The sequence below is a fragment of the Vigna radiata genome, chromosome 3, assembly GCF_000741045.1.
Source record: "Vigna radiata var. radiata cultivar VC1973A chromosome 3, Vradiata_ver6, whole genome shotgun sequence".
NCBI lineage: Eukaryota > Viridiplantae > Streptophyta > Magnoliopsida > Fabales > Fabaceae > Vigna > Vigna radiata.
The window spans coordinates 2538488-2610576 of record NC_028353.1 but is presented as its reverse complement, the minus strand read 5'-3'; the positions used below and the strand labels follow the sequence as shown (position 1 = coordinate 2610576).

Below are 72089 nucleotides of genomic sequence, written 5' to 3'. Positions count from 1 at the left end.
AAACCATTCCTTCCTGTTTATGGATAATAACAGCACGAACCATGATGAACAAAATCATAATTTTTTAAGCATGACTTTTGAGAATAAACAATAGAGGCTAAAATTCTGGTCTACCTGAGTTCGCCGACGAGTCATAACTCAAAAGTGAGTTTTCCGGAGTCATGAAATTGTGGTTGACTTCTTCCCTCTCCCATAGCGGTTGGTGGAATGCATCGAATTGCCACTGTTGTTGGTAATGCTGCCGGTTGCCATTGACCGGGATTTCTGGCCACATGAGAGGTGTCATCATGCTAGGTATGTTACTATCCATTAGAGATGCCCCCTGTAAGTTACAAAGGATATTTTAATTTTTATCAGTTCTCAGCATTATACTGCACCAAACCATACATGCCCAACTCCACCTTTAGCTGAAGACATTCAAAAAGCCATTTTCATTTCTATGAATCGAGCTAGCAAACCCTGACCTTGATTTGAGGATTAAGATGCAAAAGCTTTAACATAAAAATATGCCAAAGGATTTGTAATTAATGACCAGGATGGATTGAGGCAATCAAGTGTAATCATTTGTCTGACATCACATTGCTGCTAAGTGCAATGTGACAGAAAAACAAGCTTTGTGTAAATAAACTTATTCAATCATATATTTCAATATTTCATGTAAACAAAACATTACAATATATAGATTTTAATTTTTCTTTTCATCTATAAGTCTTAAACTCTCTTATTAAGACATAATTATTATCTATTAACCAATACATTAGACTGCTGACGCTTGCATTCTAAATCAGATAAAACTACTAAACAATTAACTACCCATTAAATATGTTAAATGGCCTTTTCTTTAAGCTTATTCTAACAAAACTATATTATAAACTTACATATTTATTTCATCATACATTCTAAGTGGTTATGTACATTTCTTCCTTCAAAACTGCATTAAAAAATGTCAACTCCACGTCCAAAGATCAACCATCTATGCTGAGCTGCTACCGAAATCAGTAGTCGAACAGTATCCTTCTCGTGATTGGCACAAACACCTCAGCATAATCAACTCCTTCTATTTATAGCCCTTTGCTAGAAGTCAGGCTTGTATTACTCTATCTCTTCGTGAGCATTCATCTTCTTCTTGAATACCCATTTTACACCAATAGGTCGAGCTCCTTTTAGGAAATCAAACAACTCTTATGTGTTGTTGCGCTCTATTACACCTATTTTCTCATCCATTGCAACTCATCATTTCTCTTCTTAAACAGCCTCCTCAAAGGTCCGCATTCTAGGCCATTATGGTTCGTCCTCATCAGCAATCTCTGGATTTGCTATAATTGGTGGTATAGCAATTGATGTGTTAGTACTTTCACTTACCTCTTCTGAGTTTCTATCTTCACTCACTGGCTTCATCAACTCAAACATCAAGACTTACTATCACTTTTTGATTTATTGGTTCTAACAGTTTGTATGCTGTTGTCTTCTCATCGTACCCAATAAACACATACTTCTTGCTCATATCTTCAAGTTTCGTTCTTTGTTGAGGTGGTAGTTGGCCATACACTATACTGCTGAACACCTTGAGATGAAACACAATCGGCTTTTGTCCACTCCAAACTTCTTACAGTGTATTTTCAATCAGCTTGGTAGTGGACACCTATGTTGCACATAAATCGCACACTGCACGACTTCTTCCCGTAACTTCTTTGGCATATTCTTGCTCTTCAACATGGACCAGACCATATCTTTTAGATGAACGTGAAGTCGACATTTTTTAATAGAGTCTTGAAGGAAGAATTGTATATTGAACAACCACTGAGGTATATGAGAATAGGAGAAAAAAGAATAGTTCAATTTTTCCTCTCAACTACACCATTCTATTGTGGTGAGTATGGGAATGTAAAAATCTCCTTATGTCAAGCTCCTCCTCACAACACTTCACCAACTTAGTTGACGTGAACAATCCTCCCTTAGTAGACCGAACAACCTTAATGTGTTTACACGTCTCCTTCTTAACCATCATTTTGAACTTCTTGAACACTTCAAACATCTTAGATTTTTTCATCAAGAAGTATACCCACGATTTTCTAGAAAAAATTTCAAGAACAAAATAAAATATCTATTATCACAGAATGATTAAGGGATAATTGGTCCACACACATATCTGTATGTATCAAACTGAACTACTCTCTTGCTCGGAAACAATGTCTTGACAATTCTCAAAAACAATGTCCTCGACTGTTTACCAAGTACACATTCTTCACAAAATTTACTTATGAACTCCAAGCTTGGTAGTCCATGTACCATTTCCTTACCAACTTTGTTAGCCCATCAAAATGTAAGGGATCAAACCAGAAGTGTCACTTTACTGCCTCATCTTCCACATTAATTTTGAAGCATCTCTCTCAAACAATCTTGAAATCTAGTTTGTCCATCCGGTTTTTCCCCATTTGTACTCGAGCAATCAAACATCTGAGTTTGTCCTTCAACTGTAATACTCGGTCTTTCATTAAAACTGAGTAACCCTTCTTCATTAGTTGTTCCTTGCTAAAAATATTGCTTTTGAGATCAGGTGCATAGTACACGTCTTGAATCTCCCTAACTCGACCATCCTTCTGTTAGTACCAAATTTTTCCTATGTCTTTTACTCCAAAAGACATATGCTCGACAACTTTAGTAAGGTCTTTGAAAATATTGCTCGTTTTTCACATATGGTTGTCCATTCCTGTGTCAAGGTAACACACCGAGTTGATTAAAGGGCTTGGTTGTACTGTCGAGTTTAACAACTCAGTTGTTTTATGCAAGATATTGATCAATTCGAGATTAGCCCCCAAGCTTTGTGACATCACCAGCCCACTAGCCTCATTATCTTCGACTTCCTCTATAAGAAAGTTGGTTGGTTCATCCCTCCTATTTTGAGATCGACACTATTTTAAGATCTGCACTCTTATACAAAGTAACCGACCTTGCCATAATTGTAACATTTGTCCGACTTATAATCATTTGCATAGTGGTGGTGCTTGTCACATTTGACCTCCTCGTCCGCACCAATTTTTTTGGCCAGCTTGATTTCTCTCTTCCTCCTATCCTCCTTGACCTCAGCCACCATGACGATCTCTTCTACCTCTCTAGCCTCTTCCATTTCTTCAAATGTTCTGAGTATAATGTGCTTTCTCCTCTTTAATTGTTACTTTGGATTGGAGTGCATGTTGAAGTGACTCCACCTTCCTCTTCCTTTGCTCATGCACCTCAAGAGACTCAATAAGCTCTTCAATCGTGAACATTGATAGGTCCTTAGACTCCTCAATCGCACAAACCACATTTTCAAATTTCTCGGTCAACGACCTCAGAATCTTCTCCAGCACTTGGCTAGAGAGCAATGTCTCTCCGCTTTTACTGAGTTGGTTCGCCATGGTTTCAACCTGACTAACTCAGCTACTCCCTCTGTCTCCTTCTTTTTCATGCTCTCTAGCTCTCCTCTGAGTGTTTGAAGGCCTCATTTGCTTCACACAATCATCTCCCTTATATGTCTTTTCTAGAATGTTTCACGCTTCTTTTGAAGTTTTTACACTTGCAATCTTCTTAAAGTTAGACTCGTCTACAATTTGGTATACAATTTACAAAGCTTCCCTATCCTTCCTATGTGATTATTACAACGTAGTCATCTAGGCATTCGGTTAGTTTGTGGTGTTTATTGGTTTTAGTGACCATTTTCAACCTCTTCTCAATTTTCTTGGGAGCCAAGGAGAGCTTTCATCTTAAGGCTCCAATTACCATAGTTGACCAGGATTTAGAAAACTTCCTTGTCTTTCGTACGCGGTTTTTGCAACGTAGTCATCTTGGCATTCAACCAATATGTGGTGTTTTTTGGTTTTAGTGACTATTTTCAACCTCCTCTCAATTTTCTTGGGAGCCAAGAAGAACTTTCAACTTAAGACTCCAATTGTCATACTTGAATGCCTTTGTCAACTTGGCATGGTTACACTATCTGTAAGACTAGTCGTCCCTTACTCTCTTTTTTTCTCACTCAAGCTAACGGACTCTAATACCACTTTGATAGTAAAACAAGCTTTATGTGAATAAACTTATTCACTTTTCTAATATATTTCCTATAAACGAAACATTACAATTTATAAACTCTAATTTTCTTTTTCATCTCCAAATTCTCCTATCAAGACACAATTTATTGCCTATTAACCAATACATTAAACTGTTGACCTTGTACTCTAAAGCAGGCAAAATTCCTAAGCAAATTAACTATCCATAAAATTTGTTGAATGACCCCCTCATTAAGTTTACCCTAACACAATGTTCATACTCTTTCCTAGATGCTCTGGCATGACGTCCAACAGATTAAATAACTGTCCACAAGCATCTCTTTCAGAGTCCCACTTAGTATCATGCCGATTTTCATACAACTATTAATTAAGCAAAGAAAACTGAATAGGATGATAACAACATTTCGAATTTTTTTCAAGCACGTCCCACCTACACGGTGCATAAAGCTTATGGCGTCAATGGCTACCGTGAAGGCAAAATAAAATGTTTCAGAATGAGAGGTCATGCATTATCCATCAAATAAACTAAATAAGTTATGTCTTCAGATTACTCCCCCATCAAAAATAAAAAGATTTTTTTCACTAAAGATAAAATTGAGTATTTTGGATTAATTTATAACTCACATCAGTAGCCAATAAGCTGTCAAGGCTGAAATCAATTCTTGGGTTAACTGCTGCCAGTTTCATTGATAAAATCTGCAAACAGAGCATAAATCAGTGAGAACAAAATCATATTCATGAAAGTTAAACTACACAAAATATTATTTTGAAGTACATGAATATAATAATAACTTTTGAGCATGTTCAATGAACAAACATATGAACAAATCTAGCAGTGTCATGCCTCAAGCTCACAATATGAGGGAATAATAGTAGGTAGACGACCCATAAGGAAATTTTTAAATAGATTATAAGCCATATACTCCAAAACAATAGAAGCATCACTGTTAATGCTTAATTCTTGCTTACAGTTACAGGAAACCAATGCTTAATACGGTTGGTAATTGATTGGGGACAAAATAGATAATAATTAACAGTCACAACAATTTGAGTGTCTGACCTCCACTTGACGCTGTAGAGATTGCACATGATTGATGATTTCATCTAGAACCATTGCTGTTCCTGATATCTGCACACAAAATCAACTAATGTCAGATATCTTTCACCCACATTATCTATTTTGAGAATATTAACACAACCCAAAAGCATTACGAAATTGTAGTGACTCTGCAATTGTGTAGATCAAAATAAGCAAAAGAAATGTCTTATTTCTCACCACAAGAAAGTACTCAAAAATCACACCCTGTATAGAACAACAGCAGTTCATAAAACAGAAGTCCCCTCCTTGAAAATTAATTCCAAAACTAAAGACAATTCTTTTCGATTCATACTGATACATATTGCTTTTTCACATTACTCAAGGTCTGAAAAGACAAAAGGAAGCTTGGAAAAGTTCTCTGTTAAAGATAATTAGCATTGTGTATCTATATCAGATTTTGAGATTAAGGCTTCCATATAAAACAAAAAAAAAGGGCTCACTTATGGACAAACAAGCCGTAAGCATGTATGCAAGTGTGATGAAAAATGGTACTTGGTATTGGACCAGAATGTGAGAGTGTGTTTTCAGTTATAATTTGTACCGTATTATTCTTCCCCCACATTCCGAAATATTACAGACCAGAATGATTCTTATATTACTTCAATACCATCTAGATACATGATAAGTTTTTTGCCTCATTTTGTTTACACTCAAATTAAAACCAGCCCCTAAATTTTAGATTTGAAAAATATAACAAAAACGGTGCTAAAATGCAAGTGCAATTTTGAATCGATGAGCGAAGAGAACTAGGCCAGTGATCCAAACTAATTAAAACTAAAACTAAATGAAGCTTACTCACCAAGCAAGGAGAAAAATAAAGAAAGAAAATTATTGATTAAAGATTTAATAACCATGACCCACGGGCCCAACTATTCTTTCCACAGATAGTGGAATGCGCGTATGCTGTCTGCTATAGCCTCGTACGACGGTTCTGAACCGGTTTCAAAACTACACACGGGGATTTTGTACGACCAGCCTGGCCTTTTTACGAATAGATGGGAACAACCGTTAGAATATTTCACTATGAATGAAATATTACCACGTTTATTTGTACAACATAAAAACGGAGAAAACGGTTTATTTTCATTAGTTCTTCTAATACTAATGCCATGAAAAAATAAAATTGTTTATTTGAATTTTGAAATATATAACATGTTTTAGTTTGATAAATCTTTTTTTTTTGTTGAATACTTTTAACCTGTCAATATCACGAAGACAGCAATTCACACATAAATATGTAAATATGATTTCATTAACTGTATATTAGAAGTGTATGATTTGGATATAAGAAATTTGCTCAAGCAGACATTAATATGATCGTACAAATGACCCCATGCAGTTAGGTGAATGGTCTGCTTGTTGGCAGCTGGACTCCAAAAGTACGCATTCTTTTCTTGCCCATTCTCTTCATTCCACAAATGATGGATTCCAAACTCGTAAAGATACCATACCATCACCGTCAAAAAATGGACTACATATTAAATACTTCACTTGTCAAAGGGACCCAGGAGAGCTATGCATACTAGTTAGAAGTTCAAGTAGAACTACCCCTGCCCCCTCTTCCCTGTCTCTTCCGCCCCCACAAGGCCACCATTCTGTCTCTTAAATAAGACAGATGGCTTAAGAAAGGAGCGAAAGGGGACTACCACAATTGTCGTGTATAATATATCGTCCTATCTATAAACAACAACGGCCTTGTCGCTAACAAAATTACCACTGCATTATATGTACATGTCAATTGTTTAGAAGAACTGATTTTCTTTTCTGCCTTTTGCCAAGTTCTTTTTTTTTTTTTTTAACTTTTAAGTCAAACTTAACTCACCTATTTAATAAAAGTGTCCGCAAGCTCTTCTGCCTGCCCATCTATGCTAGGTGAAGGTTCGATGACAGGCGGGATTCTTAAGATCACAGTTGTACTTTGGTAAAATTTATTCTGAATTGGGCTAACTTTGTTCAACATCTTTAAGGTGCAATAAATAACAAGTCATTATGAAGATATTTAGTCAGCCCTTGACGATCCTCAGCTGTAATTGTGATTGCCTAGTTTCAATATTTCATACTTTGTCGTAGAGAATCATGCACATAATCGCATTGACTCAAAGGAATCACAGCCTCCAAAGTACACCAGAATATTCTCAGCCTATACCGAATTGTTTGGCATAACTTCAGAATATTTCAGTATTTACAGACGTAGTTCTGAAACTATTTTCGAGTTTCTAGTAGGATCTTATTTTGCCAATGCAAGCAACGGACATAATTTCCACCCCATAACCTCTAACTTAACACGGACTTCACTCACGAAAATGGAAATTTAATACTAATCAGGTCTTCTTGCAAGAGTGCAATTGATTAAACGGCTACTGGTGTGTTTTTTATTGGATTGGAAAACCATAATTAAATACATTCGAAAATTAGCTTTTTCCACTTCGACTCAAACTGCCGTCCACGACCAAAAATCATGTTAAAAAACAACACGATCATATTTTTAATAAACGTATTATTTGTGGATAAAACTCAATTGCAGCCTACAAGCCAGAAAGCAGGCTATACATACGTTGATGGTCAGATTTGGGGGTAGGGGGAATCTATTGAGATTGGGTTGATCATTTTGACAATTTTTCATAAGATAGATTGCACCTATTCAAAAGGTAATTTTTATCAAATATAAATTGTAAAACATAAAAAGAGTGAAGTATCAGATAATATGATTTTAAGTTTTTTTAAATTATATTTTAAAAAGTTGAAATAAACTTAAAAATTAAAAAGATTAAAAGTTTGCGTTGAGTTAGATAGAGTTCAACTTCTTACAAAAAAACAAACTATCTTACAAAAAGAAGGATAGAGTTCAACTAGTAGTAACCTGATAACTTACGCAAGTAGATTGGATTTAACATAATCCAGCCCGGTGTAACTTGTTGAACTAACAAAATTCAACATTGTTCAATTAGATAAAATTAGAAAAGTTTGGGTTGGATTATTTAGCCTAGTTAGTCCAACCCACGTGCATCCGTACGAACGCATGTTGTAATTGTCAATAGTTTAGAAGACACAACTTACTTTTATTTTTCAAAAACCTACTTGAGAATATGATTAAATGTCAACTAAATGCAATAAAGAAAAAGTAAGAAAAGTAAATGTTGATGTTCAATAAGAGCTCACAATGTTATACCCTTAAATGTTAGGAAAATTATTTTCCCCATGAAATTAGTGTTATAGAGATATGGTTGTTAATATTAGAAAAATTGTTTTCTTATTTTTAAGATTAGAGGTCTTATATAAGACAGTTCTTAATTTTAAGACTATCGCGGCATATTCTAATAATATTTAGTTAAGACCTAAAGCCTACATCTTAAATTTTAAGACATTGTTAAGAGATCTACATCGAAAATGCACTGACTAAGAAATTAGCTACAGTTGTTACCTTGAGCGTGGGTATGAAAATCCATGCTCTATTTCCAATTTAAACTCTACTGCTTATCACCCAAGAAGAATTCTACCATTTTTATTCCTTCCTTTTCTCTTTCATTTTCCTTGATTCAACCGGTAGTGGCCCATGCTGAAGTAAATCAATGCATTCATTTATTTATTTTTCTTCCTTTTTCCTATATGGCTCACTTTGACATAGACTGATATCCATGTCCAATTGTTGGATGCTGACTCACCACTCCCTGAAAGCTCCTATAGGTTTAGTTTACTTCACTAATTCTATGATAAAATTAACGTATTTATTAGACTATTTCTTCATAAATTTCTAACAAAGATTAAAAATAATTTTTTAAATTATTATTTTTAAGTATATACAAACACTCTCGAATGATTGTCAGTTTTGGGACCTTCACTACACCACGTGACAGCACTTTGTCAAAAACACAAGAGGTGTTTTGTAAGAAGCCATCATCTGGGAATCAAGTCTTTTCATATGTACTGCTTGCTAAATGGTTAAGGTTTTGTTTTTCTTTCCATGCAAATCATATTTTTTTAAGACATCTAACCTCAAAAGGTAGTGCATTAATTGTATGAAAAAAAAGGCTATGCCTTTAACTGAGAGACAATACGTGTCCCGTTATCCAATCAAGCGTGGTCTTGTAAAGACGGCCCAACTTCACGTGGCTTATACATGATTACACATGAAGTTGTGCATTAAGAGTTGTCCACTTAGGCTGTTCAGTGAAAGAGGGAAAATATATAAAAGAAAAAAAATTAACAGTACAAGAAAAAGAAAGATAAATCCACAAAAAAGAACCTAACTTAAAAAAAATTAAAATTATTAACTGAATTGTTAAAAATTTAAAAAAATGAATTCTTTTACTTATTTAAATAATTGGAAGTGTAACTAAAAGTAAATAAATAATTTATGTAACAATTTTTTAATATTAACAAAAATTAAGATTTTAGTAAGTTATTCAGTTTATTAGCATAAAATTGGTTGAAAAGGAGGAGAGGTTTTTACTTAACAACATCTATGAATTATCTATGAATAATCCATCATTTTTTTTTCTGGGTTCAAGTCAAGGTAAGCAGGGCTAAGTTTTATTCGGTTGAACGGTATCCATAGTGTATCATAGAGCTTGTCTTATCTATTAGCTATAACGTTTTTCTCTGTCAAGACTCAAAATATGGGCCAGAATAAGCAAGCTGACATACAAGAGGTTCCTCCCAATTCTTTTAAAAAAGACCCAAATTTATATAAAAAAAAATCTAATTAGTTATTTCTGAAAGTGAGCAATTTAAAAGGTTTCTTCTACTTACCCTCAGGGTGGTGTTTTATCATAGAAGATAGTAACAACTAGTTTGAACCATCTAATACAATAGAATAAAAGAATATAATATGATAAAATAAAACTATAATATAATAAAAATAGAATGGTTTATAATAATATATCATTGTTTGGTGTAGACAAGATTACAAGTTAAATAATTAAAAATATAATATAAATTATGCTTAAATATAAATTTTCTGTTAAATAATATATAATTGTCTTAAAATTGATTTTTAATTTAAATTGTTAACAAAATATAAAAATGCATTTTGAAATAAATACAAATTTATATAACTAATGCTTATATTATAAAAAATTATATGATATTTAAACAATCTCTATTTAATTTTAATATTCTAATAGATAATATAATTTAAATTTAAATGTCACAACAATTATATATATTTAAATATAAATACATATACGATATTATGTTAAATAAAAAAACTACGATATATATATATATATATATATATATACACACACATATAATATGATATAAATTGATATTGACAAAGTTGTAGAAACTTTTATTTTATTTATATAGTTAAACTTTAAACAATTAGAAATGAATACTTTCTTTAAAAAACATTTGAATGATAAAAGACTACTTTTTATATTTTAATTATTATAATAATTTATATTTACGTATAACTATTTGTAGAATGAAGAAGAGAGAAGAATTATTACATGGAACCTAATCCCACTTTCCGAGATAGGAACACAATGATAAGATAATGTTATCTTATCCCATCAGTGTTATAGACAACACCTACCTTACAAGATAATTATAATGTCATATATTGTCAATGGTAAAAGCCAAAAAGTTCGAAGTATGGAACTACTAGACTAAGCTTTGAGAAAAATTGTAAGCACTCACCGGAAAGAAACCCATAAAAGGCAAAAGCAAAAGAAAGGTTGAAATTACATAAATACCACTTTTGACAATCGATGTGCCAGCAAGCACTTCTCTTGGTATAAAATCAATCACTTTTCGTAAGGGATTGAAAAGATGACAATGACAAAAAAAACGTTGTTAAAGCTCCTAATCTAGATATATAATTGCACTTTTGGGAGACAATTTAAAGGGAAAAGGATGGCATAATCCCAAAGAAAGATGAACAAAGCACGATTAATTAATTAATCTAAAAAACTAAAGAGTTTAAGGTTTTAAGATTAAGACAAGAAAGAAAAAGAGTCCAAAGAAAAAGAAACCAACCTTGTCGCAGCCTGGGACCAGCTCTTGTAAAAGCTTCATGCGAGCATTGATCTTCTCTCTCCTAGCCTACAACAACAGAAAGAAACTCGGTTATGTTATATCACAACAAAATAATTGAAAATTAAAAGTCGGTAAAATTATAAAATACACTAAAGTGATCAAAATTAAACAAATTAATTAGTGATTAGTCAAGTCTTTACCCTTTCTGCCAAGCTATGGCTATCTGTGGCTTGACCTCGACGAACTCGAACGTGGACATAGGGAAGCTTCTCACTGTCAACGGAGGTCTCATCAGCGACGCTCTTACTCTTCTTCAACGATCCTCTAACCTGAATTCCACAAAATCATGTACTATTTTACGTTTTGACCCTTCAATTATACGGTAAACAGGAACCCTAATTATCCGATTTATTGCAATTAGGAAGGTTAACATCAAAGTTACCGTTACTTTCTTCTCTCGCTCCTTTCTCTTCGCGGTCGTCTTCTCGTTCTTGTTCTCAACAACAGGATCCGAAACACACCCTTGCGTGGAGCACGGGTTCGAATCAGTCTCTTGCGGCTCGTTCTTCACCCTATCCAAATTCGAACCAGACCCGGCCCGAAACAGACATGCCTCCCCCGGCGACGTTGAGTTTTCACCAGCAAACACGGAGAACTTGGCTGCGCGTTCAATTAAAGCGGCGTTGGAAGGAAAGGTCAAATTGCCACCGAAAGAGTTGAGCAAATAGGGTTTGTGATTAGTGCTGACGTGGCAAGTAGGCGGCTTCCGAGCTCCATCAGAGTTGGGCGAGTGAAGGAGCTCCACTGCCTGGGTCGGCGGAAGCTCAAGCAGTGCAGTGAATGAGCTGGCATTTTCCGGCGCCGGTGCCGGCGCCATGATTCCCTGAATTTCTTCGTTGAATTGAATTGACTCAAGCGTAGCGCCTTCGTGCACGGATCCGCGTAATCCTACCGGAGCTTGCTCCATTGAGCTAACAAAACGCAGAGTAGAAGATCCAATTGAAGTGGATTCCCCTTGAATTGTGTTAATTATGCGAGTTCTGAAGTGTATCAGTGATGAAGCAGACAGTCGAAATTGAAGGAAATGAGGAATGAAGAATGTGCGTGAATGGGATAGTAGTTGAAGAAGCAGTCCTTCAATGGGGATCAGTCAATTTCTCTCTTTCTCTCTCTCTCTCTCTATCTTTTTCTCTCCGGTTCTGTGATTCTGTCTCTTGGATTGCTTCTCAGCCATTTGAAGTCTGCGAAAGCAACATTGCTACGCTACGGTTACTCTACTACTGTTGAGTACGCGTACGGTTCTAGCCATACAGTTTCGTTGAGGTAAGGTTAAAGGGAAAGTTGGGGACCACGACCCTTTTGAGGGGCCCATGCTCTGGGAATATTATTTATTTATTTATTTATTTATTTATTCATAAATTTCATAAATATTGTTTTGAGTTCAAAAGGCTTCCTTCTATTTCCACCGTTGATTCAGTTTCATTCTTTTTTTACGCATAATTTGTTTTCTCTTTTCTACTATATATTACGGAGATTCGATGTGCCTGTGGGTGACAAGAATCCCGTTGAAGCATTCCCTATCATAATCAATTTGTTCGAGTCCCTTTGTTATTTCATAATAAGGTCTTGATTAGAAATGCAAGTGTCATTATAAAGCGATTTCGCTATATTTAGGTCATTGAAAGCACTTCTAATTCATTATCTCTTTCTGGAAATTCTCATCTTGCCTAATCTGTTCATTCAATTATTTATTACTTCCTCCATAACGTGCTTCACATCACGACACACTTCGCGCTAATCAAAAGTTTTCTTTTGTTTTTTAATTTATGGATTTAATCATATTTTATTTTAATCTTATACTGTGCTTCTAGACATTCAAACAAACACATAGTAATAGCGCAGACATTACAATTTTTATTTTTTTATTTTTTATAAGCAACACACTACACAAATATAATATTTTTAATATCTTTTAGGTTTAATTCTTCCATCTTCATCTTTGTTCATTTTCTCATATGCATGTAGTAGAAAAAATATATATACACGCATTATTATTGTGAGAGCACCTTTAGTAAATGTGTATGTATAATTTCAAAACCAACCTAAATGTATGTACATTAGAAAGAAAAAAACTCAACTTAAAACATATGAAAGAAAAAGAAAATCTAACTTCATGAGATATGTGAGTACAGAAAAAATAGGAATCTTAAGATGAAGGTGTGGTCATATAAGAAATGACAAAATACATAATGATTGTATACAAGGAAATGCATTTGAAGCACCAATTGAGAAAAAGATGAAAAAAATCAACTAAGAAGATTTAAAGTACATAATGTTCTTAAAATTTAGGTCTCTAGTTATGATATTGATAAGCATAAAAAAAGTTTATTAGCTATGTTATAAAGGTTTAGGGTTAAGAGTATGAATATGAGTTCTTCTATTATTCAACTAATTAATATACTGTTAAGATTGTAAATGTATGACTATTCTTGATATATTTAAAACCATAGTAAATGACATTTATTAGTAATCTGAGAAACAAACCTAATTAGAGGAAAATAATTCTTAACACATTTACTGATAGAAGAAGAACATATTTAGTTAGGCTTTAGGTAAAAGGTTTTCTTATAAATATTACTTGGTGTACACTTCTTTATTATTATATATTTTTAAGGGTTATGTTCCTTTAATTTTTGGTGAATATTTGTATATATTAATTAAACATTATGATAATATTAGAATTTTTGTCATCCAACTCTGAATTTATTTTTCATCATGTATTATTTGGAAATTTTATGGCATTAATGGTTATTAACAAAATTATTAAAACTTATAGTTTTAATTATCAAAAATTAGTTTGACTATTGAACAAAGATCATCTGGGATTACTGGTTTTTATCATAGTTTTGTCACGCAATTTTACTTGAAAATTTCATTGCATATATAAAGATAATTAGTATTAGAAAATTTATTTTTACATTCGTTATTTTTAATATTTTATATTGTTGTAAAATTGATGTAGATGTTAATGATGCAAAAAGTCCAGCTTTTTATTTTTATATAGGCATATAACAATAGATTAAAATATGATTTGATATAGAATGTAATAAAGACGTCTATTTTGCACATCATACATAACATACACAAAAAAGAATTCATAATATATCAGATTTGTCTATTTTGCACATCATACATAACATTCACAAAAAAGAATTCATAATACACATAAAAGAAGTCATATAAATACTATATAGCTATATGAACAGTAGCCTGTAACTGAAATTGTGACATAGTATCCAATATTATCTACTTAACCTTGTAATAACTAAATGATCGTTTAATTGTATTACAAAGATTATAAAAAATATAATTCAACATTTCTTTTCTTTTTTTTTTCTCTAGCTCTAAACAAATAATAATAAAAAGGGTAAATGATATCGGGTGGTCCTTGAGAATCCTAATTGACCTATATATAAAGTTATGATGGCTAACATCAACAAAGTACGAAAGGAAGTGTAGCCCATGGAAATGTTAGAGAGTAAAAGAAATATATAATGAAAGGAGCAAGAGTGTATATCATACTTTTGAGAGATGAAAAAACAAAAGTCAAAAGTGATTTTGTTTTATAACATGTAAGAAAAAAAATTACATTTTTTATGGTACACACCTCTAAGATAAAGCCTAAGAGCAATTATTAATAAATTACTTAAATTATTTTTAACTCAAAATATATCTTCTGAATAATATGATATTCTTACAAACATATTCAAAACACTCGCATAAGTTATTATAATATTAGATAAGTTAGAATAAGTTCTTGATAACTTTTACAAAGAGGCTTTAGAATACAATTTTACATTTGTTTTTTTAATTAAGATAAGGATAATTTTTTTTGTGAAAACTTGCAAAAGTAGTTCTGAAAGGATTCTGCCTTTCATGATAAAAGTTAAAACTATTTAAAATTAAACATATTTTATGTTTCAGTAAAAAAAAATATTCATGTTTTATTTTATAAATTTTATTTGTTTTTGTTTTCTTGTTCTTGGTGAGTTATAATGATGTTATACTCTTATACTATATTTAAATTAGGACCACAAAAATAATGATTTATAAACTGAAATGATTGCATGTTTTTGTACGTCTCTAACAGCCTAATATAAAGTGTTATAACATAAAAAGTTTGACGAAATTAAAATAGGATATGGAAATATATATGTTTTGATGAGAATATGGAAAATAATGTAAGAGTAATTAGCTAGGGTTGGCAAAGATGTTTTAGTTTTTTGGATGGGACACATTGGTATCCCTATGCTACTTGGAAGAAGTTATTTTCATTTAACAAACTTGAAATGGAGGTTGGTTTATCCTGAGGGAGGACCCTGACCTCACATAAACCTAACAGTGGCATCATCGAAGTGAAAATAGGTTACCTTTATAGGACACTTTAGCCAGCATGATTCATTTCGACAATTATAAAGTCATATTTTGATTGTAAGAGACAACACTGGACCTGTTAATTCTGAGTCTTTCGGAAAGGACAATCGACAATGGACAATGTACCATTAATTCTCCCATTCTCAAGTAATGCTACTAAAGAGTCACACACACATGAAAGGAAACCAAACCACAACTTATAATTACCACTCAAGCTTTGGTTGTTCAAATTGTACTATGTACTCCTTTAGCTCCCACATCCAATGCTGGCCACAACATATTTTCCTTTCATTTTCGTAATCATCTTTTATTCATAACTTAATGTATTAGGTATTCCTTAAATATCATGTGACACGTGATAACCAAACTTTCTTATTTTTATTTATTTATTTATTATTTTATCCTCTATAATTTTACTAAGCTTAAACCTCTATAGAATTAATATTTATATACAAATGGAGTTCATCTAAACTATATTACAAGTTACTTATAATTATAATTAGTTTGACTCATCTCACTATCTGAAGAAGAAATGTACAATATATATCTGTACCGTTAGACTACGACCGGTTGGTCAGGAAAACATCACGATCGAGTGATCACAAACCTTAAAGAACATTAAGCACAACCACTAATCAAGTTTATATAGAAAGTCTTACTTATCAGACATTAGGTTGTGATTATAGTATTGCTAATTATAAATTCATCTTGAAATCTATAAATATATAAATTTGAAGTAATGAGGTAGGTAATTGTTTTTATTGTGAATTTATAACTTTATTATGATAACTGATTGGCTAAAGTACTAATTTGAACATCAGAGTGTCTTTGACATGTACTCATTCACATGATTTGAAGTTCAAACATCGAAAACATAAAAGAATTTGATTTAAGATACTCAAGATGACGTTAAATAACTAAAACAAAGTGTAAAAGAGTATTTGACTATAATTCTCGCCTAAACACTCAAAACAATAACACACAAAAAAACCAAATAAGTCCATTTTTTTAATGAAAAGTGTTTATAAGGGAAAAACAGAAATCTTGACATCTATATTTTACTTAACAATAGGTTAAAGTGTTGAGTGATGCACAACAACATTGTAGTATTTACTTTGTAATCAACAATATTTGGTGGATTGCTAAAATTTATAAATATAAGAACTAATTAAACTATTATTATTTGTGATCTTTAGAAATAAAAATGATATATATATTAGTTTTCATTCTTAAATTAAAATAACTCAAATTAAAAATTTTAAAAGCTAATTTGATAATTATGAATGAAAAGAAAGGAAAATGGTCCCCCTCAAATTATAAAGCAGGGTTGTTTAGACCATTTAATATGGGAAATATAAAACCATATAAAAGAAGCTTTTATTATACAGTTGCAGCTGGCCATTAAGGTGTATATGGTCGCATATGAGCAAGGAAGTTAGGCCGAATTGAAGAGATGAGATGGTGATATATTTGTTTCATAGATAAGATTATTACATATATATATATATATATATATATATATATATATATATATATATATATATATATATATATATATATAAAATTCATTTAAGAAAAAAAAATACAAAGGGTTTTCTTACAATAAAATTGAGGAACAAAGGTGTTACTATTTTCTTACTAGTGTCAATTATATATTTTCTTACTAATATTCACCACATTAATAAAATTATTTTATTTCTCAGTATTATTTAGAGAGATGAAATTAATAACGAAAGTGTTAGAAAAATATGTTAAAGAACTGGTTTACCATTTTTCTTTTGTGAATATTGTGTTTGACGTTAGAAATGTTGGTTGTGGGTGTCCAACCACTTTTTTAGTTTATATATAAAATGTTATATTTTTTTAATTAAACAGTTCATAACTTTATTTTGTGATATATGTGTTTCTAATAAAGTTCTACAAGATTCAAATCTTAATGATATTAATTTATATATGAAATCTGCTCATAAAAAAATAATTAAATATAAAATAAATCATGCTATAACATAAATTTCCGCATCCTTAAAAGCTTAAAATATTTCTATAAAATACATTAAAATGTTTGCATTAATATTGAATGAGTGTAAGTTACAAATACAAACAAAATTGACAAATATATTAAAAATAAGCAATACAAGCCTACTGATTAATTATTATTAGTTATACAATTTGAATAAAATTGCATTAATTGTGAGCATGAATAGTTAAAATTATTAAGTATTTAATTTGATTGAGAGATGAATGGAGTGGAAGAAAGATATTTTTGAGAAATTAAATAGAAGTTAGGTGGAATGACAGTAGAGTTTATAAATTGATATTTAGAAATGATATTAATTTTGAAACGAAAAAGATTAATATAAAAAGAGTAAGAAAACATTAATATTGAAGGAAGAAAGTGTAAGTTGTTGAGAGTGTTTGTAAAATGTGTTGATGGCAATAGGGTGACAGTGGTGATAGGTTTTGATATTAATGAGAAAAATATACGCAGAGGTTTTGACTGGGCAATGAAGCAAAAAGTGGAAGTAGCAATATAGAATGGTGGTCCTAATAAACCTTCAAATATATTGAAAAAACGGTGACCACTTTTATTAAATGTTATTCATTATTGATGAAAAAAAGTAGACTTACTCATTCATTCTTACTATTCAGTTTCAATAGTAAGTAGTTGTTTTAGAGCTCTGATTACGACTTAACCATCATCCTTACATATGTAACTGTACATCACCATTAAATACTACCTCAATTCTTCATTCAAATGTACCCAACACACAATTCTACACTTCCCACTTCTCTACAACTTCCTCACAAACTATACCATAATATTATTCAATACTTTTAACACAATAACACTTCTTATTTCAAATGCATCCTACCCAAAGTTTTTAAATAAAATAATAAAATGTTTGTTTTTGTAATATTAGTTGTACCTACCCTGGTGACCGATCTGCTGAGGAGAGTCTGGAGTCAAAACAAGTAATTGATCGGTGGTCAAACAAACACTAACTAGGAAAGGTAAAAATCATTTAATGACCAATTAATATGTTTAATGACCATATTAAATGCGAATATGTGCTATTTATGAGTGATTGACAGGTCATATTGCACAATAATATGGCATTAATGGACTATTAATAGGTATTATTGAATTTGATTGTCTGATTTAATGACTAATCAATGTGATTGACAAGCCTTATAAAATATAATATTGGTGTTAAGGTAAAAGGATATCTCTCGATCTATCCTAATAAAAATATTGACATATCTATGAAAGTGTCTTCTGCAGGTCAACCCCCAACCGAGAAAGATTATAGAAAGAATTGGACGATCGGAGCATAGCAAGGAGGGACGACTAACCTCAGACAAGGAAAACCGAAACATTAGTCATTGGCAATGACTCAGCTTAGATTTGTCAAATGATTAAAATTTTAATTTGGATATCACTTTGTTAAATTATTACTTAAACTTCTCATAATACATAGATTATGAGAATTTACATTTTTATACATATCACAACAACATATATAACATAACATCTTATAACTCGTGACAAGTTCATTAATATCTCATAACACACATTATCATGACAAAATTTATCTTTCATCTTCACGTACGATTTACACAATTAAAATCACAAGTAGATCTTTTAAGTTTTAGGTTTTGTCCCGCTTAATTTCTTTTACACTTTTATCATTTTTTTTTTCGAAATATAAATAGTTATGTTAACGTTGTCATGTTTTGAAATATATAATTATCCACAATATTATGTTTATCTGAAGATTTAATTCAGTAGTTTATGTATAAATGTTTGAATGAAACTAACACCATTAATAGGTGACATCTAGAACTACAACTAAGATGAAAATCGCTTTTCTTAATTTTGTATTAATAGGGGAAACAACATCTAACAATGAAATAATTCTCACATATAGGTCTAAGTACTTACACTTCTACGACATAAATTATAGAATTATTACCACAATTATAGTTCTCACATTCAATATAATTTCAAAACGCAGTATTTTAATTTACATATTAGAGCTGGTTATGATATCACACTCTACGTAACACAATTCACATATTAAATATAAAAATTATAAGTAACAAAATCTACAACGTTTTTTTTTTCAAACCGAAAGCAAAAGCCAAATATTTTATTTTTAAATAATTTTGGTAGAGTCCATCATCATATTTAAAATATTATTTTATTTTAGTTTAAAGATTTTATCATGATTATATTTTTAGAAAAACATAAAAAATATATATCTAAATTGTCCTTAAATAACTCAAAAATAGGATAAAACTATTAAATGTAACTCACAAAATTTTAATAAACATAATAAATCACTATATAATAATTAATATTACAGTGATAGAAAACAATTTGTGTTATCGGTACTTATATAACACCTGACTCTTGTGATATTTAAATCTTGTATTTAAACACACAATTCGTATAAATAAATAAATGTATAGGAGTTGAATCTAAAACCTCTATACAAATGAATATTTTACTTATTTCATCATTTTACTATCTCAAAATTTATAACTTAAACTTAACTCATCAGTTTTATTATTCTACCTAACAAATTTTTTTCTAAAGATTGAGACTACGTTACAGATAAAAAGAGCTAATTGTCGTAAAATTAAACTTAATCCAACTTCTTTTTTCTCTTTGTGGACTTAAATTCATTTTATAAAATCTCATTATTTTATTGTCTAATCCAATAAAATAATTTAAGCAAATGAAAGAATTACATTAGATATTCTTATTTGAGGGCTAAAAAAACAACACGTTACATCTTACATATGACATAAATGTATTTAGGTAGAACATCAACATTTTTTGTAGCGAGCAAGAGGGTTTCTTTTTGAATTTAAATTAAAAAAAGAAATCATATGGTGACGGTAAGGATGACTATGAGACACGGAAAAAGCTGTGTTCCTTAATGTGAGCATGAAATGTAAACGAGGTTTGGTGGATAACAAAAACATGAGCTGGTTTGGTTAGGTAGCTGTATTGTGTGTGTAGAAGATTGATGCAAGACAGACAGCAACCAGACATGTGCTGACAACACCAGTTGGGCTTGTTCCATGGAGAGAGTAGAACCACAAGAAGAAGAAGAAGAAGAAGAAGAAGAAGAAGAAGAAGAAACCCATCAACCATCTAACATTGTTGAGTTTAAAAAATTAAAGATTTTTTATAATGATGATGATGATGATGTTAATTGAGAAAAGTATGGTAGGTTAAAAAAAAGGCATAAACCTAAAAAGTGTATGTGAATGTGTGAAGGAGATTCCCATGAATGAATGGTAATTGTAAGGATTAATGGCCCCATGGGTGGGAGAGAAGAAGAAAACAAAGAGAGAGACAAAAGTTGGCAGCTTGACAGTGGGTTTTGTACTTGGTGCTGTGGTTGGAATCAACAGTGAAATGACAAGCAGAAGGGTACCTCAATTTATGAACTTTCCAACTGTGTAAAGCGACGTAAGGGCATTCAGACTATTCCCAGTTTCCACTTTTCAGTAATAACGCCACTGCTATACTTCACACCTCCAATATCATCATTCTCAACATATTTCTGTTTCATGCATTTCTTCAAATTTTAAGCTTTTTATACACATCCTGACAATTTCCCCATCTTAATTTTCACCCTTCCTCATTTTATTCATTTGCTTTTCTTTTCTTTTTCCGTGCGATAATCAACATAGCTTCTGCTCACTAAGATCATTTCTGGAAGATGCCTCGGCAACAAACCCGGGGGCAAATCACGTTACTTCTACCAAACACTGCAACTTCCTTTTAGCCTTTCTTCAAAATTTTCTTTTCATTCACTTCTCCAAACTATTAAAGTTAACAAGCGAAGACAATAATTTAGAATATGTAAATTTTATATTATAAATTTTATTTATAAAATTATATGAGATTTAAAATCTACTTTATAATATCATATCGAATCATGAATTAGAATTTATCTTAATAAAATCTATTATTTATTAAGTTCATCGTGTCCTTCACAAAGAGATCACTCATTAATGTTTTATCTCATGTTCGAGATCTACATGTTTCGGTATAAGATGATGAATTAAGATCAACACAAATTTATAATATATAAATAAGTGTAAACTTTATCTTTGTAAAATTGAGTTAGATTTACAATTTATGTTTTAACATGATATCAAAATTATGGATTAGAGTTTATTCTAACTATATTTGTTATTTATTGAACTTATTGTTTCATCCCCTATCAAATTGTTATAAAATCACCTATTAATATTTAATCTTATATTAAAAACTTATATGATAAAAAAGTATTAAAATTTCTACATTAATTAATAATAAAATCAGTTTATAGTATATAAATAAACATAAATCTTATTTTAAAAATTATTTTTATATAATTGAATAAAACTTAAAGTTAACTCTTTAACTTTCATTCTTAATATATTTAATATATATATATATTCCGATAAAATTCAATTAAAATATTATAATGTGATATTATTCATAAAATAAAAAATTGAAGGTTAGAATTTCTTTAAAAACTCAATCTACATCTCAAGAATTCAATCAGATATATTATATGAAACTGAAGTGAAGACAATTTAAAAAAAATGTTAAAATTTTAATTAATATAGTAGATAAAAAAATTAACTAATAAATTTAAAATATTTCTATTTAACCTTATGGAATTATAATAAGTTATTTAAAATTATACTTTCAACTTTTATTCTTTCCTAATGCATATTTAATTACTAGATAAAGTTACACCTTAAAAAGTCATAATTGATTTTCACCAACTAAGGATGATTTTTCCTTTCCCTCAGTAGCAAACGCAGAATGAGAGAATATACCATTTTTTTAATAATTTAATTGTAATATTATGGGATGAAATGCTCTCATTTAGTTATATTGCCATTTTCTTTAGCTAATAGGTAAAACCAGATAATAGTTAATATTAATTATACAATCATGCAGTTAGGAGACATTTTATTTATATAAAATTTAAATGATTAAAATTATTTTATTTTATTTTGGTGCATCATGGTCGAAAATAACTTATTTTTCCAGTAAAGTCAACAAATGCTCCCCAGAAACAATACGAATATGGTAAAAGATAAAGAGCGCATTCCACGTGTCACGTGACCCATAGGCCCAGTGATATTTAATATTTTTAATTGAAGACTTCATACAGTAAGGCCCATTCATAAATTCACATGCATTGGATCATATCAAATGAAAAAAAAAATAATAATAATGGCAGTTTATTTAATATAAAATACTATGACTGTTTACAAATAGGTAAATTGTAGTTAGTTTTTCATAAACTTAAATTAGTTGGTATAAATATGAATTCCTCGAAGAAAATAAATAATCTTTTAAATTAAGACAATAGTTAGAAAGATTTAAATACATAATTTAATAAACTAATGTATTTATTATTTAGTATATATGGGTAAAAATGTATTTAAATTATATTTGTAAATAAAAAATTACTATTATAAACATAAAAAATAAAACTTATTGTTCATGATAAATTAAAAGCAATTATAAATTGTATGTGATTATTTTAATTATTAAAATTAACATCACCTTAGAAAGTCAAACTCATCACACACTAAAAATATATATATATATATATATATATATATATATATATATATATATATAATTTATTGAGATTTAGTAATGTTTTGAACTTTTATCACTAAAAACGAGATCATACTTATCAATTCATGTTTAATATTTTAACAATATTTTTAACAATTTTTTGATAATAAAATATTTGTCATCGTTTATTTTTGTGTTTAAATTTATTTAAAAAAAATATTTAAAACAGATTAATAACAAATTATTATATATAAAAAAAATTGTTAAAAAAATATTCTCATTCCCGTTAAGCAAGCAAAGGCTATTATTATTCTTTGTTTTAGATGTCAAAGAATTATTGAATTTGAAACTTTATGAATAAAGCTAATAGCATGTAAGATGTGACGACTAAAACTCACAATCTTTTGAAAATGTAAATAAGGGTAAATAATTATTTGGTTCCATAATATTATTAAACCATTATTTGATCACTTCTTTTGATGTGTTTTTCCTTTTAAGTATTTTAACAAGTTGATGTGACACGACAATTATATCCTCAACGCGGAGCTTTCTCAGCAACTGTTGTTCTCCAATGTCAGGTTCAGGTTGTCGTTTCTTTCTTTGCTAATTTATTGATGTGAACCGTTACACTTTACTCTAGGAGGACCATCTTATCAAGCCCATTTTCAACAACAAAATATTACTACAATTTTTTAATAAAAATATTATTTTATAGTTACTTTTATAAATATAAATTTCTTATTATATAATAAAATTAACAAAAAAATAAAATAAACCAATTTTTGTCCAAATAAAATATTACATTTAAACATCTCCAAACTTTGGTTACATAAATAGACTTATTTATGGTATTAATATTGTAATAACCATATTTATTGTAGGTTGGAGTGGAAGTATACAATATTGAGAAATTACTAGTTGTATCTATTCTTTTATTCACCTTTTAAATCCTTATGATGGATGGAAATTGATGACGTGCATAATAGAAAGTAACTTTACGGATGTTACAATATGTATATTCCATTAAATTTTATAAAAACTCTCACTCTCTTAAAAACTATAATTTTTAATTCTTTTAAGTATTAATAAAATAAAATATAAACACCAGACAGAGATAAATATATTCATTTAATTACGACTAAATTAATTTCTGAAATTATTTGTAGCGATATTTATTACTGTCTGTTATTAATGAATACATATATTTGTTATGTAGCAAAGAGAAAGTGATAGCTTTAATTGCAATTTGACGTTGAAGTTGAAGATGACACAGAAGTTCAGAGTTTTAGTTGGTGAAGAATGGTATTTTAGGGAGAAAATTTATGATATTTGTGTCCACCCAACAAGAATGAAAACAGTGTTGTGAAATTTCTTCAGAAATCGAAGACGAAGGTTGTGGTGAAATTACCCAAAAGCCCCAAACTTAGGTATGAAGAATAAATGGGAAAGGTCCCACATCGGAAAACCGGCAGAGACGAAAATGACCGAACATTTTTGGTGAAGGTGACAGAGGAATTGTGTAGGGTCAAGACATGAAAGTTGGTTATGAAAAGATGAGTGGAGGCAATCATGAATGAATAATGTTGTTTGATAAAATTTCACAAATATTTATAAAATAAATAAAAAACTTTTATTTTTGTAAGAAAAAAATAAAAAATATTATTAAAAATTTACTTATCAAAATACCATTATGGATGGTGTTATGAGAAGGGTGGTTGAAAAAGGGAAAACCAGTCATTTTCAAGGATCACTCAACCATCTATCTTTTCATTTAATACCATTTGTTTCTTTCCCTTTCCAAATCTTCCTATATTTAATACTGTGAAACCCACTTTATATAAAAAAATGTTTGCTCCTTCTCTTTCTTCAGCATTCATTTTTTCTGCAAACTATCAACAAAAGAAATACCATAATTTTAAAATGACTATTCTACCCTTTTATTCTATTTCATTCCGGAATACCTATTCTTTCTAAAATATATGTGTATATTCTACACTATTCCGAAACACTAAGTTCAAAACATGTTTTTGGAATTTGTAATGCAAAATAATGTTCTTACAAAACAATCCAGAACATGTTACAGATTAAACAATGTAAAAAGGTGTTCCGAAACAAGTTTTCTGGAACATATATATCTTACACTTTTCAGAAACACTTAATCCAAAACATGTTATAGATTGAACAATCCAAAGGAAGTGTTTCGGAATGATCCATCCGGAACATTGAAAAAAAAATGACAACAATTTATTATAATGAGGATGAGGGCCATGTGTGCCATTCTAACTTAACACACCAATGTTTTGGGCTCAGGCATGGCAAGTATATTTCAGGTCCAAAAACACTAGCATTGCCTCCATGTTGCCTTCTAAATTTTACTGTTTCCATCATAAAAGGATTTAAATATATTTTTATTTTTCTATTTGACTCGATGTTTTTGGTTAACCTTCTAGGAAATATGTGAAAATTAGTCCTCCAAAAGCCATAGTTATTTTTAGTCCTTAAAACAAATAAGTAGGTATCGTTCCTCCAAACAATTTACATTCTTACGTGTCAAACCAAAAAACTCATGGCCCATTACATTCTTACTTGTCCAACCAATTTTATTGCTCAATTTATTTATTTTTTTGACAAAATTAAGAATTAAAAAAAGAAATACAAATAAAACATTTGGTAATGTATCACATAAGAAACCATATTATCAGAGCGAACATAAAAGGGGACCATCATAACTTTTGATGACTAATTTTTGTAGATATATTTGAAAAACTAAGACCATTGTAATTTCTGGTACACTAATTTCTACATCTTTTTAAAGGCTAAAGAATTTAGTATACCAAGTCGTGGTAATAAAAACATACTGAAATCTATTCAAAATAATCAATTTTTGAGCATAAGATTATGTGATTGTGTCTCCAACACAACCAACACATTATTCTCCTCCTCCTTGAGAGCCCAAAACGTTCAAAGATAACTATATTAGTGACGAGCATATCTCAGGCGACACAATCATGTATTGAAATTTCACGGTATTTCTAGACCTCCTTGTAATTAAAATAACTAAGATGCATTTTCCACATAAATGAATAATTAGCCTTTCAAACATAAAAAGAAAAATGAACACAAGGACCGTGGACATGACAATAATTACAACTCACCTTTTTCATAAGTTTATGCTAAATTTACACTGGGTGTTGGTATTTTATAACAAGTTGTAACATTCTGAGGAAATAATATACAATGTTCAAATCACCCTTGCCAAATACCATCTTCTAATTCCATAATCATCAGTTACCATAAAAATCAGTTGGTAAGCTATTTCAAGAGAGAATGACCAACAGGAGTCAAATAACTACAGACATACCTTAGTTGGCAATACTCATTCAAATTAGTGACGGATTTCTGTTTCTTAGAGCTGTGAATTTGTGTTTAAATCCTATGCTATAGAACTCAATCACACCTTCATAAAAGAATTACTAAAAAAAAGGATAAGACGAAAAAGAAGCACCACCTTAAACCACAGTGATCAAGTCGGGTAGTAGGAATTCAAAGGTTTGTCCATATCACTCATCTTCAGAATCTAAATAGTAGACAAGCATCAATACAAGCCTGCAAATGAAAAGTTGGGGAAAATGATAAATAGTCACGAAAAATGTTGCTTAAGGGTATGTATTTTGGAAGATGGTGGAAGGGGGAACGAATTTTCCATTTCCAATTAATGTTTTTTTATTTGATAATTTTTAAAACAAAATTATTGATTAACATAAACTTTATGTGTTAATCTCTCTTCTTTTTCTTTCTTTTTTTTATAAATAAGCTTTTTAATTTGAAAAAAAAAATTCTTCCCTTCCATCCCCCTACCGTACCCACCTTCAAGAAAAGAAAAAATAAAAAACTTACATGCCCAGAGAAAAATATTCATTTTATTTTGTAACAAGATAGAAAGGAAGAAATACTCATCAAATCTGAAAGAACAAGAAGGCAAGTGAACAGGCTAGGTACTTTCTTTGCAACCCAATATTTCAGAGCCTGGAACGGTTATAATAGAGGTATATTACTGTTCATCTTAACCAATCTAACACAGGTCGCTTAACCTTTCTAAAAGGTTCCTTTGCTCAAGAACACGTTAATATGGCAGCAAAGATCTTTGAGTTCCATTCAGTTAGTGGTGTATAAGCACATACTTTAATGCAGTGAAAACTCTAATTTCAGTTCCCAAAATTTAGGTCCATATGTTGATAATACTAGGAAGCAAAGTTCAAGGTTCTCATATGATCACCTAAAATGAAAAGACACGTCTAGAGATCCAAAATAAGAGTTCCCAATTGTGTATGATGAAATCCATTGCAGCATCCAAGGTGTTTCATCACAATCTCTCAGATTTAGAAGGAATAGAATACTTTCTTATTATTCCAAGAGGTTATTAACCTCTATATAAATACATAAGTCTGCAGTATATTTTAGGAAATATAGACTGCATATTATCAGGAATAAATCCCTATGATTGCGGGATTAATCAACTATAAATGAACCTAATAAAGACAGCACAAAACTGTTACAAAATTACAGCATATCAAATATAAACCTTCCTAAAATACATCATGCCAATCTCTATCACACCAATCACGGTTTCTGACACAATCTAAACTAACTAAAATCAAGAGATATTACTATTGGTGTGATTTGGAAGGATATCAGGAACCTGTTCAAGGAACCATCCTCATCAAGCATCAACCGCCAGTTGCAATTCTGCCTTGTGATGGCAACTATAGTTATTTTGTTGAAGGAGGTTGACAGAAGGTACAAAATTTGTGGAATTACGTAAGTAAGACCGAAAAATAGCTTAAATTAACATTAAAGGAAACTTTAGTAAATTTTATTTGCTCCTGCATCTATGTAGAGAAGGTTTTAATGGATAGTAGACACTCGTTTGTTACATGATATCGCAGACTAAAACTAAAGATATGAAGAATACCACTTCACAAGGACTGCTATGTCATGTATGTCCCCAAATCAAGTATTAAACTTAAACCCAGCTATACTTAGATAATCTCTCTTGACAAGTATCCTTTCAAACCCATGTGAAGATGCATGTATAAAATAGGATAGTAACGATGGTTGATGGGCTGAGTCTATATGAAGAAACCCAAAAAGGAAAAATGAATTACTGCATAGGAAAACATTAACAGCAAGTTCCAACTCCATAACTTCTACTTCAAGCAGTTGCTGTCTTTATGAGACGTATTGAATACTGCCAAATTTTACTAGGTAAAACACTAGGCACTATCCCCACAACGCGTTTTGGCCATAAGTAAAATGTGTTACTTGCTCCGAGAATGCATTATGAAAAAGTTGTTACAATATGCTTACTGAATCCTAGAACAGTGGCCCATATAACTAACTTTTCATCCTTAGAATTGTAAAATGATATGCTTCCTGAATTATGAAAGTGATCATTACTGGTTCAGAGATCAGTGAAAGAACTAGTGAAAAGATGAGATCTCCCTTAGCATTGGATGAGTAAAAAACTCAGTTTGTGAAAATAAATAATGAATACAAGTAGTTGCTGTAAGAATTTTGAAAGCCCGAGACCCTTCCTCCAAAACCCGATCACAAACTAAACAGAAAACCTTCAATATTCTCTCATCATCCAGACCTATCCTGACATTAATAACAAAATACCTCCAATCTTCTCTCAACAATAATAATTAACTCTAACACCTTGGCTAATAGTAACAAAAACCAGACTGGCTTGCCTAACACAATCCCAATGCATCACATTAATAAGAAAAAAAAATAGACATAATATTAAGCAGTGAGAATGTAAAACACAAAAATATGGTAGATAAGCATATACTATTTTAAGGGCAGCACAAACTAACCTGAAGACAGTTATAATGATGATTGTTAAGTAATACGCAAGTTTGGCCAAGCGAAATTTCTTCTCAGAGTTAAGTGCTCTAAACACTTCAGTAACATCGATGAGATGCTGCTGTTTCATGTACCTGAATCATTGAAATGAAATAATAATGAACTGAAACAGAACATACAAGTTCATGTTCTAAGCCTTCTAAGGGAGTTCAGAACAAAATATGTGCGCAATAGTTCAATATTTATTGCGACCCAAGTCAGAACTGTTCAAACATAAAACTAGTGACCACAAGTTCCTTTTATTGGCACAACCAAATCTCCTATATAATAAATTCAAACCTCAAGAACACAATCTAGTAATGCCAATTAATTGAACAATAAACCTCAATATAAACAAACAAATATTCTGATGGCATTAAAGAGAAGATAAACCATTAAGTTCAAGCTACTGGCAGCTACAGTAAAAAATCATTACTCCTGTATTCATTTCCTTAGAAATCATGATGGAGAAATCTCAAGGACCCGTTCAGCATCCAGGAGTAGCGGACCAACACTAGAACCTTATTCAATAAGCAGAACACATTAGCTATATGCTCTGAGGTTGGATAGTAAGGGTTGAAGAAGAACAATCACTAATTTTTAAAAACCAATATTCTTAATAAGAAAGAGTTGGGCGGAAAAAGGATGGCGGGGGACAGCTCTTCATTCCCAGTTCTCTTGTAGCTAGATCATCCGGAACCACAATAATCCTTAATTAAAATGAGATTCTAACTCGGCACTTTTTAATATTTTTAGAAGAGTTGCTCTTTTGAGAGTATAGTACGATGACGAGTTGAGTTAGGGAGAACTATTGTCTATTATTGGCCTCTATAGTAGAATCAGTTGGGCCCTAAGACACCCTTTGATGGATGTCAGCCATTCGAGTTCGTTTATCTCTAACTAACTGGTGAACTTAGTCGATACAAAGGTGTATGATAGAACTTAAATCAATTGGCTTGAATAACTGCTGCCATGTTTTTAAATTTTACAATTCTTTAATATCAATTATATAGCAATATAGGAAAATAAAGTAAGTTGATCCATATTCTTATATGAAAAATTGTTGCATATAACTTTCTTTAGATCACGAGCAATGAAAAACAAACAAACAGAGAGGACTCCTTTAGTGACACGGAATTTCTTTTAATCAGTTACTTATTATTTATGAATGCATCTAAGCCTCAAACCTTCAAATTTTAGCTATCGTTAGTTTCCCACCCCCTTTCTGCCCCCAAAACAAAGTAGAAGAATAGGCTATTAGGTGGAAGATTCTCACAGCAAGAAAAACATTCATCTTAGACTACCCCCACCAAAAAATCCGCTTTAACAAATTTCTAAGAAAGGGGAATCAAAATTTGAAAAGGGGAGAAATCATGTAATGCTTTGATGTAACTTGAGCAGCACATTGTTCACCTTTTGTATAAAATTTAGTACTTACAGCATCACATGGTAGCATGTAACAGGAACCGTCATCAAAAACATGATCCAGTGACCTGTTAAAAGGCAGAAAGCGCACAACAATCCCTGCCCAATAAACTCAGGAACGATGAAGTAATTAATCCTTGATGAAGCATCATATGGGTTGATAAAATCGGCTTCTAAGTCAGTCAGCATCAAAACCTTCAACCCAAAAAAGAAATAAAGAACATGTTTAGATTCATCGAAGCTAAAAATCAATCTGAACGCGAATCCTCTCTTACAGTTCAATCACATTGGAATTAAATAACGGAGCTCAGGCAAAGAAAAAAGTTTGAAATGGAAAGAAAAGGAAAAGTTAGATGAATACCTGGTAGAACGTTGAGGCTAAAAAGGCGATGTGGAAAGGGAAACAAATGATAAGCCAAAAGAACAACTCCAAACCCATTATGAATTAACAGAGAAGCGGAGAGAGATAGGTCGAGTATATTGATTGTAGGAAGCTGATGAAACCTCAACAAACAGTTGACAACGTTTGAGTTGTTGCCTTGTTGGAACACTGAACGCAGACGAAGTGGTGAAGCCTCCACACGACAAGTTGCACATTACCTGTTTGCTGTAGTTACAATTACAATTTTTTAAACAGCATTTTTTTAGCAGGATATCATGTCGTTTGAAGAAAAAAAGCATATTTTATTACACATTTGAATGCAATTTTTTTTGTTTCAGTTTATATACTTGTGACAAGAGCAGATTTAAATAGTCAAAAAAAAAAAAAAAAAAAACTAGATACAAACAATATGCATGTACATGCCAAAATCAGAGAAAGAAAATTCGCAACTATCCAATTCGAACCTATATTACTTCTTCTTGAGGTTTGAACTTTCAGATTTCCAACCATTGATGGTGCTCTGGCTTCATCATTCTTCATCTTTCTTCAACTAATAATCATTAAAAAAATTGTTAGGTATGAACACCACAAAACTAATCAACATAAAATTTTGTATTGACACCGCAACATTAAAATAATTAACAACAATTTTGTTCGGCAATATTATAAGAAACCCTGTATTAATAAAGTTATCCACATAACTACCAATGAGAAAACTCAAATAACAATTTTTGATACCAACCTACGCTAGCTTAAATACCTACACAATCGATCGTGTCATTTCATATAATAAACAAATTATGTTTAATTTTCATATAATCATTTTTTTTTCATATTGACATGATTAAATTTCAGTTAAGGAATTAGTTTGAGTTCAACTTCATTAAAATAAAAATAAATAATTTATTACACAGTTTAAATAAATTGAAATTTGAGATGAATTTTGTTTTTAATAAAACTGAAAAATGTAAAGGCTTAATACCGTTTTTGGTCCCTAGTTTGGGAGAGTCTGTTCAATATGGTCCTACCTTTTTTTTCCATAACAATTGATCCCACCTTTTGAAAAAACTGTTCAATTGAGTCCTTTTTGTTCATAGTGGTCTCATATTCAAGTTTAAATTGTTTATTATAGTCCTTATTGTATACGATGATGACATGATTTTTAACATAACATTATGTCAGGACTGTTAAAATAACATTTGGATAGGTGAATGCATGAAAGAACTTATTGATGTCGTAACCAGCACCATTAGAAAATTGACGTCGAAACCAAAAAAGAGTCAATTGAACAGTTTTTTCAAAAAGTGGGATCAATTGTTACTAAAAAAAAGATAGGACCATATTGAACGAAACCTCCCAAACTAGGGACCAAAAGCGGTATTAAACCAAATGTAAAATATGTTAGATACAGTAATCAATAAAAACTGAACTCCAAATATACTTAGCCGCTATGTTTAGTTAAAATCAATAATATTTAAGAAATATAATCCTTCTTATCTACATACTCCAAGCTTAGGATACAGTTTGATTTTTAAGTCTCTTTCTACCTTCGGTCCAATCCATTATTACATGTAGAAAGTACTCTTTTAAAGTTAGTTTGTTCCAATATTTTAATGCGTAGTCAAAAATAACCAATTACCTAAATATCAAACGTCTATTTATAAACTTTTGAAATGAGATTCGAATTAGATCTAATTACGGCGCATCTATTATTAACTTGATTTAATAATTAACATAATTATTATTATTTGTTAATTTTATTGCAGTTCAACCCATAGATTTATTAATTGTTTTTTTTATTAAAAGTTATTTTAACCACTCAGTCTCATGATTAATCGGACAATCATACACTACAAATCTGATTTTATTTCTCTCAATTTCGATTGATTTTTAGCAAATGTTAATTTTTTTTACTAATACAATTGAATTTGTTACTTGAGTTATGTGTGACTAAGTTTAATTAAAAAAAATTGCCTTTAAGTTGAAAATTTTGTAACAAACTATTTTCAAAGTAAAACATGCAGACCTAAAAAAATTAATTTCACGCGTCCTTTTTTCTCATTTGATATTAATTAAAGATTAGCATAATAGTTGGATTAACGTCTAAAGAATATTTTCTATGTAAAAAATAGGTTAATTTTTTTTATCCTCAAATTTTTATAAAATGTTCAATTAAATTTATAATTTTTATTTAGTTCAATTTGTTATTTTACTTATTTTCAAATGATCCAATTAAATTATTTTTATTACAATTTTTGTTAAAATTAGGTATTTTTAAGCTAAACGATTATATATATATATATATATATATATATATATATATATATATATATATATATATATATATATATATATATTGTAATACAAATGTAACGTGAATAATTAAATTATTTTAAACAAATGAAAAATAAAATTAAACTAAATAAAATTATTATAAATATAACTGAACTTTTTATAAGAACTAGTAAAAAGAGAAGATTTTATCATAAAAAAATATTTTGAGATGATAAAAAAAATGTTAGAATTAGAAAAAGTTAATTTTTAAACTTAATTAGGAATATTATCATTTTAATATATTTTAATTTTTAAATATTGAAAAACGGGATTATAATAGATTGGAGAAGAAAAAAATAAAGTAAGGTGAGAAAATAAGAAATGTTTCGGGTGTAGGGTCGAGTAACTCTGTAGAACACACTTTCACGCTTTCCTCTTTGTTTGCTCGGGTAACTTTGTTCATCTTTGGCCAAAGTCCTTTCTTGTTAATGTTCTAAAACGTTCGAGAGTATTTGTCAAAGACACTTCGATGCTTAAGTCAGTAATTAACCTGAACGTTAGTAAGAGCAAAGTCTTAAAAAGTTATTTTTTAAACTTAATTAGGAATATTATTATTTTAAGATACTTGATTTTTTAAGTATTGAAAAACGATGATTGAGATTATAATAGACCGGGGAAGAAAAAAAATAAAGTAAGGTAAACAAGTGAGGAAATAAGAAATGTTTCAGGTGTAGGGTCAAGTAACTTCACAGAACACACTTCCACACTTTTCTCCTTGCTTGTTCGGGTAACTATGATCATATTTTGTCAAAGTCCTTTCTTGTTAATGCTCCAAAACGCTCGAGGGTACCTGCCAAAAGCATTCTGATACTTAAGTCAGTAATTAACCTGGACGGTAGTAAGAGTAAAGTCTCAAATTTACAATAAATGCAATCACCTAGCTCTTACCTTCGATCTTTATTTATGGTTTTGGAGATAGGCCTAAGATTAACAAAACCCTAATTACGACCCATTCTCGACACGTTACATACTAATTAACACTTACTCTTAACCTTGGTTTGTAGTAGTTCTTGTGAGATATTTTACCATCAAGATTCTCTAGCTAGTGCAAAAACGTTGTTTAACGTCACACGTTAGACGTCAATTAAGGATAAGCACGACGTATATTGATGACCAGTGGCATTTCTGTAAATAAGTTGGCAAATATAGGCGTTTGTTAGGTCGATCTCCGACGTCTATAGAAGTTTAGACGTCGGCCCTTCCAACCTGACGTCTATATTTCTGACTTTTAGGTAAAAAGACATTTCCTTCAGCGTTATAGACGTCGGTTCGTTGGGGCCCCAACGTCTATATGGTGGAAATTAATGTTGCTCACCTACCTATCAGACATATAGACGTCGGACTCTTGCTAACTGATGCCTATAAGTTTGCCAGGCAGGTGAATAGTCACTCTTTTCAGCCTTATAGACTTCGGATCCCGCCACATTGACGGGGACCCCGACATCTATATGGCGAAAATTAATGCTACTCACTAACTTGTCAGACATATAGACGTTAGATCCCGCCACATTGACGTCTATATACAATTCTAGATGTCCGTTGCCTCAGGTACCGACATCTATAATCTTACCAGGTATGTGAAAAGTCATTCGTTTCCGCCCACAAAATGTCTCATGCCGCAAAGCCGACGTTTATATACAACAAAAATATTAATTTTTAAATCGAATGAATGTCATATTAGTCAGGCGTCCGACATATTTGCTATTTTAGACGTTGGTTCCGTGCACAACAGAAGTCTAATTTCTTGTTAAATGACACTACGAACCAACACTTTGATCGTCTTTGCCTTTTCTCTCTACTACTCTGCATTTCCAAGTAAGTTTCCTCTCCTTTAACTATTTAAAGTTGTTTTTACTCCGATTAAAGTAATCTTTGATGTATTATCTCTCATTTGAAAAGATTAAAATAAGTTTTCGTTGTGTTTTGGTGCGGTTTTTTGTTGTTTCTTTTTGAAGCGTAGTGCACCTTCTCCCTTTGCTAGTTTCCTCGTAAGGAAAACTTGCATTTTTTGGATTTCTCACGGCATTTCAATCCAATGACGAATTTGGATTGTTGCCTATGTCCATTCCGACCGTCAACAAAAAAGTATACGGTGTATTTTCACCGTATTCTTTTTCATTGGCAGTCGGAATGGACCTAGACAACGACCTAAGTTTGTCTTTGGGTTGAAATACCATGAGAAGTCTAAAAGACGCAACTTTTTCTTATGAAGAAACTAGCAAAGGAAGGAGGTGCTACTACGCTACCCCAAGACACGACAAAAACTGCACCAAAACACAACGATCACTTCATAGATGTCGGTTAATGTACAAACCGACGTCTATGATGTTCCAAAGATGTCGGTTAATGTAATGTTTGACGGCTTTATAGACGTCCCAAGTTTTATAGACTGACGTCTAAGGTAAGATTAGACGTCGGTTAGCACATTGTCGGATGTCTTTGTAGACGTCGGACTTTGAACTTAACAGATGTCGATATCGACGTCGCACATGCAAAAAACCGACGTCCCATTAACGTCACTCGTATAAACATCTGTTCTGATAATGACGTTAAAAGCCTAAAATAACTTACGTTTAAAGCCCTTTCTGCACTAATGAACGAACCTTGTCTTATTTTGCTTAATTTTATAGTTTCTTACATATATCAGTGGTCGCTTCTCAATGACTCCTTTCGCCGACCTTAAATACGTGACTCCTAACCATCTAATATACAAAAGATACATGTTTTTACCATTGTTAAACAATTGTAATGCAGAAATAGTTCTATGTATAATAAAGATAAAATATTAAACAAAGCAGCACTTATAATTCATTATTTTTCTTTGACACACCGTTCATTACTAAAATTCATCTTATTGAAATATTAGTATGAAATGTAAACACGTGATGTAATAAAAAAGATATTTGCTTTTACAATTGTTAAAGAGTTGTAATGCGGAAACAGTTGTCTTAACGTGAAAGTTTTTCATCTAATGTAATCATAGTTCAAAATCTATGATTTTTATTTTTCCCAAACTAAAATCTATGCATCTTTGTAATTTCTCTTTTTTATTTTCTTTTTCTTGTCATTTCATTTAAACAAACTTTATTTTCATCTAATGTTTACTTTTTTTTTCTTGTTTTTCTGTTGCTCCTTTTATTTATTTATTTTATCTTTATCAATAAAGTAAAAAATAATTGCAATGGATAACCAGAATAAACAAGATAAAAGTTTACAACTCTTCAAAGACAAACGGAGTTCTTTTTTTTTTCTCTTAATTTTTGTTTTGTTTTGTTTTACTTTCTATCACAATTAAATTCTTTCTTATTATTACTAAAGATAATTCAACATAATTCATAAATATTTAATTTGAATTTTTTTTAAGGGAGATGTACTTTTATTATGTTTAAGTTTATTTATTAATGTATATACATCTATTTACTGAACTAAATTCTTCAAAGAAGTTTTTAAGGACACAAACTTATACACACTTCTTAATAATTTTCTACTAACATAAATTTTAAAGAGTATAAATGATGAATACGAAAAAAAAAAATCGTCAATAATTTATAAAAATGAATTTATTTTGTGGACAAGGGCAATTTTAGGTTTAACATTGGATTGTTTAGATGTGTTGTACATTGGAGGACGAATATTGAAAAAGGGCTGGTATGCTAAGATATGAATATAACTATTTAGTTTTTGTTTCACATATATGAAATGTGATGTGATATTTTTAATTTTTATTTATTTAATAATTGATGTAACTTTTTTCCTTCTAAATTAATTATTAATGTTTTCGATAACACTCTTTTCAAATTCAACATAAAAACCATTAGTTCCTAAAATATGATAATTCTCATGTAAATCTCTTTTCAACTGTAGACATAATTGAATTTGAAAAACATAAGTGGGCCAGTCACCAATTATTTGATGTGGTCAATTGAAATCTATATTCATAAAACTGTTCTCAGCTTGACCCATGTAATGAATCACAAAAACTTACTTGCATATATGCCTCCTAGTAAATGGATTTGCGGGATGTATGCTGGTAGCAGCAGCAGCATAGGGCCGTATTTGGTTGGAACTGGAAAAAGTGAAAGAAGAGTCACAGGCGTGGTGTCCTTGTTTATACGATTTTCTGACACCAGATAAAAAATACGCTAAACTACAAACACATAACTCATAATCATCACTCATTTTCTGACATCACTAATTAAAACCAAATTTTTGTATTTCATTTCAAAATTTCAACTCTTTCCTATAATTGCTATGATTTAACTAAATACAATTGTAAACAAGCCACACTGTGAGTAGATTACGATTACAGGACAAATGTGTTTTTTTGGATGGACTCTGTTATCTTATTCTCAACTGTGAACCAAGATTGACTAAACTTGACTGAACCCACTTGGAACATAATGCTACCCAAGTATTTATTTAAAGTGGAAGCAAGGACGGTCAGAGAAATTCAAATCCCACCTCGAGAAATAAACCAATTTCAAAAACTCCACCATTCTCATTCTAATTCTTCTTCTTCATCTTCTTCTTCTTCTGTACTTCACTACTTGCCATAAACAACTAATGCTCTTTCACTAACCAACAACAATGCCAATGCATCATCTTCTTTTATCACTCTTTCTCTTCTTCGTTGTTCCTCCAGCCACCTCTCTCAACTCTGACGGGCTCTCCCTGCTTGCCCTCAAAGCCGCCGTAGACTCCGATCCCACCGGCGTCCTCAGCTCCTGGTCAGAAAACGACGCCACTGCATGCCACTGGCCCGGCGTGTCCTGCACCGGCGACAGAGTTACGCAGCTCTCTCTCCCTGACAAGAGCCTCAGCGGTTACATTCCCTCTGAACTGGGATTTCTCAGCTCCCTCAAAAGACTCAGTCTTCCATACAACAACTTCTCCAACGTCATTCCTCCCTCTCTCTTCAACGCCACAACCCTCATTGTCATCGACCTCTCTCACAACTCGCTCTGTGGTTCCCTTCCCTCGCACTTTCTCTCCCTCAAGTTCCTTCGCCATTTGGACCTCTCCTCCAACTATCTCAACGGTTCCCTCCCTCCTACCCTCTCCGATCTCACTTCTCTCACCGGAACTCTCAATCTTTCTTTCAACTTCTTCTCCGGCGGGATTCCGGCCACCCTTGCTAACCTGCCTGTGGCTGTGAGCCTCGACCTCCGCAACAACAACCTCACCGGGAAAATCCCCCAGGTGGGATCCCTGCTAAACCAGGGTCCCACCGCGTTTTCTGGCAACCCTGGACTCTGTGGCTTCCCCTTGCAAACCGCATGCCCTGAAGCGCAAAAGCCTGGGATTTTCGCCAACCCTGAAGAGGGTTTCCCTCAGAACCCCAATGCGCTCCACCCCGAAGGCTCAGACCAGAGAGTGAAACCACACGGTGGCGGCTCCGTCGCTGTTCTGGTCATCTCCGGGCTTTCAGTCGCGGTTGGAGCGGTTTCTCTCTCTTTATGGGTTTTCCGGCGACGGTGGGGCGGCCGCGAGGAGGGGAAATTGGGGGGGCAGAAGTTGGAGGGTGAGGTGGATGTGGGCGAGGGGCAAGATGGTAAATTTGTTGTGGTGGACGAATGGTTTGAGTTGGAGTTGGAGGATTTGCTTAGGGCGTCTGCGTATGTTGTTGGGAAGAGTAGGAGTGGGATTGTGTACAAGGTAGTCGGGGTCGGAAGAGGGTCTTCCGCGGCGGCGAATGTGGTGGCTGTTAGGCGACTCAGTGAGGGTGATGCCACGTGGCGATTTAAGGAGTTTGAGTCTGAGGTGGAGGCCATTGCAAGGGTTCGTCACCCCAACGTGGTTCCTTTGAGAGCATATTATTATGCCCATGATGAGAAGCTGCTTATCACTGATTTCATTCGCAATGGAAGTTTGCACACTGCTTTACACGGTATCAATTCGTTGTCTTTATTTTTCAAATTCATTCGGGGTGCTTTAACTCTGCAATTAATGATCATATATGATGTTATTGTGGATGCGTTATTGTGGAAGTCACGTGTAATTTTGCAGCGTTTCTTGCTGTTCTTAAAATGGAACTAGTATGTATGCTTAAATTTTCTGCAGCGTAGTTGCATAAGGCCAATGCTTAACATGCCGCTTATTTTGAGTGTGGGACTTTGAATTGGTGATGGCCACCATGTGATGATGAGTTTAAATTCTAATTTTTACTCCTTTTCGAAAGTCAATTTTGTGATCATGTGATTAGCATCATGATGATTGTACTGGGACATATGCAGGAGCTGGTGGATGAAACACTTACCTGTTCCCACTTTTTACTTTCACATGTGTCTTCTCTTTTTCTATCCTTTTAGTGGTGTTTCGTATTTCCACTACATATTTTGGGGGCCATGCTCATCGTGTCCTTTGTGAATTGTGCCTCTGCTCTTGATAACCAAAATCCCTTTTTTGTGTAATTTGTCCGTGATGAGTTATTGCTTTATGCGGGTGAATACCTGCTATCATAGCTATGAGTGATGCTGGCAACACACTTTCCATCGGTGGTTATAACTTTTGCATGGTCCATTATCTTAGGAGGGTCCCGTTCTCCATTTACTGTCTAAACTAAACTTGAATCAATGATAAAACAGTAAATTCGAAAAAGTGTGTTGTAGTTTTCTCTTGGGACAATTTCTCTTAATTGATATCCTTTATTAGCTTACAGTTGTTCTAGAATTTCTTGTGAACATTCAGTCGCATTCTTCCATAATATCTTCACGGTCCTAGTTTTGTGCCAATAGTGATAGCTGCAAAAAAGTAATCATGCTTTATATCTTTGCATGAGGCCATTTGGGTGATTGAAAATCCCATGGACCACGGTCCCAATGCTGTGATTTTTATACCTCAGTGATTTGCCACGATGGATTATTGTCTTCTACCGATTCTAGGCTGCATCTACAGGTTTTCTTCTTGCATGTAATGCGGTGGTCCTCGAAGTAATGTGTATTGAGCATTATAACAATGAAGTCACTATCCATCAAATTTGATGTTAAATAATGGATTTATTGTGACTCTACTCTACTGTAGGATCAGCAGTGTTATCTAAGTAAAATCATTGGCACTGTTTGCGATCTCATACACTGGTGGTTGTTGTGAGATCATTTTTAGTTTCCACTTTCTACTTAGGTTTTCTCAAGCATTTTCTTCTTTGTATTTGGTGTGTATGGTTGCAGGTGGGCCTTCCAATTCATTGCCACCATTGTCATGGGCAGCAAGGTTAAAAATTGCTCAAGAAGCAGCCAAGGGCTTGATGTACATACACGAGTTCAGTGGTCGCAAATATATCCATGGCAACATTAAGGCAACAAAAATCTTACTAGACGATGAGCTCCATGCATACGTGTCAGGTTTTGGACTTTCTCGGCTTGGTTTGGGCCCGCCAAAGTCTACTGCAATGCCTCCAAAACGGAACAGCTTGAACCAATCTTCTGTAACCACTGCAATGAGTTCAAAGGTTGCAGCTTCCTTTAACCACTACCTGGCACCTGAGGTGCGTATGGCCGGTGGCAAGTTCACTCAGAAATGTGATGTGTATTCATTTGGCATTGTGCTTTTGGAACTCTTGACGGGTAGGATGCCAGATTTTGGAGCAGAAAATGATGAGAAGGTGCTGGAGAGTTTTGTGAGGAATGCGTTCAGGGAGGAGCAGCCACTGTCTGATATCATTGACCAAGCACTCATCCCTGAAGTTTATGCTAAAAAGCAAGTCATTGCTGCATTTCATATTGCTCTGAACTGCACCGAACTCGATCCAGAGTTGCGACCACGAATGAAAACCGTGTCAGAGAGCCTTGATCACATCAAATACAGTGAAAAACAAGAAAACCATGTATAGTTCTGGTTCTTGTGCTAGACTCTTTTCTTTTTCTTTCTTTGATGTGTTTAGTGAGGTTGGTTTTGTAACTTCCAATGTCTCGATGGAAAATGTTCCTTTCGTTTTCAAAGGAAATCATGAAGCTGCCCAATTTGATAGTTGTGTTACATATTAACTAGAATGTTTTGTCTCCTATAAACATTCTGGTTAGTATGTTTTAAAAATATGGTATCTAGTTAATAGTTAAGATTGTCCTATACAAAGAAACTCTCACAGGTATCACTTTAATTTAAAATTAGTTTCGAAAATTAATTTGAAAGCGTTAAAATCATTGGATTTTTGAATGGTTAAGAGGCAATAATATTGTAGTTGACAACAACTGGTCCAATCTTGAATAGTTGGTATTGCATGAGAAACAGAGAAAAGAAGGAAAGGTGACTAAGGAGTTGAGGATGCACCCCACCAAACTCACCAAATAAATCTCACCAGCACTCAAACAACACAAACAATGAGATAAAGGTTAAACTTGTATCATGGCATGGCTTAAGGGTGAAAAGTTTCTTTCTGGAATATATGCTCACAAGTTCTCTAAATTCGGACACATTCTTAATGCAGTGTCTTTCTTTAGCTATTTCAACTTCTCAATAGCTTTAAAATAGAGCAAGAGATATATAATAAAATGTAGGATTAAGTGTATATTTTATATCTAATTTTACTGGGATCTTGAGCTAGATTTGTAGACAGGTGACAAGATTCTAATGGTATCTTAAGAGCTCTTGTTAGTTGGAATGAAAATTTTTGTTTATCAAGTTTAGGACATTTATGAATATAGGGGTTATGGGTAATTATAAAGTAAATATTTCTTATAAAATATTAGTTGTATTTATAGGATGAACATAGGTTATGATGCTCCTCTTGGAATAATACTTACCTTAAACATATATAATAACAGTATAGTGAATAATAATATAACGATATCTCATCATAAATAATAACCATAATACTAAATTGTCGATATAAGTTATGATATGTAGATATTGTTTCTCTTGGAAGTCCAACATTTGATAAAGTCAATTTAGAGTATATAAGTAGGTAAAAACCTTATCTTACAAGTCGGTTTTATGACTTAAAGTCTACTTCTTAACACTTTGAATATATATATAAGTTTGGGTTGATCCAGAATGAAGAGACTTAATGAGCCTTGTTGGACTGTACCTTTTAGTATGTCTATTGGGTTGGATATGAATATTTTTTGTGAAATTAGTAATTTTGTTTTCATAATCTTATCTTCCCACAACTTTAATTGGATGTGTTATTGTAGAACCGAACTTTCCTTGTAAAGTCTCCTTTCTCCTATCCAATACTCATCCTCCAAATCTTATTTGTTGTCTACCGAATAGTAGGGTGCTGATAGAAAACTCTTCGTTCAAGTTAGTACTAGTTAGAAATTCTAGTCAAATATTGATTAATGCAAAAAGTGAAGTCAAAATATGATTAAAATAATATTTATAGACACGTAGATACATTTTGCTGACCATGGATCCCATCCGAATGGCCCATAGTTATAAGCCTATTGTGTAGAGGCATATTGGCCGACTTATCTGTTGGAAACTACACTTGTTTTTTGGCTAAGTTATCTGACATGAGAATGTCTTAGACAGACATAGACATAAAAAGGTACTGGTAGGCGATATGGCGAGGGACATGGTTATCAATGGATTGATGCAAGCTTTGATTTGGAAAATATAGTGTTTGGTACCCAGTATTTAATATCCACTAATGATCATTGAACTTGTTCCTTAAGTAGTACAATTCTCGATATTCAGTAAATAATTTATCTATCACAATCATCTTTTCAATTGTACTGATTTGAAGTTATGTGATATTAAATACCTCACAAATAATATCTTATTATTATCTTATATAATTTATTTAAAGATTATAATTGGGATGAGTATTCAACCACATACTATATAATTTCTAAATTGTGTTTTGCATATTTTTAATCGTTTAATTGTTCATAATTTATAACTATTTAATTATTCATAGCTTTTTTTATTAATTTGAACTTGACATAATTAAATTGAAGAAATATGTATGGGAAAATCTCGTCAACTTTTTATATGACTAGAAACAGTGACAATTATAAAAATTCTAATGATAAATAATATCTTGATCTACTTTAATATAATTCGTATCGTTTAAAGATTTAAGTCTCGTTACTCAAACACTTGAGAGTTATGTGATTAAGTTTAAAAAATGCAATGAAAGTTTTAAAAAATGAGGCATGAAATAACAAAAAAACAAGCTACAAAACTTTCTTCTATGAATAACGAAGAAGAACAAAAAGGTTTAATATAAATTACGTATAATCAATTAAATAAAAAATCTGAATTAAGTAACTAATAAAATATTTAAAATTTATTATAACTTAATAAATTATTCAAAAATATATAAACAAAAAATAATAATTACAATAATTACAATAATTTTTCATTTATTAGGATTTATAGTAGCTTTTTTATTTTAATTTAAAATCAATCTTCACTTTAATTTACAGTTTTTAAAATTTATCTTTTGCATTAAATTGTTTTTAAAAAAATTATTTTATAGAATATTATCTAAGTATATTAATATAAAATTAAATTTACTACCAACTTTTCACCCACTTTCGACTTTTTTTCCCTCTTTTCACTTCTTTTTTACTCTCTCGAATTCATCCCTCAATCTAAACAATTGGACATAAAAAAAACATGTAGTAATAGAAAAATATGTAATGTATTGAGGATATGATTTATCACTTAAAATTACTTAGAAATATAATAATACAAATATTAACAATTTAATTAGAATAAATATGTAATCTAGGACAAATTTACCAAATAATGTAACTAAACCTAATATAATTAAGTAGGTTCAAATAATCATTAATTAAGAAAATAAATGATAAACCAAAGATAAATAGATCTTAGTCTTACAATAAAGTTATAAGTACATAAGAATACTCGGTTATAAAAAGAACTTATTAAAACCTAAAATATGACAACAAATATGGAACACTAGTTAAGAATGTCAGCATCTTTCTTGCCTAGAACAAAAACTTATTACAAAATATAATTAGATAATGATTTGATACATTTGTTAAACTGAGAAGTTAAATAAAACTACAAATAATTTAAACTATATAAAAAATTATTAACAAAATGACGAATAATCAAAAATATTTTTTGTCAATGTGTATTTTTTTTTTCTGTTCCTTTTGATCCAAGTTCAATTTTAGAGTGTGTATAAGAAAATTTTACCCCAAAAAAAATATTAAAAGTAAAGAAGTGTACAAACTTTTATTATATTTTTAATGAGGGGAAGTTTGGAAAGTAAAACTTTTATGGGGTGCAAGAAGAAAAACAGGAATGTGCAGAAGCAGCCTGCCAAATAATGACCCAAAGTTTATCCATGAAATAACATACCCATGAATTGAGGCCATCGCTTCCTGCACTCCATGTTTTCTTATTGCATTCCCTACGCTTAATGAAATGACATTTTTGTCCTTTATTCTCCTTCTCCCCCAGAGAAAAAGAAGAAAAGGTGAAGCGTCACGAGTTCTTCAAAATGCAGAAAGGAGGATTGCAACTATTGTAAAGTTTTAAATATGTTTTGGATCGTGTAATTCAAATCTAAAATTTTACTTGAGTAATTTAAAATGTTAAATTTTATATTTTGAATTATATAATTAAAAATGTATTATAAAATTTTATATTATAGAAAGTATAATACAAAATAAAAAATATTATATTTTTCATTTTTGAATGATGTAATTTGAAAGATTAATTGACTACACAATCCCAAACGTAAATTAAAAGACGAAAACCATTATTTTTTTATACTTCTTCTCTCCCTTTATATACTTTTATAAATATCTAAGTGAAGCGACAATAGATTTGCTTGTAAACTTATTAGCTAATGTTATAAACAATGCTTCAAGAGAAGGAAACTTAAAAAAAAAAAAAAAGTATAAAAAAGATGAAAAAATAAGTAAAGTAAGAAGAAGAAAAAAAAGGATTCAGTGCTCACGTGTGTTTGTTTCACTCCACACATAAATTTTGCAGAGATTTGAATTAAATGCGTGCCCCTGTTCTGTACCTCTCTACCTTTTCTCCTTTTTTTGGCCTTTTTTGGTTTCTTTTCCTCTTTTTCTTTATCATCACGGCAGAAAGAGACACGACCACCACCATTTCTATGTTCTAACGTTAAAACTCAAGTTATTGCCAAAAACATCACAAGAACAATAATAGTTAGATATTTTCATGTCCTTCATGTGAGTTTGGCGGCTTCTTAATTAGAAAATGTAATCACAATGATTACTGTAAAGGTATAAAGTGGGGATTAGATTCTATCCAAGTTGTTTCTGTTGAAGTTGTATAGGATTTTTTGTACCCTAAGAATTTGTTCCAAAATTGATTGCCCATATTCATCTATGATGAGACAGATAGAGATGGAATTGGATCTATGCGTTATGCAATGTTCTCCTTTATTCTTCCCCAATAAAGGAAAAGGGAATCAAGCTCAAACCTTTTCTTTCTCTTGCACTATACGGAAAATATCTTCAAAATCCTATTCTATGTCTACTCAATTTTAGTTTTAAGTTTTTTTTTTTAATTACATTCATGTTGTATTGCTTATACAATCGAAGAAAAATGTTATAAATTTTTATACCTTCGATAACAATTTCTTTTATAAGTTGCTCGAGAGAATTATTTTTTCTTTTTTAATATGCAGCACTTGTTGTTTTCCTTTTTCACCATGTTTATTGGAATTTGTTTAGCTTGTTATATGGAAAAAATTATAAATAAATAAAGTTATTGTTATGTCTTAATATAAATATGCGAAATAATTAAAGTAAATTATGTGTAAGCTCTAAGTTATTTATTGATATATTTAATATATAAATTATATGTTGTGAATTAGTTTATATATTTTTAAAAGGGTAGTGTGTTTGAGTGGGAGATGAGAATCTGTTTCTGTGAGGAGGAAAAAATAGTAAACAAACTTGCCATTTTGTTTTGGGTTTTTTTTTTTAAAGAAAAATGGGAATGGAGGGGTGAACTTTGTAGGCAGGGGTTGTAAATAGATGAGTAAATAACAACTCCTTCCTTTATACTAAGTAATCGGCTCTTCACTTCTTCTCTTCTTTTTTTTTTTTTTTTTTTAAGACTTCCTCTCTCCTTCTTCCCTTTGAAGCTAAAAACTACTCTTTTTTCTTTGCACTGTAACTTGAGTTTATACATTCCAGTGAAGGGAATTTTCAAAGCATCGTGAGAGTTGCTTTGGATAGTTTTTGTCTCCTGTATTTAATTTTGGTCTTTTCTTATATTTTTCTTCCAAATATGTTCGTAGTTTGAGAAGGGAAGATATAGTCTTATGAAATTTGAACTTGTCTTTGAAATATTTGATGACTATAAATTGATTCTTAGAGGTGATCAAAGAGTTATTGACTCTAAACTTTAATTAAATCCTAAACTCATCTACAACACGTATATAAGTGAAAAGGATATGAATGAAATAGGTAAAGGAAATTAGTTTTATTTTAATTTGTATGTTTGTTACATTCGGTTAATAAATATGGTTGGTTGAAAAATTGGAGTTTCAAAAATTACTTGTAATTACATGCACATTAATTGAATTTTGAATATTTTGAACAAGTTTGATAGTGTTCGTGCTCTTGAAGAAAGTGAATGTGTAGTTGATTTAATAATTGTGGAATGTTTGAATTTTATTAAGGAAAATTGTACTTTTTTATATTTATAAATTTTAATGTTTTTTTTTACGTGTTTTTGTCGGAAATATATCTAGAGATATATCAGTCTTTTATCCAGATTGATACTAACTTCTTCTCTATGTTTTTTTGATGATAAGTTCTCTTCATTATGGATGTTGGGATGTTTTATTTCGATGAGGGTGACGTGACCTTGATGGGAAAGCCTACAAAGACACTATGACGCTCTAGTTAATTATTGATAGTAAGATAGTGAGATTATAATAAATGATATCACAAACATACCTCGTGAATAATGATTATTTATAGTACTTGGGCGTGCCTTACTTCTTGGACATAAGGTTCAAATGATTACCTTATTTTAGAGTTTTCGTAATGTGTTTACTTACCACAACAACGACACACGTTTCCTATGTAGTTTGTCCTTTCCCTAAGTGGATCCTTATCACAACAATGACGCATGTTTCCATGAATTTGTGGTATAGGTCGAGGAGTCCTCGATCATCTAGGGGCCGAGATGTAATAGGCCTGCATATATAAACTAGTCCCCCCACAGAGTTGAGACGTGTTAGTTCAGAGTTTTGTCGAGGTGTTTTCGACCAAATGAGGTTGAATTGTACTGGGCATATATGTAAACTAGCCCTCAAGACATGTTAGTTGACAGTTTTAACAAACTTGTAACTAAAAGTCAAGGTTTACGCGACCTCTTAATGTGCGCTAGCCCCTTAGGGTTGAGACATCTTAGATGCATTACAATCTTTGCAAGAAAAATTCCTTTATCTTGAGTTGTTGGATATAGTAGTCTCCAAACCTCGAAGAACGCGAAAGGATTGAAATGCCTTGAAAGGGTGTGACACGGGAATGGACCTGACCCAAAGTGATGTGGCATACTTTATTGGGAAATGTGATAGTCACTCTCCAGACCCTTGGATATGAGCAGACTAACGGTTGGGATATGAAAGGACAATAAGAGACCTCTTGTTCTTGCTCTGATAGTCGACGAAACTCTTAGCTAGTTGTCGCTTTGGTTTCCAGGTATGTGTTCATCTCCATCCTCCTCTAATTATAATTCACTGGTTGGTTGATAAAGAACTAGTTAATTGAATGTCTTGCTTCCTTTTAATGACTTTGTTATGGGGTGGTTTCGTATTTTAAATGTGACACTGACACAACTTTCTCAAAACGATTGGGCGGCCTTGCAAGCGTTTAGGATTCTTTGTAAGCTTTTAGGCTTAACACCATCTCCCCTTATGTTCTTACATCATTACAGTACTCACCCTAAAGACCTAGTTAATTGGTTATCTTTATTTGTGTAGTTGAAAACATGTCTTCTTACACCTTATACTTCCTTTTTCAAGAGTTTTAAAAACACATTTTTTAGGGTAATGATAAATCATTTTGGTCATTTTTTATTTCTTTGATGGCGAAAAGCCTAAGTTTCCTTTCTTTTTCACTATGATGATTGGCCGAGGACCATGATGACAACCAACGATTGTAAGGTTCTTAGCCTCTTGGATACCCTTCCTCGAAGACTTCCTACTTAATAGATGGTGGCCATATTGAATTTCTCTCTTCCATGGATTGGCATGCTTGGTATGTGTTCATCCTATGCTTTTATTGGGTCATGTATTAACCTAGCTCGCTTCTTTGATTCACCTTACTTGTTAGGTATATGGTTTGCAAGATTATCTTGTTTTAGGGATTCTTCAATGCATCTACTTATCTTTAATTTCCTTATAATTTGTTCTTTCACCTAGGTGGACTTATACCATAGTAGTGACAGACATGTCATTGACTTTGTGATGCAAGTTGAGGTGTCGTCAACCATTTGGGGACCAAGATGTACTAGGCTCGCATATGTACACTAGCCTCCCATAATCGAGACGTACTAGTTAAGAGTTTTGTTGAGATGTCTTTGACATCCTAGGACTGAGGTGTACTACTACTATGTATATATACATTAAACCGCGAAAGTTGAAACGTGTTTGTTGACAGTCTTGTTAAAGTGCTTTCAACCTCCCGAGACTTAAGTGTATTAGGCATATATGTATAGTACTTATAAATTTTAATGGAGAATTAAGTTTTGTTACAACATAAATTCATGTACAAATGCATACATGTTATAAGATAATGTATTTTAGTTTTACTTGGATTTATATTTTGACATAATATTAGGGTAGATAAATTAATATTGTGTTAGATTGATTTTAATAACAAATTTTGGTTTAGTTTGGTTTTTGTACATAATTAAATATAATAGTTTAATTTGAAAATGGTTTTAAGACATTTTTTTTATCTTGAACTTATTATATTGAATTATAATTGATTTATAAATAACATAATAATTAAAATGACTTACTTAATTTGTTTTAACTGTACTTATCTTTGTATATATAGATCAAAAGAGGTATAATTAGTTTAAGCACTGTTATTTGGATCAAAAGTACTTATTTTAGGTTTGCAACAAATTTCTCACAGAAGTAGCTCCTCATTATTTATACTTAAAAGTGATTTATTTAACTACATAGGACATTTGGTAGACAATAAATCTGTTTCATGTAATGGATAAATAATTTACCAAATACATTCACATAGATTTTTATACAATCTTTAAGAAAAGTCAAGTTATTGGAAATAAGAATCAATGTACCATTTATATATATATATATATATATATATATATATATATATATATATATATATATATATATATATATATATATATATATATATGAACACATATTGTCAATGTTTTGGTCAAATTTGAGCTTCTAGCTTAAGTGAGAAGAGTTAACGTTTGAACTTTTATTTGTTAACTCAAATGATAATATTTTGCACTTCAAATTTAAATTCTTTTTTGGATGTTTTTTAAAAGACATTCTAACGTTAATGTTTGAACTCTTATTTATTAACCAAATGATAATATTTTGCACTTTAAATTTAAACTCATTTTTTTTATGCTTTTTAAAAGACATTTCAATGTTCAAAAGAAATATAAAAAACAATTTAAAAATAATCAAATTATTCTAAATATATTTTTTTTACTCAAACCAATTATTATAGCAAGTTTAAAGCATCCATTTGGACTCAATGAAACATATATTAATTAATTTAGCTAGGTTATTTTTACTCTTCTAATCCATTGTCAAAATCAAAACCAATGCAACCATTGAAATCAATGAGTTAATCCAATTCAAATATACTACTCAAATTTCAGTATCCAATAACAAATATAAAATTAAAAAAAATCAACTATAACTTTAAATTACTCTTATTTTTCTTTGACTATTATACACTTTCCAAATAATGAATATAAAAAAATAGTAGATAACATAAAAAATTAAAAAATCTAGTGAAATATTTTCAAACAATTTCAAAATTTACTCAAAGAATAAACTAGTTTGGGAATTATTTCTCTCAACCAAGCTGACTAGAAAAGGGCTCAAAATTCAAAAAGTAGGAAATTAAAAGATATTAGAACAAATTCTATATTTATACTTTAATGAATTATGATAAAAAACAAATGTTTTAAAATACGTAAGTTAATATGTAATGTGGTAAGATTTCAAGAAGAAATAAAAAAATAAAGTCACATTCTTAATAACAAAAGACGTGGTTGAAGGCGAAAAAAAGATCAATAAATAAAAAGAGAGAAAAGAAGGTGGACCAGGCCTTTATAACTCACAACTCTTACCTACCAAAAATTTAAAAAAGCACTCTTTGCTTGTACATTAAATAATTTTTTTTTTTGAAATATTAAACTATTAATTTTTTTTAATTAATCAACAGCGGTGACTGATAGCAGTTTGAAAATAGTAAATATAAAATATAAAATAAAAAAAATGTAACTATCGTACATCTTAATCAATATCATTCATCAAAAATCATTTTCATCTCATTACTCGTACATCTTTTTAATGATATACACTCTTTTTATTTCTTATTTCTCATGTCCCTCAAAATCTATTTTAGTTTTTTTAATTAAATGCTCAATCTTTCTACCTTTAATTAAATACACATTTTGTACCCAATAATAGAAGTTCTCTTAAAAAATACGCATGGAAACTCACATAAATGTCTACATTTTTACAATAATAAAAACAATTTCTAGAAAAAAAAATTATTATAACATTAAAAATAAAATTGTATGAAAATTATTTACATACAAGGACGTGTATATTCTTTGTACATTAGTACGTATGAGTATGGGTTAGAATGACGTGGTGACAGATATACGATGGATTTTGTCGTGTAAACAGTGACAAGCAGCGTTGCCACGTCGGTTTTTCTTCTCCTTCGTTTCAGATTACGCTCACACGCGCAGTCTTTCCATAAATAAAACTGCATACTATATATATATATTGTCCATATTTCCAAACTTGCATTTTCTTTACCAATTTTGTCCTTATAGAAGAAAATTGAGGTTAAGATTAGAAGTTTAAGAAAAGAAGCATTAGCATGTCTTCTTTATCCTTGATTTGATTCAATGGATTTTTCATTATGCTGTTAAAGAGTATAAACCATTGGCGCTAGAGTATTCGTTCATGCACTTTCTTCTTTAGTATTAAATGGATTTAATATAGGTCAAGATTGAACAAGTAGTAGTAAGTGATAGGTTTCGTAATGTTTTCAAGGGTTGTTAAGCACTTAAAGAAAACCTTATTTTAACCAACCTAAAATATAAACAACCTTATAAATACAAAAGAAAATGTACCANCAAATGAATTTTATATTGCACTCAATTAAATTAATCTTTTCTGGTGTTCGGAATTATCAAGCAATCTAAGAACAGACAAACAGTATCCAGTCCTGTGACGCTGCTTGATGTACTCCTCAAAATTCTCATTGGTTCAATTGCCTCAAAACGCTACAAAGACAAAATCAATTATTTCTTATTAAATTTCATTATTTATGCCGTAAATATATTTTTTTTCATCTTGATTTTAGAACTTGTGTTTGTAAGAAAAAAAAAAAAAAAAAAAACTCAACGAGCTCCTTTTCTTTCTCTTTCTCTCTCTCTGCATACACTTTCTCTGTCCTCTGTGTTTTTTCTCTCTCTAGTTCATTCACAGGAACTTGCTTGCTCTTGCTCTCTTTTTTCAAAAAGCAAAATAATCAGGTTTCTTTCTGAAACTGCACTAACACGTATCTTTTTATCTTTCTCCACGCCTACATATTTCTCTCCTTGTCTTTTTCACTGCTTCTGTGTTTATCTGTTTCGCTTCTGCACAACACCGACCTCTCAACCTTCCCTTTAAGCCCCTCCTTGAATTTTGAGCCACCAAGCTTTTCCTTTTCCTTCCCATTTGGGTTACTTCCAGAACCTTTTCGATTTTCATCATAATGATTCTCTAGCCCCTCATATCAGTATCACCTTCACTCCTTCTTTTTCAACTCATTACCAAACCATGGATTCCAATTCCCGTTACCAACTTCAGCAACAACACCAGCCCAATTCCGGCTTACTTCGCTTTCGCTCTGCCCCCACTCAAGTTCTCGCCAACTTCAAACAACCCGAAGCTTCTTCCGTCAACGCCAACCCCTGGGAGGGTTCTGAACCACTTTTAAGATTCTTCAATTCCGGCGACACCCTCGATACGACATCCCCTACCTTACGAGAATTCGTAGATAACAAGGTTTCTAATGAGAATAAACAACCGAAGGAGTCAACAATATCGTCCTCCTCCTCATCATTATCACCTCTGACTCGCATGAATTCCCAGCAAGGTTATAGTACTTCTGTGTTACCCTCTCGGTACCCGAGGCATGACTCTACAGTAACTGTTTCTTCATCTATGATGGTGGGTTCTGTGGGAATGGATCAGGGCGGAAAAATCTTTAATCCCAATCTTCTCAGGCAGAGTAGCTTCCCTTCTGGCAATTTCTCTAACAGCATCTCCTTTCACAACGGTACTGTACTTGTTCTCTATTCAGTTTTTGTTTACTACTTTTTATGGCAGATTTTAGGCTGTCCGTACGTTTTGTTTAGCACCAAATGGAAATTGTTTATGCCGAATGAAATCAATCTGTTGAAGATGGTGGTGGTAGCTTATTCAACTGGAATTGCGTGTTCTGACTTTTGAAATTAGACAGCAAGGATATGATGAGTGGTTAGACATATAAGATTTATTTATGATTCCCAACGTAATAATTTGATTTGGGAAGACTTCTATAAACACTTAATGTCAACAAAGCGCTTATATAACTTTCTAAAGCTGTGGTTTTTGTACGGAACGAACAACATATGTCAATATTTGAACTTTAAGCTTGTCTTTTCATACTTTTTGTAGCAACTTCGGTTTGAGGACTTTAACTTTGGCATACACATTGACATGATCTTGTGAAAAGAAACTCTTAATTCTCAGAATATGGTTGGGAGTGTTCAAAATACCTTAAACCGCAAAACAACACATGTTAATGGTTGTTTTTCAACTTGAAGGGTTCCATATTGAGTTTGGAGAATGAATTCAATTTCGTAACATAATTATCTCCAAAAATATGCTTCCGTTTTGAAATTTGTCTAAAAACCTTTTTCTTTAGAACTTAATCATGTAAAAGTGAGATTTGGTTTGTTTTTACTTATGAACTTAATTTTAATCAAAATTTAACGTTACAAATTTTAATCTACACTTCCCATATATTCTTCCCTGTTCATTTTGCGTATCCAAAACTGGAGATATGCATTAAAAATTCTGAAAATACATTTCCAAATTTTATACGAAGATAAACCTAGCTGTTACTGAAGTAGTTTCAGTGTCATGTTGAAAACTGCAGGGTACGATGGTATGAAAGGTGTTGAAAACTTTGGTGGTGTTAATGGCATTGATGGTGAGCATAGAATATCTATGAACAGAATGAAGAATCACATTAGCTTCTCACCAAGGAGTCCTTCTTCTTTGGGAATTTTATCACCAACCTCTAAAATGGGCACGGAGGGTCTTAGGGTAACTAGCCCCGAGGATGGTAGACATGGAGGTAGCAATGGTGATGCTCGATATTACGGCCCTGGATTCCCTTATGCTTCTTGGAATGAGACGTCAAACGCCAAAAGACAACGAAATAGTAATGATGAATTACTTTCTGAAGCTCAGGTTTGTTTGGGATTTTCCATTTTCTTGTTGTATATATTGTTCCGAACTTTTTTCTGGTTCTTAATACAAATATGTTCTCATACACTCAGAACGGAGAGCTGGGAAATCAAGTTCATTCTCTTTCGTATCATTTGAGTTTGCCAAGAACGTCCTCGGAGATGTTTGCTATGGACAACTTGCTTCAGTTTAATGATTCTGTTCCTTGTAAAATCAGAGCAAAGAGAGGCTTTGCTACTCATCCTCGAAGCATTGCCGAAAGGGTAAGAGAGTATCATGTTATCTGTTAGTGCCAAAACTTGTTTTCACAAACATTTGGTATGGTGAAGTTCTATTCTATCGATTAAAATGAAATTCTGTTCCTTTGCGAAAACTATAATAAAAAATGATGATTGTGCGAAAAGATTATTCTAACAAGTACTTGTTCTCAGGTGAGAAGAACTAGGATCAGTGAACGAATAAGAAAATTGCAAGAGCTTGTTCCAAATATGGAGAAGGTCAGAAATAAAACAGAAGTTGATTTGCCCTTGCATTGTTTTGTGTTTGGAATGTTAACATTCTTGAGTTTTTGGCAGCAAACCAGCACAGCAGAGATGTTAGACTTGGCTGTAGACTACATAAAGAACCTTCAGAATCAATTCAAGGTGCTCAAAGGGAGAAGTTATTTGTTAGAACTCCCCATAGTCATAGCCATGCAACTAATGCTCTTTTCATGCATGCACTAACATTTTGAATGCTTTTCTGCAGAATCTGAGCGAAAGAAGGGCTAAATGCAAATGTACAAACATGCAGAAACCAGAAACAGATAAAATTGCTTGAGTTTCTTTTGTAAATTTGATGAAAGGAGCTATGCAAACATGGATGGTGGATATGACCCGGGTACTATATTTTGACGTGATGAGTCACACAGACAATAAATCAAATAGTTTAATTTTGTAATTTTTTATACAAAAAAATGTAATGAATTACTTTAATGTTATTCTTTTTTTGAATATATTTTTCTTTCAGTAGAAAATAGCAAAGTGATGCAGCTGTGACCTCACTCCACCTTTGGATCCTTGTAGAGATTCAAGATATGGTTAGAAAAATCTGATGCAAAAGGTTGACACTTACACTCAAAATAGCAAAACAGGTTGAAATGAACAGCTGAAAGATAAAGACAAAAGTAAAGTTAAAAGGATATCACTTTCTGAGAAGAAAATCATTTAAATTTGGACGTTTAGGGGTCTATTCCATGACAGGAGCAAATATTATTATTTGCATCAGGCCAAACTTGTTTGTATTGTAACAAGTCTTGTCGAACATAATATCCAAAATGAAACTCTTCAATACCTAGTGCAATTTGCTTCAATGGATGAGCTAAACTTGTTTGGACTGACAGGAATGTTAGTCTGTACAATATTTTTATGACAAATTTGATACAGAAAGCCTGAAACCTGTTAAAGTGTGTATGTAAAAAGAAGGCTCCAAAACGTTTGTTTTGTACGCACATTTGAACTTTCCTATGAGGAGGTTTAGATAAAGACGTTTAAGTTGTCAAAAAATTTAAGATAATAATATTTTAACACCATTTTCACCTGTCAAGATGTGATTGGACGATTTTAAATTAAAAAAAGTTAAGGTAATTGTATATTTGGAAGAGAAAAACTAAAGTTTTTTTTAATTTGAAATCTTCCAGACGTGTGCAGTGTAAAATGATGTAAAAAAAAATGGTGTTAAAAATATCATTTTCCAAAAATTTATCTCCTTAAGTATTCTTAAAAACTTATTTTCTTCTCATATAACTAAAATTATCCCAAAATTGGTGGCTTAATACACTTACAAAATGCTTTTAATTCTTTAGGGATAGGTTTACGTCATCTAATTTTATATTATCACTTAAACTCAACTACTAATCTACTGTGTCCGAAAAAAATTCCCAATTCTTCTTAAATCAATACTTTTATCATTAAAAAAAACAAAAAAATAAATGCAAGAGAAAGTCCAAACAAATTTAAACTATAAAGAACCATTTATTCAAAATTTAATAAAAATTAGTCCAGTTGACGTTTAAAAATCATAAGATTTCTTTTATCAGAAAAATAAAGTATCATTAATTATATCTTAAGTAATCTTAAAATTATGTATTGAGGACAATTGTAAGGAAGCTTTGACTTCTTGTTGACCTCATCATGTTATTTTCATTAACTGTGTTATTTTTATTCAAAAAAACTATACTATATATATTATTTGCATATATACTAAACTAGTTTAAGGTGTTCGGTATTCAAGACAGTGAAGATTGGTAATAAATAATTTGGCTACCTAAAAACACACTTCATTGTTATATTTTAGAAAGGATTTGATAAAATGATAATATTTTAAAGCAGGTTTAAATCAGAATCCTTTTATACAATATATATACACGTATTTTGGTTATTCCTTTCATTCATATGATCATTTTTTAAAATTTGAAATTAAATAATTTAGATTATTATTGGTTTCTCAGTTATTAAATGGTTGATTTTGGATTCTGACATTTTAAAATTGATGTAATGGAAATCATTTCATCCAGTTGCGATAAAACGACGTTGACTTATTGTTTTCTCGACAATATGAAAAATTACTTCTAGTCATCATATAGGACCCATTCGCTGGAAAATTTAAGCATTATTGATTGAAAAGGCAACATTGCATTAGTTTTAAAAATTAAAAGATGAGATCGAAAAATTTAATAGTTGAAAGACCAAAATGATCTAATTAAATAAATTGACAGATCAAATTAATAATATAGTCAATTTAAACCTTTGAAAGAATACAAATGTTTTTTTCTTTTTCAAATGGGGATATATCATTTAATAGTAGCTAGTAATCGTAAATAATATGCTTAAATGAGTTTAAATTTTCCATAAAAAACTTCTTTCATAAGCCTAATTTGCAAATAAACTAACTTCATAGCAACTACAACTATTATGTAAATATCACATGTTAGTTGATAAAAAAATTGCTTATCACACATGAATTGATTCCATTCCGTTTTGGCGGCTATTTATTTTATGCTTGCTTTCGATTTTTATTTTAATATAGATTTTGGATGCATACGTAAATTACGTATCATGTACCTGGAATTATTATTTTAATGAAATGAGGGTTAGGTTCAGATAAAAAGACTTGACTTTAATTTTTATCATATTACTGATAAAAAAAATTATCTGCAACTTAATCTCTAGATGTTATTCACTTACTATTTTTCCAAAAACAAAATATAGAACTATATTTTTATTTAATTGAATTACATTAATATAAGAAATTGGATTATATTAATTTTACGAAAAAACAATGCGATAATATGAAATATTATATGGAAAGTTTATTAGCCTGATGTATAATGTTAATATGATGATATTTATAGGTTAAATTTACATTCTTGAGAGGAATTTGTTTCTATGTGCATAATTAATGAAATTGAATAATCATTCACCTAATTACTACTATTGCTAAAGGACTTTATCATAAGAAATCCCAAATATATAACATCTAAGTAAAGATTAACTAATTAATACAATTATTTAAAGATGTTTATAATATGTTTGGGATTTTAGTTTTTGTAATAGATATTACCTTACTAAGACCAAATTTGCTGTGACAAGATCCAACTCATCACCCCTGATATTCATCCAAGAAAATAGGAAATAAACCTAACACTATTCTGAATATAAAAACTTCAATTACTTGAATTGTTTTAAAGGTAAAAAGATAGTTCGTAATCATCATGAATGAATTAAACATTAAGAATTGTAAATTAACATAATAGGGAATTTAATAAAGAACTAAAGAGTGGCTTATTAAAAACATAATCATTCCTCTCAAAGTTACAAATCAAGCAAGTGAAATTTAATTGCGTGCTTTTATTGAATCCTGCCAGTAACATTGGTATATTTGAAAATTTTCATTCTTGATTCAAAAAGTTTATAGGAATTTTTTTCGTAATCAATATAATTCACCACTTCAAACAGTAATTAATTGGTAAATAAATTGTTTGATTAATCATCTCGTTAATAGGTTTTGTTAAGGGATGTTTTATTATTATAGAGTGAAAAAAAAATCCCAAATATAAAAGTCTAATTAAATATTAATTAATTAATATAATAATTTAAAAATATTTGTAAAACAGTTATGATTATATTCTTTGTTGCAATATGATATTGGATAGTTATTCATCGAAAATAAATATTATTTTAAATATACTTATGATCGTAGTACACATTTTCAAAAAATCATGATTTATTCCATACTCAAAGCTGCAAAAACACATCAAATAAAATAAAGTCATTTATTGAAAAGATGTGTAGCTAATATTTATGTAGAACAATGATAGTACATTATTTTATTGATATTAAGATAATATTAGTCGTTAGCAAATAGTTTTATTAATTACTCGTAAAACAACGACTCGATCAGTGTAAAAATACAATATAGTTTAAATGAACTATGTTTGAATTTATTTATTTTCATTAGAATAGATAGATGGTTTATTTCATAAGTATATAATGTTTTAATCTTAATAATTGAAAGGGCGAAAACGCTTAAGGCCCAATAAAAAAGCCCAAGATTTGAAATAACGAATATTGGAAGTGAAATTGAATCTATGTTGGTCCCGCGCATAGCGGGATTTGAAATTCAAAATGAGCCGTTTCATTTTTTTGGGAGAGAGGAGATAGATAGAATCCAGGAATTGAATTTGATTGAGATTCAGAGTTTTGGGGAGATATAAGTGCGCCTTTTTTCAATTTCAAAATTTGCCAATTCGGTCTTCTCCCAAACCCTTGTTCTTCTCTTCTTATTTCCTCTCGCCCAACCCTACCTCCTCCTCCCAACACCACCACGGCACCACTCTCTCCCTCCGTCTCCCTTCAGCCATGCCCCAATCACGTGACCGTCGTTTAACCTCCGTCGACCTCGCTGCCGCCTTCGCTCGCAACCGCGCATTCTTCATCTACAACGACCCGCCGCCGCACCGAACTCCTCCAAGAACTCTGCCCCGGGGACGCGCCCGTGCTTTTCTCGGCTCCGAGAACACTCCTCCATCCGCGCGACGCGCAAGGGGGCGCGTTTCTTCACGTTCTCTGCTACCCGCTTGGTACCCCCGAACACCACTGCGTGACATCACTGCCGTCGCTAGGGTAAGTGTAAATTAAATCACCGTCGGTTTCGGTTCTTTGTTTGAATCTTTTTGCTAAATGTTTTATTTATGCATTGTTGTTTAGGCTATAGAGAGAAGGAGAGCTAGGTTAGGGGAAGTCGAAGGCCAGCGAACTGAAAGCATTGTTTCTACGGCTGACCAAGTAGTTCTAGAACCTTCGGAGACTGCTTCTGCCTCCGCTGCCTCTTCCTCGAAATCTCCGAAGTCTGTCGGAGTTAAGCTTCGAACACCTCTGGGCTGCAAAGTGCCCAAGATCTACCTGGACATTTCTGAATTACCCGAAGGGGAATCGGAAACCCTTACACCGCAGAAGAAGCTTTTGAACAACATTGACCAAGTTCAGGAGGCCGTGCTTGAAGAATTGAAGAAGCTGAAACGAACTCCCAGTGCGAAGAAAGCAGAGAGGGAAAAAAGGGTGCGCACTTTGATGTCCATGAGGTGAATTTTCAATTTTATGCAGTTTTGATTCCGATTGTGACAGGATTTGGATTATACAGAGGCTGAACAAGGGTATTAGAGTCATTTTACTACATTGGGTTGGTTGGCGCAACAGTGGTTTCTGTTTGCTCAGATTGGATCTTCTTCTCGAAGGTGCAAGAAGGATATTCTTTATAGTTTTGATCTAACTTCTTGGTTAGAAATTAGAAGTTGTTTTTAGCAGTGTTGATAAATAGCATGCCCCCTTGTTCTTTCCATCATTCTTTGATGGTATTGGGTCGGTGTTGTAGGTGTAGTTGTAAGTCCCAGTCTCTGTACATATTTCCCATATCTTCTGATTTGGAAGTTTCACCATTGTACCATTGGTTAAACTGTTCAGGAAGTCTATTGATTCTTTTTTGGCTTCGATTTCTTCCCTTTGCCATCAATTTTCTTCCATCAAGTTTACCCATTTTGCTCGATTCAGAAACTGAAATCTGTTTCGCCATTTTCGCAAATGGCTTTGTTAAATTTAAAATATTTGCAACATGAGTTTCGAGTATAACGTCTAACTGATCCGTTATTAGGTAACGGATGAAATTGAGTAAAGAGGGGGGAAAATAACAAAAATGTTTTGTTTTTAACAGTATTCTAGTAGTTTTTTTTAATGTATTTGGACTTTATAATTAAGCTAGTGTAAAATATAATTTGAGTTTTAAATCAGTTAAAATTTGAGGTAAATTTTGTTTGTGATTGAATTCAAAATGAAATTACAGAAACTTAATGGTCGATTGAAGATAAAAAGTTAAGTTTATGGAATCGAAAGCAATGGAAGGTTTACATGGCGGTGAAGCAACGGCGAGAACCGCATTTGGTTCTCGTTTTAAGGACCCTGAAATTTTATCCTTTTCTGAACTGTCTTTAGTATAACTGTTTTCAAAACCGTGTTGATAATAGAACACGTGAACGTAATTAATTAATGATTGGTCAGTTTCTTCTCTCTATTTTTTTTTTTTGACGAAAATGTATCTTAAATTTTGTTGAGAAATTTAATGTTTTAAGATTAAAATGATGTTGCTTAATCCAAATGATTGCAGAGACGAATAATAACCCACTGTATATTTTTAATACATCAATGTTTAAGTACGTTGTAAGTTTTTTTTTTTCTGTTTTTGTTTTGTTTTTTTTAAGTTTGAAGGAAGTTTCTTGTTTTTCCTAAACTTAAATTAATTATTTAGTGCCTTATAATCTGAGAAAAAAAATTAATTCTTATGTATAATAATAATAATAATAATAATATAAAAACATCATACTTCTCGCAACATTGTTTTACAAAATATTTTTGGATTATGATTTTTTATTTCATAGATTATTTGTTTTAAGATTAAATATGTTTTTAGTTTCTATATTTTGGGACAATTTTAGTTTTAGTTCTTCTTTTAAATAAGGTATAACTTTTTAGTCATAAAATTAAAAAAATTTGATAAAAAGAACTAAAATCAGAGTTTTCTAAAATTAAAAGATTAAATTGTACTTTAATTTGAAACATGAACTAAAACTAAAATTGGCCCAAAACATAAAGATTAAAAACATATTTAACCCTTTGTTTTATTATCAAATATAATAAATTAAAAAATATTGGAATCTCTATTAGTTTTTAATGAATTAGTTGTAATTTTTTTATTAAATATTAATATTTGATTATTTCTAAGGTTACAATGTGTAAAATCATGAGGTTATAGTTATTTTTATAATGTATATTATATAAAGACATGTATCTTATCACATTTAATAATACAATAGTATCATATCACAAATAGATATAACCTGATAATTTCTACAATTCAATATATTTATTACTTTCCACCATTACACATAGTTTAAGTAATTTTTTCTCGTTTATGTGATTTTGCATCTTTACGAAAATGTAAATATTCTCATTTTAGTAGTTTTACATCACTTCAGTATAATCAGTTGTAGAAAAAAGATAATTGATTGATTTTTTTTTTTATTAAGTGGTTTTTGGTTTCTTAATTGACTAACTTGAGAAGTGAGAGAGTTAATTGAGTTATTCCTCACTCAAACATGCACTCATTGTTTGAATGTCATCCTAATGTTTGAGCTACGATATTTATTTATATAATCTAACGGATCAAAATATTAAATACAATTTCATTGATATTTCAACAACTATAGTCATAATTTGAGTAGTATGTCTTCCTGTTAAATATTTAGGGATTGTATTTCAAACAATGAAATCCAACCCCTAAATATGATTATCTCAACTTCTTATTTAAAAAAAAATCATGTTTCAAACTTCCACTAAATATATATAAAATTTCATAATCACATAACTTATATTCCATTCACCTTAAAAAAAATACAAATATCTAAACAATATGCTATTAAATAACATGTAGTTAAGTCTCTTTAAAGATGCAACATGGACTATCAACATTTATCATTCTACCTTAAATCTTTTCATTACCAACATTTATCATTTATCATACATTGAAAGAGGAAAAGAAAAAACTTAAACCGTAATACATAAAAAAAAAAATACTTAACTTGCTCAATAAAGTAATCAATTATCTTGATTTATCAAGTAAATGATATAATATATTTGAAAATGATAAATTTCAACTTCGAAATTATATAAAAATAATCAGAAATAATGTAGTTTTATAGTATACAATTAATAATAATAAAAAAAAGTGAATGTTTAAATTCTATATGTTTATAATTTTTTATTTTTTATCTACCTAAAATTGATCTTTAACAAAAAAAAAGTGGAGGTTGAGAAAAACCATATATTAAATCTTTAACAAAAACACACAACACCATTCGATTAAGCACGCACCCAATTAAAAATGTTTTTCCATAAACAAAAACAGTATGTATTATTCGAATAGTACAAACAGTAATGAATATTTGCAATAGTGGAAGAGGAAAAGCACATATGTGACAGAACACTGAAATGTTTTCTTTAAGAATTCATGTGAGTTGCTTACTTGTTCAATGGTGTCATTTCACATGTAATGGATCTTGGTCAGACAATTTGTTAATTAAAAAAATTATCTTTGATAGAAAGGATCGATCATGAATATTTAAATTAAGGAGGAATCAAATAAATAAATAGAAAAAAAAATCAAAGCAGAATAAACAGAATCATGGTTTTCTCTTTCTCCCTCTTCCACATCTAAGTGATGGCGTGAAACTTCATCATGTTAACATGTATCCTGCTCTTTAAAACATCGTATCATTGGTTGATGCTGATAACATAAAGAACTAATTTTTCCAAGGTTAAATTAACCAAGATAATTTCAATAATATTAAATAAAAATTCAAGAATTGTATCTGGTACAAAAATGGTAAAAAATTTTGTTCCAATTTAATTGAATCCAGTAAAAAAATTAGTACAAAAAAATACTGAAACTATATTTCGTTTCAAATTACCAGTATTTGTTTTTTTTTTAAGTATTTTTTTATGACATTGTCTCCTAACCTATCCATGAATTTAAGAAATAGTGAGAATTTTTTATTTCTCTCACTATTCGAAAATTCAGGATTTGAATTGATGTTCTTTCATCCAATCCTCCTAATTGCATTGATTTATCTTAAAGATTTCACTTCAATTGGAATTGTGTGAGTGAGAGAGTGTATGAAGATGAGAAAGAAATAAATTGGATAAGTGAAGAAGGTGAAGTAGAGTTAGACAAGTGGTTTTGATTTTTTTTTTCAGTTGGAGTTATAGGGATGACATAGAAAATGTTGGAATGAGAAAGATGAAAGAGAGAAGGTTTAGAGGAATAAGAGAGGTGAATAAGGGATGAAGTGTTTCTTGTTTTCTTTTTTAGTTTTGAAAATAAAAATTATTACTCTTGACATTAAAATTTAGAATCTATAATATATATGAAAGTATTTTGTCTACTAAAAATCGGTACACATTACGAAAATGTACCAACTGAAAAAATAGGACACGCATGTTAACAAACATATATATATATATATATATATATATATATATATATATATATATATATATATATATATATATTCTTAACATGATAGTAAAATTACAGAGAAAATATCTAAAACTTAAACTAGTTTTTTGTTAAATAAAGTTATAAGAATTTAAATCAAAAGCTGTGTTGATAGTAAAATTACAAAATAAAATAACTTAAACTTAAACTAGTTTTTTTTTTTTTTTTTTAAAGTTATTAAGTATTTAATTAAAAAAAAGTAGTTACTAAATACTAAAAAGGTCGATGATATTGTGAAAGGAGAAACTTATATAATCATTAACTATGTAAACATAAATAAATAAAACAAGTTTGAACTTTCATTATTTTTGTGGGTGATATAGGCTNATATATATAGGGGTTTGTTAACATGCGTACCCCTGTTTTTCAGTTGGTACGTTTTAACAATATGTACCGGATTATAGTAGACAAAAATGCCCTCATTTATCATGAATTCTAAGTTTTAAGGTCAAGGTTATTTAAATAATTTTCATTCTCAAAACTAAAAAAAAAAAAACTCCCAAACCCTTACTCACCTCCTTCATTCCTCTCAAAACTTTCTCTTTCATCTCTCTTACTCCAACATTTTGTATGTCATCCTTATTGTTGCCCCAATTGAAAAAAAAGAAAATCAGAAACCCTTGCCTAACCCTAATCCACCTTCCTCACTTATCCAATTTGTTTCTCTCTCGTCTCCATACTCTCCCTCACCCACACACAACAACCCGTGACATCGTAATTTGTTGCTCTTGCTCTGTTCGTTCATTTGGAGGATGTGTTATATATTTTCCCTTCTTATTATTATTAAATTTCATTTTTAAATTAAATCATGTAAATAAAACCTTCATAAATCAATTAAATTTTCATACATTATTTACACATATAAACATTTCATTATATTTTTAAAGAACAAGATATTTCCCTCTATTGTCCTTTTCCTTTTACACAAAGTGTTTCTTTTTCCTTTCTCTATTGGTATGCGATACATGATGTAAGATTACAACATATAATTGAAAGAATTGTACTCCTAGGGAGCTCTTCTATACCTATTTCTTTAATTTCCTTATGTCACTTTCTTATCACTGAATCAACTTCTACATACATTTAGAATAAACTTTAACCACTGTGCAAGATAAAAAACAGTAAAATCATTTTTTAACTTTGAGATTTGGAAAGAGTATCATAAAGTGAAAAAGTTTATATTCATTTTACACACATTAATAAATATAAAATGATTATAAAAGAGTAAACTTTTTCAATTTTTAAAAAATATCTCTAATTCAAATTACCACCACCATCTTCAATTGGGTTGAGATTGAGAGAAAAAATGTTGGAGTGATGACAGAGAAAATGTTGAGATGAGAGAGAAGATGTCTGTGATGACAAAGGGTTTCTGATTATTTTTTTCAATTGGGACAACAGTATGGATGACAGAGAAAATGTTGGACTGAGAGAGATGACAAATAAAATGTTGGAGTGAGAGAGATGAAAGAGAAAGGCTTGAGAGGAATGACAGAGGTGAGTAAGGGTTTGGGGGTTTTTTTTTTTTTTTTTAGTTTTGAGAATGAAATTTATTTAAATATCCTTAACCTTGAAACTTAGAATCCATGATAATTGAGAGTATTGTTGTCTATTATAATTCCGTACACATTGTTAAAACGTACCAACTGAAAAACAGGCGTACACGTATATATATATATATATATATATATATATATATATATATATATATATATATATATATATATATATATATATATATATATATATATATATATATATATATATATATATATATATATATATATATATAACACGCTAAAATATTAAAGAAAAATATTTAAAAATACAATTAACGGTTGATAATTTATGAAAAGTTAAAAATAAATGTGTTTGCTTTTTTTTTATATATAAAATAATAAATATATTACTTAATTTAATTACACATTTAAAATTAATTAAAATAATTAATTTAATTTTTAATACTCTATTCTTTTACATGAATAATAAGATTTTAATTTTATATGATTTTTTAAAGGAAATGTTCAGTCGCTTCTTGATTTGGTACTGAGTGCATATTTTATAATGCTGTTACTGAGTGCTGGTACTGACTGAGTGCAAAAATACGTATTTTACTTGATTATCATGCTGGTACTGAGTGCAAAAATAAAACACTACCACAAAGAATATGATTAAAAGGATTTACAATGTGAAAAATGTTAAAATTTCAAAAGAAAAATATACTTGTTAATAATATTTATTAACACGGTTTAACGTTAATTACATATGGAGTTTGGCTTCCCAATTTTGTTTTTTATATATAAATTAATATATAATATTTTTTAAAACTTAAATATATTTTACAATTTAATATCTTAAAAGATTTTATACATATAAATAAATATTTTCACACCCTAAAATATTTCTTGAGAAGAGGGTTAATTATCTATTTTGATATATTATAGTAATATTAACACTAAAATGGAACCTATGAGAACAAAAAAGAAAACGTTAAAAGACCACTAGCTAATATCAGCTTTGAAGTTTTCCTATTGGCGGCGCTATATTCGTCAGGTAAAATAAAAAAAAGTCAATTATTTATTTGTTGATATTGAAAAAGGGGCAAAAATACAGGTGAATTCAAACGTATGAATATTATTTGTTTCTACCATTTGATTCTTTTTTGGAAAGAAAAATTTTATTGCATCTTATTCACGTTTTTGAATTGGTAGTTACTATTTACATTTTTTATTGTTTTATGTCTATACATTTTTTTTTTCTTTTTCATTTGTAAGACAATTTTATTTTAATTTACTTACTTGCATGTATATCCTTTTTCTTTTTGATTCTAGAATTTGTCTTCTCTCTTTTGTCAATTTTCTTTTCTTTTATCTTATTTTTCAATTATAATTTAATCTAACTGTACTATACATTGGTTGAAGAGTTTATTATCTTTTTTAGTTAGACAAGCTTTCACTTAGAATTTGGAAATGTAAAATAATTTCTTATATGAATGGTGAATTATTTGAAAAAGAAAAATTATAATGAGAGAATATATAATAATCTTGAAAATAAAGTATTATAGCTAATAGATATTTTAAAATGATAGATGATGTATTTTAATGTTAAAATAATTTAATAATATGAATAAAATTTGATAAGTATTTCTTATTATCTAAAACATTTGTTATCTTTTTAGAACTTATTTTTTGAGTTTGTTCTCTCTTTTGTTTAAGATTTTTTACTCTTGAGACATCTATTTGACGATTAGGAAGTGCTTAGATGATTACTACAATGAGGTCTACAACATCATCATTCGATCAATTTTTTCCATAGAATAAGTTAGACTCTATTCCTTTTCCTTTGATTTTCTGTTTGACACATGCAAATAGGATGACGCATGTATTGTTCGATTGCTCTTCCTAGTTCTTTATCGATCAGTGGTCCGAAGGACCTTCTCTGATAGCGTCCTCCTCGAGTTAGGTTGGGCCAAAGCACGAAGATGAAGCTATGAAAGTGGAATTGGTGTGGAAGTTATGGATATGATGGTGAGCTCATGATTTTTGGGGGTGGTGTTGACAATTTTGGTGAGTATTTATGGTGGGATGAATGTGTTTGATGAATCTCTGGAGAGGTTGGACCAACTCTAGAGAAGGGTGGCTAAAGGGACCTCATGGCATGTTCTAGCCTTGACTTGAGACAAGATATGTTTGCACACATTTTGGCATAATAATATTCAAATTCATAAAGTGATTTTACAAGGTGGGAGACTCCTCTATTTATAGAGAAAGGTGTCTCCAAAGTAGACAAGAAACCCTAAAAACTATCCACTCTTAAAGTGACATGTGGGAATCCACTTTTACAAAGTTTCTCCACTCTTAGAATGCCATGTGACAATCCACTTTTGTAAAATTTTTTCCACTTTTAAAGTACCATGTGGCAATCCACTTTTGCAAAGTTCCTCCAGTCTTAGAGTACCATATGACAATCCACTTTTGCAAAGTTTCTCCACTCTTAGAGTGACATGTGGCAATCCACTTTATCAGGAGTTTCTCCACTTAGGAAATGACATGTGACCACGTCTTTTTTAAGAAAAACTCTTCACTAAGAGCTTGGCATGTGACCATCATGCCCACGGTAAGACACCCTCTATTAAGCTAAGATTACAAACCATACAATACTTGACCCAATATACAAGGCCTAAAAGAAAGATATCATATGCTACTTGACCCTTAATACAAGGTCTAAAAATACACTTAATTTATTAAGAACATACTAATGGCTCATGATGATAAGAGCACAAAACCACCTTCCATAGATGAATCCAACTCTTCTTAAGTGTGTTTGGCCATGGCTAAGGCGTATGCCGTCATTCTCTGACCTTGATTCTATGGTTCATAGGCATTTTTACAGTTCCCTAAGGTAGGAGTAGTGTGCTTGATAGAGCTGTAGTACCTTTCTAAGCAAGTGAGGGAAGCTAACTTTGTCTTTAAATTTGGTCTAGAAATTCTGAGTTCATGTTCATTGTTGGTGTGTAATGAAATTTATGTTTAATTTGATGAGTCATTTATGATATGTATTGGTCTTGGTTATTAGATGATCTAATGATGAACATGTTGTAATTGTGTGGTGATAACATGCTTGTTGATATTTGGTTGTTTTGATGAATGTTGGTATGACAAACTTGTAGTTGATTGTATTCATTTTGATTATGTGAGGATGTTGTTTTGGAGTATTATTCGGTGGGAGAAATGATTTTGTTTTGCAGTTACAAAATATATAGAATTTGAGGTGGTTTTTGTGTAAAAATAGAGGTTTTGGTAAGTGAAATTTTGAAATAATGGTCGAATATGAAAAACTGAGGTTTAAGTTTTTTTTATGATTACATTAAACTTGTTTAGATGTTGAGTTAAGCAGAAATCTGAGGAGGAATTGGTAATTGGATTGATATGCTGAGTTACGTCATGTTTTTGGTTCATTTTGGATTTCAAACTATAGAAAATATAAAGTATAGGGTCTATGGTAAAAATGAGGGTTTAGGGTCTGTTATTGGCTCCATTGTGACTTGTTTAGATATTTAGTTTGCAAATTTTTAGTTTAGAATGTGTAGAATTGATTTTAGGTGCTTTTGAGTTGTGAATTGGTTTGGTGCATCTAGTTTCTAACCAAATGAGCAATGTGGTACTTTATTTTCATATATAAACATGTTTTTGTATCAATCTTAGTGTTGAAGATCCCAGATTGGTCATTTAAATAGATCTAGGGCGCACCAAAACCAGAAAAAATCAGGTTATTATAAAAAAAGTTGACAAGAATAATTGATTATTTCACTTGATAATCCATTATTCCAGGCAAAAGGTCATCTTTTTTTCAAAGCTCTCTGGAATAATCAATTATCACATATGATAATCGATTATTGTAATCCAAAGATTATCTTTGCATGATTTTTCTCTGGAATAATCGATTATCTGATGTGGTTATCTATTATCTTTAAAAAAAAACTTAAAATTTAATTTTTGTTGGGACGTCCTATATGCAGGTTGGTTTCTTTTATTTTATTCTTTCTGTTTCTTATGGATGGAAATGTAATGATAATGTAAGGATTATTTAGTAATATCAATGGAAATTTTATGAGGTTTATGTATGAAGTTATGTATGTTTCCAATTATGGTTTAGAAAGAGTTTCTAGGGTGAAATTCTTGATGATTATTTCAAGTAGAATGATGTATTGATGTAGGGACTCGGGCTTGGAAGTTATCATTACACTTCAATAATCACTTTATCTCAGATAAAGAAGGGGATTATCTGGTGAGAAGTAACATGAGGTCCTAATCTATGGTTTGATGTTCTTTGTCCATACGTAGTAAAATGATTAGCCTTCTATGGTAGCGAGAAGGGGGGGGGGGGGGTAGTTGTTTCACCATTACAAGTGCAAAAAAGTTGACATAGTTTGACATCAATACACATATCTAGGTTGATCGAATCTAGTAAATCATTTGTATGTTGAGATTTTTTTTTTTTGATTTGGAAATTGATTCTAAAATATTTTTAAAGTATTAGCTTATCCTTTTGTTGTATTATTGTATGTTGTATGTTTATGAATGATCACGTGATGAGTGTGACCAGAGGAAGGTGATCTAACCGTTGAGCAAGCCCTAAATAGAGAGGGTATTGATTGTTAGTTATGCTTTCAATAGTTAGTAACACTGTTTTGTTGTAGTTATTTTTTTTTTTAAAAATTTTTGTATATAATTCTAAATCGAGTTATGTATATAAATTTTGGATTACATTTATTTTGAGATAACTGAATGAATACTTTATATATATTTCTTATATACAGACTTAGTATTTGTTCTAGTTTTATTGATTACGTGATATTCCATAATAGTGGTTTATGTTATTTAATGAGTTGTTATAGAATATACTCTAAATAGATAAATTTTTGTTAGTAAGTTTAAAGTATTGTTCTTCCTTTTGAATATTTGGGTAGTATGATTTTTCTTTTTATGATAAGTTTAAAGTTTTTTAATTACATGACATGTCTTAAGTTCTAAGATCATATGTGAGAATGAAAACTCTTTAACAAGAAATTTAAGAACATTAATTCAGTTTGCTTCTAATATTCTTTGATAACACTAAAATTAAAAAATAGTTCTTACTTTAACATTTGATATTTCCACTACCATGTAACCTCTACAATTTCAATAACATTTATTATATATACCTATTGTTTTTTAAGTTACATTTGTTTGTATTTTTGAGTTTCTGAACTATTTAAACGAAATCTAAAAGCTCATATATCTCGAAGAAGTTTGAGTTCTTCTATTTTACTCGGATCCAAAGTTTATTGATAAGAAATTCCATTTCTATTTTTTTAAACATCTTTCTTCTTTTAAACTCAAAAAACATATCTATTTTGATCAAATTAAATTCAAACATTTAACAACAAATTGTTGAGTAACCAAACAAGATATCATAATAAGTTAACAATTAATAATACACTATGAGATGTAATAAAGTTAATTTAGTGGTAAAGTTAAAAGGAAGCTTGAAAGTGGTCGTGGATGTTAGCAAAAAAAAATAATGGAAGAACATAATATTTTAATATTTTAATGATGATAAAAAACAACTCCAAGTACTTCAAAAGAGTTAAATGATATTATAAAACTTGTAGTTTAGTCTTAAACTTTTGTAATAAGTCTTTTACATTTGTGTATTGGACTTAGTTTATAAGATTACACAACAACTAGTACAAGATCACTTAAGAAAGTGTTAAAATAATTCAAAAACATTATGAAATAATTAATTATCATAAATGGTAATCAATTATCCCATTTAATTTCATATTTTCATAATGATAAAATATTTGTTGATTTTTTTAGAATAATAGATTTTTACTTATGATAGTTGATTATCAGTGGTAATTGCGAACATATTCTTCAGTTTCTTGTCTCAATTTTAAAAAATAAGAGTATATATATTTTACCTAAACTAGTTTAAAAAATAATAAATTTTCTAATAAAAGATTTAGTGTTGTGGTGCCAAAAGAAACTCTATATGTTTTTAAAAAAAGTTTGTATTGGTAGAGTGAGAGCTTTCACTAAGTATATATTAAGTGATTATGTGCATTTGATTTGTTGTATCTAAAAGATTATGTACATCCTTTATGTGTCAAAGGAATGTTGTTCATCTCTTTGTTTTCAAGAGTTGTGTTTTCTAACCTTAACTCTACTTTTTTTTTGTGATGGAAAGTTTAGATTATTTAGAAAGATTAATTAATCCCTATTTAGAATTGAATGTATGGTCTTTAGATTGTCTTCTTATTGAATGTATGATAAAAGAAGTTATGTGTTAACTTCCACTAATAATAAATATCTGTTAAATATCTATATGTCAAGTCTTAAAAGTATAAAAACTAAATAATTTTCAAATGAATTGTCGTTATGTACATAAACACACATGACAAATTTTTAGTTCTATAAATGGACAAGTTTTGTAAGGACCTGAATATATATATATATATATATATATATATATATATATATATATATATATATATATATATATATATATAAAAATTATATTAAAAGAAAATATGGATAAAAAGTTAATGAAGTTAAAAGAGGTGGGTATTTTAGTAATAAGGAAAATAGCTTTATAATTATGTTGAGCTCTTGAAAAGAAAACAAAACCAATTTTTCCTTTTAGAATGATCCTCTCTCTAGAAAGACTAATTTCTACAAAACCCCTGCCTTCTCTCTAACCTCCAAGCTCGCTGACTCATTGCATGTTCGTTTAGGAAGTGTCCAAGCGTCCGCAATGTCAAGAGCTTCGACTTGAACCGATTGGGTTCTCGTTATTTCGCTGGTAAGTCGTTTCCCCCTTTCCTTAGGCTTCTAAGGTTTTGAGCATGCAACAGTTATGTTGATGCATGTGTCTTTCCCTTATGTCCTTCCAATCTCTGTTCAACAGTAGCTATAAGAACTATTCTTGATCACAGTTCTGTGGTCTGTAGGGTGCAGTCTAAGTTCGGTGTGACCCGGGATACTGTAGAACCAAGTTTTGGTATAAAGCTGTGAAATTTCCAG

The 72089-nt window shown here is 30.7% G+C and overlaps 5 protein-coding genes across 9 annotated transcripts in view; 3 read left to right on the top strand and 2 right to left on the bottom strand.

The window, feature by feature from the left end:
- LOC106757756 (transcription factor bHLH48) overlaps positions 1-12492 on the bottom strand; it is a 13535-nt gene extending 1043 nt beyond the window's left edge. The window contains exons 1-6 of the mRNA XM_014640537.2: positions 11564-12492; positions 11322-11450; positions 11122-11187; positions 5104-5172; positions 4668-4739; positions 115-322 (exon numbers count right to left, since the gene is read on the bottom strand). Coding sequence (XP_014496023.1) covers positions 115-322; positions 4668-4739; positions 5104-5172; positions 11122-11187; positions 11322-11450; positions 11564-12088 — 1069 coding nt within the window. The 5' untranslated portion in view covers positions 12089-12492. The remainder of the gene's footprint in view (positions 1-114; positions 323-4667; positions 4740-5103; positions 5173-11121; positions 11188-11321; positions 11451-11563) is intronic.
- A 13803-nt stretch (positions 12493-26295) lies between these two features.
- Positions 26296-31416, bottom strand: LOC106757202 (protein cornichon homolog 1). Of its 3 annotated transcripts, XM_014639821.2 has the most exons (5): positions 31343-31416; positions 30858-31103; positions 30510-30691; positions 29044-29166; positions 26296-26770 (listed from the first exon to the last, which is right to left on the bottom strand). In XM_014639821.2, exons 2-5 carry the CDS (start codon positions 30933-30935, stop codon positions 26725-26727), a joined length of 429 nt encoding a protein of 142 aa, XP_014495307.1. In that variant the 5' UTR covers positions 30936-31103; positions 31343-31416; the 3' UTR covers positions 26296-26724. The 3 variants fall into 3 exon arrangements, with proteins under 3 accessions (XP_014495307.1, XP_014495308.1, XP_022634844.1); XM_014639822.2 differs by lacking the exon at positions 31343-31416 and having other exon boundaries at positions 30858-31137; XM_022779123.1 differs by lacking the exons at positions 26296-26770; positions 31343-31416 and adding an exon at positions 26777-27927 and having other exon boundaries at positions 30858-31144.
- A 6013-nt stretch (positions 31417-37429) lies between these two features.
- On the top strand, positions 37430-41243 carry LOC106757940 (receptor protein kinase-like protein ZAR1). The gene is made up of 2 exons (XM_014640800.2): positions 37430-39099; positions 40379-41243. The coding sequence occupies exons 1-2, from the start codon at positions 37800-37802 to the stop codon at positions 41038-41040; spliced, it is 1962 nt and encodes a 653-aa protein (XP_014496286.1). The 5' UTR covers positions 37430-37799; the 3' UTR covers positions 41041-41243.
- A 10578-nt stretch (positions 41244-51821) lies between these two features.
- LOC106757249 (transcription factor bHLH130) lies at positions 51822-55231 on the top strand. 3 transcript variants are annotated; one of them, XR_001375504.2, is made up of 7 exons: positions 51822-52702; positions 53567-53883; positions 53973-54143; positions 54312-54377; positions 54456-54524; positions 54628-54759; positions 54892-55231. XR_001375504.2 is itself a non-coding variant. In XM_014639877.2 (6 exons), exons 1-6 carry the CDS (start codon positions 52201-52203, stop codon positions 54697-54699), a joined length of 1197 nt encoding a protein of 398 aa, XP_014495363.1. In that variant the 5' UTR covers positions 51823-52200; the 3' UTR covers positions 54700-54874. The 3 variants fall into 3 exon arrangements, 1 of the variants encoding a protein (XP_014495363.1); XR_001375503.2 differs by having other exon boundaries at positions 54889-55231; XM_014639877.2 differs by lacking the exon at positions 54892-55231 and having other exon boundaries at positions 51823-52702; positions 54628-54874.
- Positions 55232-58559: 3328 nt separating this feature from the next.
- On the top strand, positions 58560-59910 carry LOC106757318 (protein POLYCHOME). The gene is made up of 2 exons (XM_014639959.2): positions 58560-59042; positions 59127-59910. The coding sequence occupies exons 1-2, from the start codon at positions 58779-58781 to the stop codon at positions 59502-59504; spliced, it is 642 nt and encodes a 213-aa protein (XP_014495445.1). The 5' UTR covers positions 58560-58778; the 3' UTR covers positions 59505-59910.
- The last annotated feature ends 12179 nt before the right edge of the window (positions 59911-72089 follow it).

Bases quoted from the DNA above. Each gene is read 5' to 3' on its own strand.
- LOC106757202 (XM_014639821.2), bottom strand. From the start codon at position 30,935: ATGGGTTTGGAGTTGTTCTTTTGGCTTATCATTTGTTTCCCTTTCCAC. The intron at 29,167-30,509 runs GTAAGTACTAAA...TCAATGATTCAG, and splicing joins ACATGCTACCATGTGATGCT to GTACATGAAACAGCAGCATC. The intron at 26,771-29,043 runs GTTAGTTTGTGC...TTTCATTTGCAG, and splicing joins ATCATTATAACTGTCTTCAG to GCTTGTATTGATGCTTGTCT.
- LOC106757940 (XM_014640800.2), top strand. From the start codon at position 37,800: ATGCCAATGCATCATCTTCTTTTATCACTCTTTCTCTTCTTCGTTGTT. The intron at 39,100-40,378 runs GTATCAATTCGT...GTATGGTTGCAG, and splicing joins TTTGCACACTGCTTTACACG to GTGGGCCTTCCAATTCATTG.
- LOC106757249 (XM_014639877.2), top strand. From the start codon at position 52,201: ATGGATTCCAATTCCCGTTACCAACTTCAGCAACAACACCAGCCCAAT. The intron at 54,144-54,311 runs GTAAGAGAGTAT...ACTTGTTCTCAG, and splicing joins CTCGAAGCATTGCCGAAAGG to GTGAGAAGAACTAGGATCAG. The intron at 54,378-54,455 runs GTCAGAAATAAA...AGTTTTTGGCAG, and splicing joins TTGTTCCAAATATGGAGAAG to CAAACCAGCACAGCAGAGAT.
- LOC106757318 (XM_014639959.2), top strand. From the start codon at position 58,779: ATGCCCCAATCACGTGACCGTCGTTTAACCTCCGTCGACCTCGCTGCC. The intron at 59,043-59,126 runs GTAAGTGTAAAT...ATTGTTGTTTAG, and splicing joins ACATCACTGCCGTCGCTAGG to GCTATAGAGAGAAGGAGAGC.